The sequence below is a fragment of the Emydura macquarii genome, unplaced genomic scaffold (genome assembly GCF_026122565.2).
Source record: "Emydura macquarii macquarii isolate MOO-44397 ecotype Brisbane River unplaced genomic scaffold, CSIRO-AGI_Emac_v2 contig_719, whole genome shotgun sequence".
NCBI lineage: Eukaryota > Metazoa > Chordata > Testudines > Chelidae > Emydura > Emydura macquarii.
In genome coordinates, this window is record NW_027130856.1 from 1470655 (window position 1) to 1542743 (window position 72089).

General features: G+C 41.7%; 2 protein-coding genes across 3 annotated transcripts; one reads left to right on the plus strand and one right to left on the minus strand.

Moving 5' to 3' along the window:
- Positions 1-3905: 3905 nt before the first annotated feature.
- On the minus strand, positions 3906-28080 carry MAP3K8 (mitogen-activated protein kinase kinase kinase 8). The gene is made up of 8 exons (XM_067542794.1): positions 27991-28080; positions 21919-22279; positions 18220-18384; positions 16173-16434; positions 10247-10353; positions 7814-7966; positions 6880-7126; positions 3906-5450 (listed from the first exon to the last, which is right to left on the minus strand). The coding sequence occupies exons 2-8, from the start codon at positions 22252-22254 to the stop codon at positions 5317-5319; spliced, it is 1404 nt and encodes a 467-aa protein (XP_067398895.1). The 5' UTR covers positions 22255-22279; positions 27991-28080; the 3' UTR covers positions 3906-5316.
- A 3203-nt stretch (positions 28081-31283) lies between these two features.
- On the plus strand, positions 31284-58333 carry MTPAP (mitochondrial poly(A) polymerase). Of its 2 annotated transcripts, none has more exons than XM_067542565.1 (9): positions 31284-31349; positions 35565-35737; positions 36387-36620; positions 38737-38961; positions 48352-48563; positions 53077-53303; positions 54847-54939; positions 55022-55095; positions 57450-58333. In XM_067542565.1, exons 1-9 carry the CDS (start codon positions 31304-31306, stop codon positions 57813-57815), a joined length of 1650 nt encoding a protein of 549 aa, XP_067398666.1. In that variant the 5' UTR covers positions 31284-31303; the 3' UTR covers positions 57816-58333. The 2 variants fall into 2 exon arrangements, with proteins under 2 accessions (XP_067398666.1, XP_067398665.1); XM_067542564.1 differs by lacking the exon at positions 31284-31349 and adding an exon at positions 32713-32981.
- Positions 58334-72089: the final 13756 nt, after the last annotated feature.

Sequence of the window (72089 nt, forward strand, 5' to 3'; positions counted from 1 at the left end):
GCATAAGCTTTTGTGGGCTGCAACCCACTTCATCAGATGCTTTTCACCATTTGTGTATATGTTTGTCTGTTTTAACCTGTAAATAACTGTCTCATTTCTTTTTTCTATTTAGTAAATCCTTAGTTAGTTTACTATCGGAGTGGCTACAAGCATTGTCTTTGGTGTGAGATCTGAAGTACAGATGGACTTGGGATAAGTGACTTGTCTCTTGGGACTGGAAGAAATCTGAATCTTTTGTGATCTTTGGTGTATGGCAACCAACTATCACTAAGCCCAGCTTGCCTGGGTGGCAAGATGGACTGGAGTACTCAAACGGACTGCCTGTGCCTATTGTAGTGCTTCAGGAGTTCACATTTGTTACTGGGTTGGTGAAATCTAGTTATAGAATATACCACCAGACTGGGGTGTTGAAACAGAATACATCTCTGTTTTCACACCCTACACGCTATTGTAATAATCTTTGTACAAAATATGCCTTGTAAAGTATCATTTGAAAACTAATAACTGACTGGTCAATATTATCATTGTAAAAGGTATGGAACAACATTATATGTAATGTTATGAACATAACATGCAATCATGACTGAAGTGTTTACCAGACAGATCTGTGGAGTGGGTAAACCGGTTTCTCAAAGGCAAAGGACAAGTTCACACCCGGCCAGATGTCATCAAAGCTGATGGGCCATCACCTATCATGCAGCCTTTCTTTGGCAAGGAAAGGGGGCAGGAACAAACAGATCTGCATCTTAGCAAACAACTTAGCAAACCTCCCCCCACTAGATTGCATGTCTCCTTGCTCTCAGCTGGAAATAATTTTATCTAGGAGTCACTCTCAGTAAGATGCATTTCAAAGGATGACTGAACTATAAAAGTGAAGGGCAGAAAACTCCCCAATTTATCTCTCCCTATCCATCTCTTTTGAACCTAAGAAGACAAAAGAATCCAACTTTTTGACTTTGGGAGAGTTCCTGACCTGATGATTGGTCAATAATGCTGTTGGAAGTGTGTGAATTTTACATTGAACCAAACCTAGTTTGTAAAGTATTTTAGTACTAGGACGCGTTTTACTTTTATTTTCCACGTTACTATTTCTGACTTTAATGCCCTATTACTTGTACTCACTTAAAACCTGTCTCTTTGTAGTTAAATACACTTTTTTTTGTTCTTTAGTCAAAATTAATACAGTGTTGTGAACTGTGTGGGTAATTCCATTTAAGGGTACAAGTTGTTGTATATTGTTCCTTTAAAGGGTCTACAGACCTTTGTTATCTGAACAGTCCAGGAGAGGGCTGAATATGCATTTCTGGGGTGGAAATTCAGGACTGAGAGTATGCTGTGGTCACCTTGCAAGTAATAGCCAAGGCTGGTGGGAGCCAGAGTTTGGCTGGAGTGTTGCTGACAGGCTGCTGTAATCAGAGTTGCTGGACTAGAACTGTGGCTATACACAGACACTCAGAATGTGACCTGCATGTTCACAGGCTGTGAGCAACCCAGCTGGGAGCTACAAGAGTAAGGCATTGTCAGGCACCCAAAGTTACTGGGAAGATATGACCCAGCCACTCACTGGTCTGAACTGTACCTCAAAATGTCATCAGTGTCTGCCCTGCTTTTTTTGACAGTCTACCCTAAGATTGGCACTCACTGTCACGAACCATTTCAGACAGCGTGACACTAGGGACATTTTGCATGCACCAGCAGGGTCCACACAGGCTGATTAGTGTGCACCACATTGGCGCGCTTTAGAAATCACACCCCTCTAGCGCATATAGCTGCACCACATAGACAAACCCTGAGTCACTTACACTGACAACCTGATCCCTGTTCATCTTGCTAGCCACAGCCAACGTGAATGGAGTTTTCCAAAATACCATCCAGGTACACAGCAAGTCTATTAGTGATGTCACACGAACAGTCCAATGTTGCCGTGTTATTCCCGGAAGTAGTTCTGAAGCAATAGCATAGGGATTACATTTTAATATGCACGGCAAGTTTCAGAACGGTTGGACAGCCAATACACAGCTCAAGAGGTTCACTGTGGAATCTTCCCATGGCAAGATTTAGTTAGCACACTGAAGGCTGAGAAGGGATATGATTGCTGTCTATAAATTCATCAGGGAGGTAAAAACTAGGAAGGGAGATGAGCTATTTAGACAAAAGGGCAACTTTGGCACAAAACCAAATGTATATAAACTGGGTATAAACTGGCCATGAATAAACTAAGGCTGGAAATCAGGAGGTTTCTAATGATCAGAGGAATGAAGTTCAGGAACAGCCTCTCCATAGGATCTGTCAAGCAAACAACCTAACTAGTTTTAAGATGAAACTCGATAAATTCATGAGCATGATTAAATGATAAAGTTGCCTGCTGCAGGAGACTGGACTTTATGACTCAAGAGGTTCCTTCCAGTCCTATGATGGACAAAATAAAATGGAATTATCACAAGATTTTTTTCTCATGAAAGCTCAGAGCTCCCAGCAAGCTGAGCATTGCTGAATCCACTACATGGCTTCCCTTCCCTCACTGCTACAACCCCATTCAACATAGCTGCAAGCAGAAAAGGGTGGGGGGGTTTAAAGCACAGATCTACTCTGGAAATTGAAAAGGGGCACCTCCTTACTTAGCAGTCCAGGCAGTAGCAAAAAAAAAAAAAAATTTACTGCTTTCTACTCCTATTAGTGCTGCACATACTGGATTCTGTCCAGCGACAAGTTTGTGCTGTTCTCCATTATGGATGTTCTATCATCAATTTGCCAGAGGTTTGTATGGTTAAAACTGAAGAGTGAAAAAATCTAGATAAAGAGTTGGGGGATTTTGAGTACACGTGTTACTTAGACCCATGTCCACTATCTGCAAAGGCAGAGATACGCTTTTGTAAAGTGACAGTCTGCAGGGACTGCGGCTTGTTTCTATGGCATCCAAGTGTGTCTGTGCCCCCATTTCCCCTCACTCTTGGAAAAAACCTTTCCTGAGCTGGTAGAGAGATTTGGCCCTCCAGCCAATTCACAATTCCTCCATTTCTGGGGCAAACAAAAGTCTAAATGAAGAATCACAACTATCCCACTCAAAACTTCTCTCCTTGGAGCAGGGTTTTCCTCTCCCCCCTTCAGGAGGGGCAGTAGATGTTTGGGGGAGGCTGTGACCTCCCTCTGCCAGAGGCTGTAGCCCAGTGACCTTAACAAATGAAGCAGCTGTCCACTTCAGTCTCACACATGATTCACTCTTCCTTTGGGGCTACCTACCTCTTACAAGGGAGGACAGGGATCCCACACCAATTTTGCAGCTGTGAAGTGCAGTACTGCCTGTACTGCCACTAATGGCTCAAACTCTCTTCCAGCTGTCAGCAGGCTCTGCAGCTGAGCCAGCTCCCACCCTGAGTAGCCAAAATGGCTCCTGGTCCCAAGGAAAGATAATTTGATAATGAGAGTGGGCTAAACACAGGACTGAGAGCAACGGACTCCTGGGTTCAACCCCAGCTCTAATATCAACTCCCTTTGTGGCTTTAGTTAAGTCAACACCACTGCCTCCAATGTACCATGTGAGAAACCAGGACACAATTCCTCACATACCAGCTTTTGGGAGGAGGGCGGGGTGACAAGCAGTTAATGTTTGTGAAGTGAGTCTATATAAGTGCCTAACATTCACCAGGGTGCACGCAAAACCCTCCAGTGACTGAAGACTTACCAGCCCCAAGACCACCCTATCTACATCCTCCTCCAAAGTTTATTTGAAAGTTGATACCTCAGAATCTTTTCTAAATGGTGGCAGCTCTTCACAAGCAGCCAGCAGGAGATAGGAAAGGAGCAATCTTCATGGTACCTGGTAGTTCAGGGAGGTTTGGGAGCACCCAAAGAACTGTCACATGGATCTTTCCCCAAACCCTGAGGTTGTCACTGGACAAGAGTCATTTACAGTGGCAGGAGAAGGGTATAACCAGAGCTCCACAAGCCCTCTGTAGCTCTCCCAGTTGGCTCTGCAATTCAGCTATAACTAATATCCGGAAAGAACAGACAGAAGGACCACTTCACAACACAACACATTGGATTTATTCATCCAATCACATTGGTATCCAAGTGAAAATAGTCAGTTTAAGATCATCTCTCAGATAGGAGCCATCAAATAATCTGCATCGAAAAAAGAGGCCTTGTTTCATAAGGGGTTTGTTATACAACATACATAGTATGCCATCTTTAACAAATGCTTAAAAGAGATCTGATCCTAAGCACTGAAGGGTTTTATAAAAGTTTACATTCTCATCCCATGGGATGTACAGAACTATGTGGTGTACACAGTTTTACTATCATCCAAAACATCATGTTTTAAATATATTAGGCATAGCGAGAACAAGATACATTCTGTTTCCATAGGAACATAAACACACTGTCACTAATGACATGTTTTCCAATACATAGTGGTTAAGTCAATTAAACATGTACAGGTTTAAAACATTATCTTCAGCTTACTGGTGATTAATACAACAATCTTCCCAACATTACCGGCAGCAAACTCATTCCTGCCCAAGCTATACTTACAATGGCTCAAATGTACATAACTTTCAGAAGCAGGTGCAGGCTCAGGGCCAGAATGCTTGGTTTGTGACAGTAGGTTGCACTGCTCTCCTAGCACAAAGCTACCCTAAAGCCAGTGGAGGATTCCCCTGTCTCAGACAACATTCTTGCGCTGTGGAGACACCACAGAAATTCTTACAGCCCCTCTCCCCACCCCCTTGTTCCTGCTGTGGGAAGAGAAAAGGGGGAGTGGCCAGTACACCCCTACGCCCCAGTGATCTCTAGCTCCAGGGCCCACTGGTGGTTGGTATAGTTCACATCAACCTAAAGGCTGCTCTAATCTGCCCTGAGAGACTGGCCCAAGACTGAGCCAGCTGAAGACTGGGTAGGGCTGCCTAAGATTGCCCAAAGTCTCCCCAGCCAGTCGTACAATCAATGTAGCTTGGTCACACAGGAGGATTTGACCCAAATATTCAATTTTTTAAAATGAAAACAATTTTTCTACTTGTATAAAATTTAAATAGATGTAAAGTGCATGTACCAAAACCACACACAATGCATGGAACGTCTCCAGATAACAATATTCCCAACAAGGTGTTCTTGTCTCCTCCACATTGTTGGTTTGCTATCAGAGAACAACATGTTATTGTTTGGGATATATTTACCAGAGTCCACAAAGGGTTTAGCTTAATCATCTGTGCAGTTAAAAGCCATTCACACTTTACAGCTCAAAAAGGCATTGTTTTATATACAAAGTTAGCTTGAGGCAGATTTCCAATTCTGACCAGCAGACACAAGAAATCACTAGATTCAGTCATATTCTAGTGTTGGTGGTCCCCTAACAATGTTAAAGTAGCCAGCTAAAGCTCCAAGGTCTATGTACAGTGACCTTTGCCTCTTTAACAGCTCCGATTCCTCCGAACTCCCTGTACACAAAGAAGAATCTGAAAAGGAAAGAGGTGAAATGTGTTAATACAGAAACTCACTCAAAATACTGGCGACATTTTTATTTTTATTCTTTTTGGGACTTATTTAAAAAAGCTTCATTTGTAAGCAAAATTTTGTAAGTCATTGGCATCTATAGACAAAAAAAGGGCCAGATTCACTCAAAATCTGAGATGGAATTGGGTGGGCTGGAGATGGTTACAGCCCCCAGGTTCTCAGGCTGCCAGATCCCTGATGATAGAGCAGGATGAAAGTTGTGGACGGTCTCTGAAGGCCCATATACCAGCTGGGAATTGCCATATGGAAGAGGAGTTCCATCATCCCCTGACATACCCCTAAGCCAGGATTCCAAAGGGGAGGCTGGCATAATAGAAGGAGCTCTGCTGGCATTATGAAGAAGCTATTGCAACCTCAGGACTCCCTCGAGCACTTTTATAATGAGTGTCCTGGGCACCCGGACTCCTAACCTGGAGTCCCAGATTAATGGCCAAATTTCCCTTGATCCACAACAGAGCCCTGCCTCTGGAGCGTTGCAGTGGCCAAAGGACTGTGCACCCAACAAAGCAAACAGCAGGACGGCTCCATTATAGCAACACAATTGTATCTGTATTCCTTTAATGCTGCTGAAGTTTTCCCTGTGTTGCTGAATACACACAGACATAATTTTTTTTAAAAATGATTTAAATCAAAGTAAATAAAAGAAAGCACTTCAGGGTTGGGTGTTTTGTTAGGCTGTGTTTTGTTTTTCTAGGAGCCTGTTGCCAGGATGCAGCCACCAAATTTTACAAGTATTTGTAGAAGACAAATATTTTAAAAGAAAAGGGAAAGAGAAATATAATCTGTTAACAGATCGCTGGCACCAAATTTCTCTTCGGACCTGATATTATATCCTTGGACCCATTAAGATTTTAACTGGTTCGTGCCTTACTGATAAGCATGTATCGCACACAGTATGGTGGATTGGTATATGTGTAATCATTTGCTTTTTCTTTTAAACAGCCCCTTTCAGAGGCCTTGCATGTCAGCGCTGACACTCCTTAACTTTATGGTCAAGGTATAAAGAGGTTTTAAAATAAAACAAAGTCATATTTAAAAAACCCCTAATAGCTAATAATAAAATGGCCTTAGTACTGGAGAGAGTTCAAACAATTCAGGAAAGTTATATATACTTAAAAAAAAAACATCCTGGAGGACAGCCAGGGGTTTTTGGCAAGCTGATTCTTCTGGAATTACACAATTTAGGCCAAATTCTGGTCCTATTGAAGTCAGTAGAAGTTTTTAATGACATGTGCATCTGACCTCATCTTGTCAAGATTGTTACTGATCTGTCTCATCAAGAGGCCCTGGAGCCCTTTAGCTTCATTTCAGTAAATACAATGTTGGAATACAGTATAAAAACCCAAGAGCAGGAATCGCTTGCTGTTGTACCTGCAATGTTTTCCGGCAACTCCAGCTCCTTCCTCGTCAGCAGCCTTTTCCTTTCAAACAGGGCTGAGTCCAGACTTTGGCACCGTGGCTGCTCCTCCCGTGGCGGGTTCAAGGCCTCGTGTTTTAGTAAGTCTGCAGCAGAGAGTCTGTGATTAGGGTTCCTTTCCAGAGCGGCTTCCAGCAACAATCTCATGCTGGTGCTGCAATCTTCCGCAATGTCCTCTAACGGGGGAGCTTGCTTGTGTATCTAGCAAACAAGAGAGAACGATTTCTCAGCATTAAGATGATGCTGCCAATGGCAACAAGGAAGTTTTAGACACTTGGGAATTTCCCTCTCCTAATTCACAAGTTATAAACTTGCCACTGTAGCCCTGTGCTGAACAGTCACAATGGAACAGGTAATCCTGCAAAACTCACCTGCTTCCATGTTTAAATGTAAACTGAAGATTCAGACCAGTTCAGCCAAAGGCCTGAAAACCTTCTAAGCAAACTGGAGCCCATTTAAGGCATTGTGCACAAGAAATTCACCAGGCTTCCGTGCAAAATTGGGTGAAATTTAGAGGTTTTTAATCAATTTTGCTCTGGGTCTTTTAGGTTTTCTCAAACCCCAGAACTCCAACAAATGGGAACCATGTGGACTTGAAATGACTGAGTTTTGCACAACTCTAAGCCCATCCCCACAGTACAGCCAAGCGCTGTAAAACTGTAGCTGTTTAATCTTAATACTGGCTCCATCTCAGTCTCTCTGCTGCCTCCTAAATTATCACAACCTGCTTTTGTGATTTATTATATTTCTTTCAGAACTGGGCAAATGGCATCATTTCTCTGGCAGTGAATACTTTCAGAGTCCCCTGGGAGGCCGGAGATTTATCAACAAGAACCCAGGGATCTCTCTCTTTGGCTGGCTGATCTAGGCTGTTCTATGGCTACTTACTATATAGAGGTACGATGGATACGAGGTGCGAGGGTATCGATTCACCCACGGGGGGCTGCCAGTCTGCATATGAATGATGGTAGCCCCCATGCTGTAGATGTCCGCTTTTGTCGTGTGGCCTCGGCAGAGTATCACTTCGGGGCTCATGTAAATCTGGGAAGGGAATGCAAAGGAAGGTGAGTCTCTGCTTTGGTCTCCCCCCCACGTTAGTCATCACAAATTGAAAGGCGACAATTGAAAAAACGGGCAGTTTTTGACTAACACCCTGCATGTCCTCAGGACACAGTCACTACCCTTTTAACTTCAGCCTGGAGAGAACTTCACTTGCAGCCAGTCAGCTCCATTCAGCAATCAGCTGGCCAGGATGAGAGGCTGCTGCCTGCACAGCTCTCCTACAGCTCCTGGACCTGGGGCGCTAAATTTCGACAGGCCATTGCACAGCCCACCCATTAGTTTGCAGACCAGCCTAGTCGCTTTGGTTTACATATCCCCCTCATCCAACTCCCTCTGAACAACTGGTAAAACAGCACTTGGATTATTTTAACAAAAACAGTCAGTCAAATTGCTTTTTTATTAACTGCTGCAGGAGTGCAAATCACACAGAGCATTATCTCCATGGAGTTATACCACCAGTTACCAGTCAGATAATAGAGCTGTGATTGCAGTATAAATACCTCCCTCGACAGAGCGAATAGCAGTAACCATCCCACTAAAGCTTTCCGAGATTACACGGGGGCACAGGCAGGTCACTGACAGCTAGGCCACCCACTGATGGCACAGCAACTTTGCAAGTCATGCAGGCATTGCTGAGGGTGGAGGGAGATGATGGCCAGCAGGAAGCATAGCATGAGTCTCTCTTTCTAGGCTCTCAGGGGTAGCCTGTGTGTATACCCACAAATCATTACCTAAAGTTTGAAAGTCTCCCGACCCCCACTCTCCACTATCTCTTACGAGGATGCAATGCACTAATGACACTGCAAATACAGAGGACTATTGTTCCCTCTGTGCCTTTTTTTCAAAGCAGGAGGAAGATATGTATCTATGCCCTAAGGGACTGGATGAATCTGTGTATGCCTTGTGAAAGTACAGGACTGTAGGCACCTAACTGGCTTCACACTGCAGTCATTTAATCAATCCTGCATAAATAAAGAGTGTATTTTTCTCACCAAGCTGAACTTAGCTCATGCACTTTTTGTCTAATTCCAAGCAAGCCTAACTCCATTTTTCCATTCCATTAAATAGTCCCTATTTACACTCATCTTCTCCCTCCCTTGGAAAGTCCCCCTCAGGATTTCACCAGTTTCCCTATGCAATGCTCTATGTCCAACACTGTCACATGGAAAGAAAAGGCATTTTGTCCGGTTTAAATGCCACAGAGCTAGTTATTTTTAGTAAGGTAAAAAGGTAAACTCATCTGACTGGAAAGCCAGAAGAAATGTTCCAGCACCCTCCCGAAACAAAATGTTCCCTGAAACATCAATTGCATCTTTGAAACCTACTAGTCTGTGCTGTCCTTACCAGCTGATGTCACTCCCCTGAGAGGATTATGTAAACGTCTCCTTTAAACACATACTTATTCTTTGCTCGGAAAGGCTATCAAAATGACAAGGGTCAGCATTTCAGAGGAAATATTTCCTGTAGCACAGCCTCTTTGGCAATAAAAAGCAAGGCCACACTTTCTTCACCCATCCAAGCCAACTGCTACTTCTCAGTTGCTAAACCAGGTCCCAATCCAGGAAAGACTTAAGCATGTGAGTAGCTCCAATGGCTTACCCAAGGGCTGCAGGTATATGTAACCAGGGCCTAAAATCTATCGTAGACACCTATATGGGGGAACCCCTGGTGTGAGGATCCTAATGGGGATTAGGTGTGAGCTAGGCACCAGGCATCAGGATAGAGCTGGCTTTGCGCATGCTCACCAGCAGAAACTTAGATACCTGGGGAATTTAGATGCCTACAGGGTTAGCTGCAGCTAAGCAGGGGCTTGGAGATCAAAATGTTGGATTTAGGTGCCTAAAGTGGCAGTTAGACACTAAATCACTTTGTGTAGCTATCCCTCAGAGTGAAACCCTGGCCCTACTGAAGTCAATGGGAGCTTTACCTCTGGCTTTAGTGGGACCAGAATTTCACCCTTGGGTCTGGATTTAACCAGAGTTAAGAAATTGACTAGTTGGAAGATAATAAATCAAATGTACAAGATAGAATAGTCACAGTTCCGCAGTCCCCAATCTAAAGGTCAATTGTAATTAAGCCACAAAACGAATTAAGTGTGAGAAAAACTGATTTTTTAAAAAAATTATAAAACATATTAATTTCATGAAAGTCTTCTGGAAGAGTTTCTTCCCCTAAAAAGCATCAGTCTGGAAAGTCTGAGAATCATTACAATGCAACAAGGAGACAATTACTGGGCTTTCCTCAGGCACACACTCATACCTCGGTTCCGCGGAGGTCTTTAGGGTAGTACGTGTCGTCAGTCATTTGAACACTCAGACCGAAATCCACCAAAACGGCCTTAGTTGACATGAAAACAATGTTGCTGGCTAAAGGCAAACAAAACAAAACAAAAAAGTGTTTAGGTTCTAGCAAGCGTGTGCCATTTATTCTGCAGCATAAATGTCTCGTGCAGAACTAGAACATGAAAAGGGAAGACAGCCCAAACTCTAGCGCTAAACGTATATTCAGTCTATATGGTCACTTCGCAGATCACCACCACCACTGGCAGTAAGTTATTTAGCTCCAAGTATTACATGGATCCTCTAAGTCAGACTCTATCTTCCAACAATGAAAGCCATATGCATTGTGCTGAAAATTCCACATCTCAAGGGTTTGGGGCTTCATGGAACAGCTAGATGGTGGAGCCTCCAAATCCTCAAGGGTCCTAGGATTCAGAGCTGCGAGGGATTCCCACTCTATGAAGCTCAGGGATTTCACATGTAGGGTTTTTTTCTCTGCATAGCTGAGCCCTCAGCCCCACTGGCAGCAGTCAATTTAGTTGGCATGGTGCCACTGGCATCCCCCACCACACCTGTGCCTTACTGACCCTCCAGTACAACTCAGCAGTGCAGAGTGGAATTTAATACTGTTCTTCACACCAATAACTTCTGGATGGTTTTCCTAGAGAAAATGATTTGGAAGGGAGCATGCACAGAGTGGCTATTCCCCTGGCCACAGGCCTGTTCTGAGGATCTTTCATGGTTTCCTACGCTCATGCAGGGTTGTCTTTTAAATCAGAGGGCATGTCACATGCTACAGTAGTATCGTGAACCCTGAATGCAAGTACCAAGTAATCTGCAGAATCACATATTTATTATGTCATTGTATCTTTCAGGGTAGTGAACATCAAGACAACTTGATGCAAGACAACTCATTAGCGTTGTCTCTGATTGCTCATAACTTCAAACAAACAAACAAAAACAAAAAAAACCCTATCCAACCCTTTGGGGGGAGGTGTGAAACTTTCCATCTCTAGTCTCAGCCCACAGGTTGTTTTTGTTTGTGTGTGTGTGTGTTTCTTTTCAAATGAGTAGTGGAATATATTCACATTTTAAAAGGGGAATTTTTGTTGGTCAAAAATTAAAAAATCAAAACCGCATCCTCCCTCATGGTCCTGCCTTTGTGCAAGTTGAAAAATGAAGTGGACTCGTCATTTTCCACCTTAGAGGTTCTTAAGTAAGCTTTCAGCTGTTTTTCTGGTTATGAGTCTGTTCTCTGGTTTCACATATTTGTTAACATCTATTAGCACAGTTGTGAAGACACAGATTAATATAGTCCAAAAGTAAACAACAAAGTGCAGAACGTGACACTGCTATGAACACAAGTAGTAACTGGTTCACATAGGCACTGAAACCGCACTTATTGTTCCCCAGGCTACAACGTTCGAGATAAGTGCTTGAAATCTTATCTGGGTAAGCTCTAGCATAAGATTTCCAGTAACTCCTCATTTTGGCAGGGCTGGAAATACCAAGGGCTCGATCCTAAGCTCACTCAAGTGAATGGAAGGACTCCTATTGACTTTCATGGCCTTGGGATCAGGCCCCAAAAGAGCAATTTCTTGATATCACAGCTTCTGAGGCAGGGGTTAAAATAAGGAGGAACTCAGAGAGTTGCAGCTGAAAGCCAAGGGGGAGTTTCTTCTCCTGTCCCTGGCTTGGGGGAGCCCTGCTCCCCCTCGAACACCACCTCTGCGGAGGATGGCAAAAGGAGGATTCGCTGGTAGAAGAACCTGAAGCAGACCCTGGAATTTGAGATTTCACCACCAACAGATCCGGGAGGGGAAAGAAATATTGTCCCAGCTGGGAGACCCTTTTGATCTCTTCTTTAAAGAAAGAGTCATCCCTTCCACCAGTGCCCCCTCTCCTCTACTGGCAGGATAGAGGGAGAAATCGCCTGCTAGCTGCCCCTCCTCCAAAAGGGAACGGGAGGCTCCATTGCCACCAGCTCCCAAGATTTCTGCTGGAAGAGCAATATAGCTGAGCACAAACAATCCAGGAAGTTTTTGGAGAGTGTTGCAGACAATTTCCTGGTGCAAGTGCTGGAGCAACCAACTAGGTGCTGTGCTTCTCTTGACCTGCTGCTCACAGAGAAGATTTGGTAGGGGAAGTAGAAGTGGGTGGCAACCTAGGCAGCAGTGACCATGAGATGGTCGAGTTCAGGATCCTGACATAAGGAAGAAAGGAGAACAGCAGGATATGGACCATGGACTTCAGAAAATCAGACTTTGACTCCCTTAGGGAGCTGATGGGCAGGATCCCTTGGGAGGCTAATATGAGGGGGAAAGGAATCCAAGAGAACTGGCTGTATTTTAAAGAAACCTTATTGAGGGCACAGGAACAAACCATCCCAATGTGCAGAAAGAATAGCAAATATGGTAGGCGTCCAGTTTGGCTTAACAAAGAAGTCTTTGGTGAACTTAAACACAAAAAAGAAGCTTACAAGAAGTGGAAGCTTGGTCAGGTGACTAGGGAGGATTATAAAAATGCTGCTCCAACATGCAGGAATGAAATCAGGAAGGCCAAAGCACAACTGGAGTTGCAGCTAGCAAGGGACGTGAAGGGGAACAAGAAGGGTTTCTACAGGTATGTTACCAACAAGAGGAAGATTAGGGAAAGTGTGGGCCCCTTACAGAATGGGGGAGGCAACCTAGTGACAGAGGATGTGGAGAAAGCTGAGGTACTCAATGCCTTTTTTGCCTTTGTCTTCACAGACAAAGTCAGCTCCCAGACTATTGCACTGGGTGGCACAGAATGGGAAGGAGGTGAACATCCTGCAGTGCTGAAGGAACAGGTCCAAGACTATTTAGAAAGATTGGACATACACAAGTCCATCGGGCCAGATGCAATGCACCCGAGGGTGCTGAGGGAGTTGGCTGATGTGATTTCAGAGCCATTGGCTATTATCTTTGAAAGCTCGTGGCAACTGGGGGAGGTCCCTGATGACTGGAAAAAAGCAAATATAGTGCCCATCTTCAAGAAAGCATGGAAAGAGGATCCAGGGAACTACAGACCGGTCAGCCTCACCTCAATCCCTGGAAAAATCATGGAGCAGGTCCTCAAGGAATCCATTTTAAGGCACTTGGAAGAGAGGAAGGTGATCAGGAACAGTCAACATGGATTCACCAAGGGAAAGTCATGCCTGACCAACCTGATTGCTTTCTATGAAGAGGTGACTGGCTCTGTGGATATGGGGAAAGCGGTGGACGTGATATACCTTGACTTTAGCAAAGCTTTTGATACGGTCTCTCACAATATTCTTATCAGCAAGTTAAAGAAGTATGGGTTGGATGAATGGACTATAAAATGGATAGAGAACTGGCTAGCACATAGGGCTCAACAAGTAGTGATCAATGGCTCCACGTCTAGCTGGCAGCTGGTCACAAGTGGAGTGCCCCAGGGGTCAGTGCTGGGGCCAGTTTTGTTCAACATCTTCATTAATGATCTGGGGGATGGGGTAGATTGCATCCTCAGCAAGTTTGCAGATGACACTAAGCTAGGGGGAGTGGTAGATACCCTGGAAGGTAGGGATAGGATATAGAAGAACCTAAACAAACTGGAGGATTGGGCCAAAAAAAATCTGATGAGGTTCAACAAGGACAAGTGCAGGTCCTGCACTTTGGACGGAAGAATCCCATACACAGCTACAGACTGGGGACCGATGAGCTAGGCAGCAGTTCTGCAAAAAAGGACCTGGGGGTTACAGTGGATAAGAAGCTGGATATGAGTCAGCAGTGTGCCCTGGTTACCAAGAAGGCTAATAGCATATTGGGCTGCATTAGTAGGAGCATTGCCAGCAGATCGAGGGAAGTGATTATTCCCCTCTATTCGGCACTGGTGAGGCCACATTTGGAGTACTGTGTCCAGTTTTGTGTCCCCCCACTACAAAAAGGATGTGGATAAGTTGGAGAGAGTCCAGCGGAGGGCAACAAAAATGATTAGGGGGCTGGAGCACAAGACTTATGAGGAAAGGCTGAGGGAACTAGGCTTGTTTAGTCTGCAAAAGAGAAGAATGAGGGGAGATTTGATAGCAGCCTTCAACTACCTGAAAGGGAATTCCAGGGAGGATGGAGCTAGGCGGTTCTCAGTGGTGGCAGATGACAGAACAAGGAGCAACGGTCTCAAATTGCAGTTGGGGAGATCTAGGTTGGACATTAGGAAAAAGTTTTTCACTAGGAGGCTGGTGAAGCACTGGAATGGGTTACCTAGAGAGGTGGTGGAATCTCCATCTTTAAAGGTTTTTAAGCTGAGGCTTGACAAAACCCTCACTGGGATTACTTAGCTGAAGTTAGTGCTGCTTTGAGCAGGGGGTTGGACTAGATGACCTCCTGAGGTCCCTTCCAACTCTATGATTTTATGTAAATCCGCTTTTAAAATTTCATCTAAAATGGATGAACTATCAAAAAGCTCCAGGAAGGAGACAGCCTCCTCCTCCCCCACTCCCTCCATTTTCAGTTGGTTTTGCAACAACATATATTCCCTGTCATGGTCAAGCTCTTCATCCAGATAGAAACGGGAGGAGAAAATTGCTGACATCCCCCTGTCCAGCTTTGCATACTGCATGTGCGCGCATGCACTTTTGTCTGTCTGGCTCCAGGTTGCTTGGCGCCTTTCAGATATAACTCCTCTCTTATCCCTATTCTCTCTCCATCAATGCCTCTCATCACCACAAGATGATGCAATGCATTACCGCCACACAGCATCAAGGGCTGTGATGACAGCAATCAAAACTGGTGCTCTCAAACCCCCGTTTTGATCTAACCACTGCTCCTAATCCAGCCAACACAGGGAAGTGAAAAGTTGTTTGACCATTTAAAAAAAAAAAAAAAAGTTTAAACCCTTTCAGCCTTCAAATATGTTATCAGTTATTTTATCCTATCACTCATATGTAGTATTTAGCAAGTCTTTTAATTAATTCCATTGTTATGGTCAATGACTGTAAATTGATCTGCAAGATGTTTACTGGAAAAAGACACACAAAAGGCAACAAGGAAAAAAAAACGATTTAACTTAATAGTTGCCCCAGTTTCAAAGCTTTACCTCTACCACAATGAATGTAAGAATTAAAAAAAAAAAAAATCATATGCACAGATTAAGTAGCTCTTGACAAACTACTGTACCAACCATTTTGTGTATTGTTACTCTCAGTAAGAATACTTCAAATGTTTCAAGTCCCACTTTTAAACCTCCAAGTTTATCAAGAATCAGCTGCAAAATAAATATTAGAGGTCAAATACTAATTAAAAAACCCTGCTTCCCTGAGAAAGGCAAGCAGGATTTGACCTATGGTGGGGTTGCTGAGCAGAAGTAATATTTATGAACACTAATGCTTACAGGTGTCTTGACAGAAGGTAAACTATAATCCCCAATAAAAAATAATCACGTGCTTAGTTCAATTGGAGAGTGGGAACAAAGTCTCAGAAACAGTAATGCAAAGCCACAGCACCAACAACAATAATGTAAAACTAAAATAGAAGGACAAAATGTTCTCCTTGGGGCGAAACAGAGAGAGGCAAAGGTTTGGCCCAACCAGCCTGACAGCATTCGTGTGAACTCTTCAGGTTTTTTATTTTTTATTTAGAATTGGGTTATTTAAGGGGTTCTAGAGGTTTCTCAGCTGGAACAAATAGTGATGTTTCAGAGCATCCGAATAATTAAAATAAAGCAGTAAAAAGATAAGTTTACATAGCTATTATCCTGAGGGCCTGATATTGTGAGCTACTGAGTGCCATCCAACTCCTGGCTAAGGACAACAGGACTTGAAGGGCCAACACCTCAGAACTAGCCTCTAAAGTAGAAGCATTAAAAATGTGTAAGTATTCCTGGTATAACAACAAAAAATAGCCTTTTAAAGAATGAAAGATACTTACGTTTTACATCATGATGTATGACTCCTTTTGAGTGAAGGAAATCAAGTCCTTTGAGGATATGCTTAGTCACCCAAATGATCTCGAATTCTCTCATAGGCCCACAGCTCTCCAACTTTTCCATGACAGATCCTCCCTCCCCGGCTTCCATAAAGAGATGGATCGTCTCATCCCACAGGATAGCACCATATAACTCAGCAATGTTCTCATGGTGAAAGCGGGCCTGGATTTCAACATCTGATGGTTTGAACTGTTCTACTGGGACCTAGCATATTGAAACAAAATGAAGTAAGAGCAGCTAGAACAGACCTTATTCTGAAGTCAGCCGTTCCAAGGCTAGGTTTCTTATATGTTAACTGAAAACAAAGACAAAACCAACTATTCACTCATTAAAATAGGTTTATTTTTGCCATCTTGAATTATTCCTCCGTTTTGTTTCAGACACAGCTTTTGTTTCAGACACAGCTTTTGGATTCATGCTCAAAGAGAGTGTACTGGACCAGACAAAGTGATTTAGCAAGATCCATTCCCTTCAAAACCTAAAGAGTATGCACAATTCTGACCAGACTTCTTGGCTCAGGAGAAAAGGGGGAAAAAAATAAAAAACTCTATTTTCCCATTATCCATCTGAAGTCCCATCTCTACTCTGAGAATCACCCGCTGCTGACATCTGTCTGAACAGGTGTGGCTTTCCCTAATTACACTTGCAGCTAAACAAACATGTTCAGCACCTTGGTTAAATCCTGATCAATATTACAAAGCTACTGTAGGTATGATGGTAAAGAAAGTCACTGTAAAATGACCATTCAAATTTTGTTTATTCTTTAAGTGGCACTGATTGAAAATACAGAGCAGTGATCTGCAGCTATAAAAGGTCAACAGCCATTCTTTTACTTCTCACTCCTGACCACAAACTAATTTTTTCATAGGTTAATTTTTATTTCATTGAGAAGTACTGTTTGCATTGTGCACAACTGCACAATCCTAACCCTGAGATGTACTGTGTTTAAGTGCCAAACTAATGCAGTCCCAGTTTGGGTGTGTGAGGGAGGGAAAGGGCATGTGATCCTCTCCTTCCAGCTCTTCCGCACAGGGAGAAGCCAGATCCATGTTCCCTGAGGAAAGGCAAGGAGGGCACCCACTCTTGGCATTACCACCTCACCTAGAAGGGGGGATGGAAAGGCATGGAGCATGGCTCCACCAGAGGCTTAGTTTGGCTCTAAGTGTTTTTTACCAAAGACATGATAGCACTTTGTAGATAAACGCTAACAGTTGTTTTCATACAAAAGAAGGGCCTGAAACAAAACCCTAGAGTGTTGAAAATCACTGACCTTTTCTACTTAGCCTTATAATACACTCAAAGCAAATAATGAAATTGCACATATTTAATCTCACTTAAGCCCTGATATAGGAAAGCATGTACACATGTGCTTAAGTCCAAGTGAAATCAATGGCACTTAAGTGTGCTGCTGAATTGTGGCCTTAGTGCAAGCCTTTCCCATTCAAAAGAGAGTCAGGATGAAATCCTGGCTCCATTTGAGTCAGTCAATGAGAGTTTTGCCATGGACTTCCATGGGGCCAAGATTACACCTCCAACGTTCTGTCATACTGACTGCTGTAAGATTCAATGTAAAGATCTCTAAAGAATACTAATTAGGCAACAGGTTTGCTCATCATGGCAATTACACAGATCATTGCATGTTTTCAGAATGCTAAAGCCTTTTTCTCTTACTTCCCCAAAATGAGGCTTTTCCTCTAAAGAAATGTACTTTCTTAAAAAACACAGAATGCAACGTTTCAACTTTTTGCTGATAGTGCATTAGAACAAAAGCTCTGCTCAGCAATTGAAACACTAAGCACTCTAGAAAAAAAATGCATTAGTTCAAAGGTTAATTGTCGTACACCCCCTTGCCCCCTGTAATTCAATAAAACCAACAGTGATACACCAACTGGGCACTGAAATTAAATGCAGAAATATCCTCTTATAATTCATTAAATGTATCACTTTGTATAATATTTACTTGGGGAGAAAACCACCATACTAACATACCAGCTTGCATGCCATTCGCTTTTTTGTCTCTCTGTCTTGTGCCAAGTACACCTTCCCAAAAGCTCCTCGAGGAATAAAATCAGAGCCAATATTCCTGTAGGTCAGCTTCCATGGAAACAAGAACACATCGGAGTCGATTTGATAGCGCCCATTTTTCGGAGCGATCTATAGAAGAAAAAAAAAAGAAACAAATGCTAGAAAGTTAGGTACTTCAACTTCAGCAAATTCTACATGTGCAATGAAAGGATCATCACTTAAGTGTATTTAATTCAGCATTTCCTGATCCACACCTTTACATACATGTGATTCCCCTGACATATTTAGTTGTCTTTATTTAGAAACATTGAATGGGAACAGCACGTGAGGTATACTCATTCCTAGCAGATATATTTACATTTTTATCCAATTATTAACCTTCTTAAATTGCAATTAATTGCCTGGCAATAACACCACATTTACTGAGACTAACCATGAGGCTTGTGTAAATTCACCTGAAGGCTTGTTTGTTCTTTACTGGAATCTGCTAACTTGTTATGCCACATAGCTGTTACTCACAGACTATGCTACAGAAGGTGAGTAAGACTTTCTGCATTTCCCAACATCACATGTAGTGCTGAGGAATAAGACTTACAAATGATCAAGAAATGAGATTTTTTTTGCAGTTTACTAAAAGGCAGATATGGCTTGACTTTACCATGTATCCTCACATTGTTTCATGGTATAATTCAAACAAAGTTCTATATTTTATAAATTTGTGTTGTTGATGATATACCAAGCACTTCAATCTCTGATGCTATTATACTTCCAGTGAATAAGTTTTTAATTAATTCAGTCTTATATTAGTTTAAAGGTATTACATTCCAGATATGGATCGTCTGTTTACTGGGATTTTACAAGGTTCTGAATTCAGATAAACAAAAATGGACCAATGCAGTACATTAGTTTCATGCCTGTGATGCAAGGTGTCTCACATACTATATTACAAAGCTCCTCAGTTGCACACTACACACAATAGCATGTTGTGGAGATTAATGTTTTTAAAGTGTCATTCATGTAATAACAAATCTTATCTATGCTTGAAGTAACAGATGTTTTTTGATAAGGAAAAGATTTATGTATTGCATCTATCTGCAAGTGTGAGATTAAACAAATTTAAATTAATATTAAATTTGTTTCAAGATGTTAAAATAATTAAAGCTTTTTGTTTATATTTTGAAGATTATGAGCAGACACAAAGACAAGTTGTTATACTTCAAATTACAGCACATATTTATTGTGGACAGTGGAGCAAAAACTGATGCAAAAAGGAGCATAAGTTTAATTGTCCATCTCTCTGTTCATTTGGTATATTAATAGCACAGAGGCTGAAGAATGTAACACATTTTACAGTGACATATTTATCAGGGATTTTTCCATCTTCTAGAAATTAGCAAATAATTTGTAAGAAACTATTATGACCTCTGCCACAGATAGTTTTCCCCGTATAAAAATTTCTCATACTTTCCCATACCACAAGATATCATCAGGAGGTTCTTTCTGCTTCCAAAATTCCACCAAAGCAAACCTTGATGACTCTGTCAGAAGATGCAAAAGCAATTCTGTGTTCTGGAGAATAGGCTTTTTTTTTTTTTAATCTGAGTGCCCTAAAAACATATAATCAGCTCAATGGGTAAAACAAGACCAACGGAGCTATTTGTAATTTCACTTTTGTTAAGTCTAGCTACTGGATTGTTTAGAAAGTAGAGATTGCTTTGAAGTAATCTTCAAGGTTCAATGGTAATTTTAAAAAATAAGGTGAAAACTTTATTAGATAGAAACTAAGAACAGAAGTCTAAATCTGTCAAACATCATAATTTCTAGTGTGCTAACACAGCAAATTTTGCTATTTGTGATGGCAATTGATCTCTCACCTGAACAGAATGTGCAACTGAACATGTAGCAAAATAAAACAGTTCCCCACATTAAGATCACCAGAGGATAGTTTATTTATATCTAATGGAATTTAAAGTGGCTTGAAAAACACAGGGTAACTTGGTTAATAAAACACTGAATACGGTGGTAACTAGAAAACAGAGGCCCGGGAGTCTTTTCATTAAGAAGCAATTCTTGCATCCCAGGATGAAGTCCCAGTAGCCAAGCTATATATTAGGGTTCTTGTGGGGGCAAAGGAATAGGATGGAGGGATATCTGTCCCATCAACAACTGAATGGTAGTGGAGCCACTCTGCTTCCACTGCAGCAGACCAAAGATTATAGTCATTCCAGCACCTTCCTCACTCCTCACCCCGTTTCAATGGGCAGAGATTGATGGATCCACATAGAGAGGATCTAGGGGCAATACCCTGGCTCCACTTCTCAGTTGCCTAACTGGTTGTGTGCACCAACAAAGAACTGGTTCATGCTTACACGTCTGTTATCTGCATAAATTATGTGCAGACAAAATAACCGTGTACCTAACTGCAAGTCTACCTAGGTGTGTCACAAATATGCAACACAATATTTTAAATCGTTTCTATGAATAGGATAAATAAGCAAAGCCACATTTCAGTGTCATCTAGTTTAAAAAGTGAACATACGTTCACAAAAATACCACACTGTTTGCAAAATTTACTATAAACATTTGAGACTGGGATTAATTGAGTAATGCCTAACCAACATAATGGAAAGAACGCATGGAAAAGGAGTGTTCTGGAGAGGGGGACCATGCAAATATTTAGATTAGGATAGAGAGGGAGAGAAAATTTTGAACTCAGGAAAAGAAATAGTCAGGATACAGTATACAATAAACAACACATTTGAGAGTTTAGACTCATTTGCTTTTCATTCAGGTTTGGACCTAACCTCTGTTATTTATATATACTCAATCTTATATCTGAAGGTCTCCTGACAGCTGTAAGGCAACTGTATTAGCAGATTTAAGGATGACCAGAGCTTTGAATCAACAAGTTCTTCATACCCCATGGCCTAAAGTCAAGAATTAGGGAAACTACCAGCCCTTACTTTTAGATTTCCACCAACTCCCAGTGAGCTTTTCATTTTGAATCTTAGAGTATGTAATAATCGGACTGCTCTGAAAGCCATCACTAATGGTTATCACTACTCATGGCTGTGTATAAAAGGTGAGCTCAAGTCCAGAGTTCAAATGTTTCCCAAGTTCAGATCTAGGATTTTCTGACTGGGAGCATATAAATCAGAATATCAAACATACCTCTCTACTTGCCAAAGGCCAAATGTGGGATGCAAAGTTGGCAAAGATTCAAAATGAGGAAGACAAAAAAAATCCATGTTGGAAACATTAAATGCTCTGGGATTCAAATTGAGGGACATATGGTAACAAAGCGTACCGTAATTCTTAAACCATCACCGCATTGCTAACCATTCCTTACTGTAATTTTCCATAGTACGTAATGGATTGTGTGTATATCAGATCATCATATTTTGTACAGTAAGCACTAAGAGAAGAAGCAATTCTATTGAGATATACCATTCCAATTTTGACTTTCTGGGGGATGCTCTTTGATTAAATTCTGAGTGGAATAATCTTATTGATCTTTCTTTTTCTTACAATTTGATATACCTGCTATTATTACTGTTGGGTGTTACCATGTCAATGCATTTTTAAGAATTTGTAGATTTGTTTTTAGTTTGCAGTAATTATGTTCAAAATTTTCTAATCTCTTTTTCAAGCAAAATGACGTACCATATTTAATAGGATTCCAGATTCTTGTCGTCTGTGTCCGTTAATTTGCTTTGCAGTGTTAGACACCTGATTTGCAAAAGCGAGCAAGTCTTCCTCAGTCCCAAACCTGACACATGACAGCAAAGAAACCTCGCTTTCATGGAATAATAAGGATTCTGTAGGTCCCCCATTTTGATTTGTTTCTTGGCACATAGTAATCAGACTGTCTTCGTAAACTGCCAGTTCTCCATTTGGATAAAGGTTCTCCATAATGTCTATCACATCAGATATATGTAAGTGTTTTAGCAACAAGTCAATCTCCTCTTTATTGTCGCTATCAGTGCTCATATACTCCATTACTGTTTGGTTTTCTAAACTTAACCTGTAAAAGGCAAACAGAAATAAATCTTAGTAACATTATTAGCATCTAAACAAATAGTTTTGGATAAAATGATTCTTAAAGAACAGGATGAGGAATATATATTTATTATACTGTTCATATATTACTAGCAAATCTGCATATAATTAGCAGCACATGGAAGAAGTAAGTGTTAGTAATATACCTTGTTTTTATATCAGAACTAAACAACAGCTTTACAAAAGCATAATTTCTCTTTCTCCACTACGACTCCCAAAGAACAGTGGCTATCTCATAAAGCATTCAATGACCAAGGATATTGATCAGCAAACAATGAGAGAAGCAAAATACAGATTGTATAATACCAAGGTACAAATTAAATGGTGCATCACCACCAGTGCCTGCCACAGGATAATTTATTTTTAAAAAAACAGGTTTTGATTTTAAGATGCCAGTATATATGCTAGAAAATACTCAGTGTTCAAATCTGTTAATGCTTAAAATGGTCCCAATGAGCCACAGATATGCTGCAGTTCAGCAATCTGCAGAAGTAGCTCTGTCCTTACCATCCTCCCCTTTATTTCAAGTTTATATTTTTTTCATTTGTTTTACTCCCCAACCCACAAATGCTAAGAACCTTCTGACTCAAACTGCATCCCCCCCAATCCATGTTAAATAAGACTACTATAAAAAAGAATGAACTCTTACCTGAAATTAATTCTAGTTGCATTGCATAAAACCATTAAAAATACCTGAATACGAGTTCAGTCAGATTTTTCTGTATATTCAGTTCCTATTCACAGCTGACTGCACAAAACTGCATTTTTGTTTTTTTCTTTTCAAAATACTTTGCAAACCTGCCTAGAAATGGCAGATCTGCTAAAACTGAATAACTGCCCCATGCTCATATGATCATTCGGTTCACTGGTCTCATGGAAAGAAAAGCAGAAGATCACAAGGTTCAGATAACGGGAATTTTTGAAGACAAAAACATGACAGTGCACACCAGAATCAAAAAGATCATCTAGATTTCCAAATAGGGTAGGAAATCAGTTCCTCGGTGTAAGTTTCCACGTTTTAATTTCCCTGCCTGTCATTTGCAAACACAAAGGAAAGAGGATCATGTCTTTTCCCCTTGAATGAAGTAAAGTGCATCCCATTCACAGATCTTCCATTCACCTTTTCCATAACCTAATGTAACCACCTGCTTAGAGTAGGAGAGGAAAACCAGAAAGTGACACTTAAAAAACCCCCCAAAAGATAAGTACAAGCTAGTCATCTTGAGGCTAGGTAGCTGATATCCGATCCTCTAAGGCTGTCAGGAAGTGCAGCATACCTAGCTGTAGTTTCTGGTCAAGATGTTATCTTTGCTCCCCTCCCTGTGAGGATGTGGAACCCTTCTAGTAAATATTTCTCAAGTCATATGTAACTTACGTCAGAGCCAGCATTGGAGAAAACTAAAGAAAATGACGTGGCTGACTTGGCTGATAACTTCAGATCACATGTTGCAGGTTTGAGAGTGTAGGTCAGGAAAACTCAGCAGATCTGGACCACAGAAGGGGAAGTGGCAGCTCTGCAACATGCTTCCCCACTTCTCTGCAGTCCCCTTGGGCTCCATGGGTAGGAAGGGAAGGGGGCAGAGAGAGCAGCATCTCCACCCACATATGTGCAACATAAATTAATATTGCTGCATTAACCTAGACCAGTTCACCCAGTGCCAAGCAAATGCAAGCACATATGCCCTTGGTCTTAAGAAGGGGGCTTTAGGGGGCACCCAGGGAAGCATAGTACTAGCAATAATTACTAGCATAATAGGGATGTAGGGGGGGAACATAAAACCCCCTCTCCAGCATTTTCTATCACACACTGACTAACTAGAGCACAAAACCTTCTGGCCACAGGCAGATAAGAAATTGGGGGGGAGTGTGTGCATATATCAGCATGACTGGAGGTAATGCACTGGTGTGAAGTCTACACCAATTACTCTCCCAGATGTCGGGGGAAAGCAAAGAGCTTTGGGATTTCTACCACAGTGCTATCCCTTGGACCCTATTTTGGGGCTTTTTTCTTTTTGTATCAGACTTTGGCTAGAAGAGGCATACATTCTAATCAGCTCTCCTGCCCACCTGTAAACCACTAGAAAGGAGACCCTTCTTCCCCGCTCAAAGCTTCCTGGTTGCTACAGATGGAACAGGCCATCTATTGTAAGGCCTGGTCGTTTTTACAAATCTGAACCATGTCTGAACACACTTGCCAATCATGTAAGCTGACAGTCAGTGTTATTCAGCTAACACAATTATTGATTACTATCATATTCAGACAGCATGACACCTTTATAGTGTAGACAAGACCTAACTCAGCCTCTGTTATGAGTAAGTCCAGTGCCTGACTTGGCTGTTGTTTCTCAAGACTTTCCCAAGCAGCAGCATTTTGCTCACAATTCTTGACAGTTTCGCTGCTGCCCCCAAAGGTTTGAACAGCAGTGAAAATGACCAGAATATTGTCAATTTTACTTATCTATGGCTTGGGAAAATACAGACAGCAGCAGAGACTTTGAAGGTTATCTGCAGGAGCAGGAAAGCAATAAACTACAGTTTCATATGTGGAAGATTATTTTCATTGCAAGAAGGTCTAGACACTTTTTTTTTTTTTTTAAAGAAAGCTTAAATTCTGCAGAAATTAACAGCTCATGCATTACAGAACAAAGATGGGTCCCACTTGCCTTGGTGGATTTATTTCCCCCCCCCCCCCCCCCCCCCCAAGCCTGCTTAGTTCTGGGTATATTTGAATGTGCAGAATGGGGATCAAGTCACTGTCACTTTAATTCAGTGTTGTCCAAATATTTGTGGAAATCAAAAGTCTGTAAATTGGTTTTACTCATATTTTTAATTAAAATTCTGCTTTCACCTACAGAAGCCAATAAAATAAAATAAAACATATGCCTTAAGGTGAGCTGAATAAGGTTTAAGCATACTTCCTCTGATCCTCAGTCATCACTTGAACATTATCACATGAGCAATTAGCAAGTCAAAGAGACTATTTGTCACGAGTGGTTTTCAGCTACAAGACTCATCAAAAAGAAAAACAAAACAAAAATAAAACAAAAAAATGAAAACCAGTGCTTTAACAATTCCTGCATTTTCAGTCGAAAACAAAAAACAAACACATACCATACATAAAAACTAATTGACTGGGTGAAAAGATGTATCTACTTACTTTTTTTCTCCTCATTTAAAACCAAAGCCCTGGTCTTACTGTAGTGTGACTGGCCATCAGTTATACATCAAAGAATTAATACTGTATTTGTACTTTAAGTGATCTCAAGGAAAGATATTGACAGGGCTTGAAAAGCTTGCACTCTTCCACCACTGAAGAAGAAGAAACTTACCCTGCAGAAAGGCCTATGCCATTTCTTTCTACAAAATGTAGGCTCTCTCAATGGGAAAAAGAACTTCTAGTCCTAATGACTATAAATGATAACCTTTCAGATATGAACCAACACAACTACTGTATTTAGCCTACCTTTTAGTCTGCAGACAGACAGCTTCAGTAAAACTGGAGAAAGACACCTGCAGCAGTGTAAAATCTAAAAGACTCTAGTTTCTTTTATTGAAGGGAGCCATAAAACTGACAAGAATCATGTCAATTTCAATCCACAGTCTGGGGAACTCTAGAAGGGATCTTCAAACTTGACAGACAGCTGCTAAACACAGGCTAATAAATTGGACAGAACCCATGAATAGCGACGGTGCTTTAGTAGAAATCACAGCACCTTCTCAACAACATCTCTAGGCTTCCTGTCATCACATAGTTCCTGGACTTTGTTAGTACTAGATCATTTCCCCATTTTTCATATTTGTCACTAGTTACTGATAGTGGGCCAGATTCTGTGCCGAGTTCCACAGACAGACAGTTGGTATCACTTTATTGCACTCTGTGGAGTTACACCAGATTTACACCTGCGTGATTCAAAGCAGAAATTGTCCCTGTGTCTTTATCCCATTAATGAAATATAGATGGTGTGATGGAATATTTTCTGGACAGTAATCTTCATTAGGAGACAAGGATGCCCTTCAAAAGGGTTTTCACAGGCAAAGTAGAACACACCTGCACCTCACAGTCACTTATGCAATGTCATTAAACAATATGGCCTGCTACAACTGTGGTACTATACTTAAAGTGGACCCTGTCTAGAGTTTATGATGTAGCCTTTAAACAACAATGCTTAACAGAACACTTAACTACTTAAAGAGGGGGTGGGAAAGGTTTCTGAGTCTACGAGGGCTCTATCAGCAACTTAAAACACAATCCTAGTTAACTTAAGCTTCAAGTGCATGACCCATTAAAAGAATACATAGGCATACCTTCCTGCATGACATCAGCTGTGTTCCTCTTTAGCAGGGACATAACCTAATTTTGGAGTAACAGGTTTTCTGACTACATTTACACAAAACTTGATCTCATACAATACATCATCGTAAAATACATGAACAAAGTAGATGGGGGGTGGGTAACTAGCTAGAACACATACTTCATGTATGTCATTGGAATACCCTTTTTTCCCCTCCCCAGAAGTCCCTAAAAACAGCCTTCAGACATTACTATTTTCCCCTCACAGCTGAGGAAAACTGATGGGTGCTAACAGGCTGGAGAATAAAGAACAGATGTACTTCAGCTGTTGTTTACAGGAAAAGTCTTTCATGGGAATTTGGTTCTGAATCCCCATATTCACAGCCAAGGAGGTGATGGACAGAGTGCTAATTTGTGAGCAATGCCATAGCCAGAATGCCCCTGCTGGAACCCCAGAGAACAGGTTAGGTTACACTTCACATTTCACTTCAGTAGAGAACAAGGTCTACACCACTGCTTGTTCTCACTCGCCACTTTTTCTGTCATTAAATTTGTTCGCCATTAAAACCCACCAAAAATGTCAAGGAAGAAAACTAATATTCCATCCGTTCTCTTTCTTTAACTTCCCCTCCTGCCCAAAAGTCATATTTTTTACACATTTCCAAGCAACATTTCTTCCCAACAGCATCCCATTCCAACACAGTAACAACTTGGGCACAGACCGTTTTCCCTTCAGTTTTGGCAACAGCTGACAAACCACCTTACAAGCAATACAGATCCACTGGAATAACCTGTAGTATCTGGTAGTTCAAAACCCACTAAAATCCGAGGTAGCTACTGCTGTGAGGTCAGACTGCAGAGGAGTTACAGGCACTGGATACAGCGCAGAGCTGCCGAGTCTCCAATTCTTTAGGATGAAACTCACTCATTTTAGTGGCACTGGGCATTTGGAGAAAACTCAAGCATTAAAGCACTCTGGGCCATGAAAAGCCACAGGACACCTCCCCCCCAAAAGAGGGGACGATTGATAGTGCCTGAGCTGCTGAGGTCTGGGTATTAAAACAACATTTGAGCAATCTGTCCAAGCGCTGGGTTATGAACCAGTGAAATCCCATTGGCGCCGACGGCAGCCCCAGCAGTTACTCCATGGGGAGATTGGGAAGCCCCAGTTAAGTGCGTCTCATCTTGAGAGCAGTTTCTGGAGGGGAGCCGGTGTGTTGGGGGAGGGATGTCTATTGATCCTGGCCAGGAATAGCATGGGGGGGGGGGGGGCAGATGCTCGCCCCACGTGGGTCGGTGTGGGGAGAGAAGGAAGACGGCCCCTGGAACCAGAGGCTCCTTCACCCCAGCTGGGGTTCTCCGCTGCCCCGCTCCCCCAGCGTTACCTGCCGCTATGCGCCCCCGCTGGAGACGGAGGGAGGGCTCCAGGTCACCAGGGCTCCGGCCGGGAGCATCCAGCCGACTGGCAGTGACGAACGCATCGGCGGCGAGTAGCTCCAGCTGGCAGCGAGGCGGAAGAGCGGCAGGTAGCTGCGGGTGTCTGAGCGCGGCAGCCGCGGCGATGACGCACGGCGGGGAGGCGCCCAGCCGCAGCAGGAATCTCGCGCTGCTAGTTTCTATTTCACTTTACAGGAACCCGAAAGAGAAAGGCCGGAGCTTTGTGAGAGCGGTGGAAAATCCGCGGTCCCCCACCTGAGGCTGTGCTGCGGAAGGGTCTTTCCCAGCCCCGGGCAGGCGTGGAGGGGTCCGCGGGGCCACCCACAGCCCTCCGCCTGCTGGGCAACGCCTGGGAGAAGCAAGGTCTCCCCTCCAGCTGTACAGCGTGCAAGGGAGCTGGGGTGGGAGATGTTTCTCTGTGTAACTCACCCCCGCCCCGCTGCACTGCAAGGGAGCTGATGGGGGTGTATTCCCGACCCCCCACCCCGGTGCAATGCAAGGGATATTCCCGACCCCCCACCCCGGTGCAATGCAAGGGATATTCCCGACCCCCCACCCCGGTGCAGTGCAAGGGATATTCCCGACCCCCCACCCCGGTGCAGTGCAAGGGAGCAGATGGGAGGGATGTATTCCCAACCCCCCACCCGGTGCAATGCAAGGGAACTGCTGGGGGGTGTATTCCCAACCCCCACCCGGGTGCCGTGCAAGGGAGCTGATGGGGGGGGGTGTATTCCCGACCCCCACTCCTGTGCAGTGCAAGGGAGAAGAAAGGAGGTTAGTCGTGGAGTCTGCAAAAGTGACACTAGCTAGCCCCCTCTTCTGCAGCAAGAGGCCGCAGGGGAAATAGAGTTATTCTTGGCCTTAGCTGCTTATGACCCACTTACCAAAAGGCCCCGCCCAGCTGCTCGGCCTGATGAGTCTCTCGTCAGAGTTTTCGCAATGCCCCTCCTTATGATACAAACAAGAGGGAGGCCCTTCGGGGAATCGGGATCCATCAGATACAGGGGGACCAAATAGGCCAGGTCTCCAGCCTGGAGGAGCACCTAGGTCTGCACAGCCTGAACAGCATAATCCAGCAGTTACTGTCCAGCCCCCTTGGCTCCCAGAACTACTCCAGCCAAGCCTCTCAATGCATGTTTCTAACCGAGTCTCACAACACAACCCCTCCTAGGAGGCATCATTTTGCCTATCACTGAATCCTGGTCAACTCTTGACAGAGCTGCCGTTTAACAGCAATATACTCAGCACTGGGTTTACTATGGCACCGTCACACTGGGCCCACACTCAGAAGGGGCCCATTACTGACCCATCTAACCCCTTCCCACGGCCATGTCTGGCACCTTATCCTGTGCAGTCCAGCACACAGGCCTTGCTGTGTGAGCAGGTCCCAGTTGCCTGTACAGGGCTCACTGCCCAGCAGCCAAACTCCACTATGCGGACTGGGTGGGACTGCTGACTGCGAGGCCGGTGGGCATGGCCAAACCAGGCGAGCTTTTGGGGATTGCGTGCCGGGGGTCTGCCCAGCTCTGCAGAGCAGCTCTATCTCCGAGAGGGCTCTGCTGCCTGCCATCTGCAGGACCCCACCTGCCTCCCCAGGGCCAAGCAACCAGGGCAGAGGCCAGGCCAGTCTTGGCCTGTGGGAGGTGTGAGGGCAGCATGAAGGGCTCAGCTAAGCCCCACCAGGTAAGTGAGTCCTGAGGGAGCCCGACCTGGGCAGGCCCCACTCCTATTCCGGCCTGGCTGATCAGGCTGCTCCTGAGTGGCTGGAGTGATCTGTGCCCCGAGGCTGGCACCGGCCGCACAGCCAGCTCAGCCCGGCGGACACAGTGACCTACCAGCGGGGCCAGTGAATGCAGCTGGGGGATAGGGCATGGGGGAGTGGGTGCTGGGCAGTGGAGGGTTTGTGGGGAGAGGTGTTGGGTAGTGGGGGGGTCTGTGTGTATTGGGGCAGTGCGGAGGTATGTGGGGCACTGGACAGTTGTGGTGGTGAGGCTGTGGGGGTGTTCTGGGCAATGGGGGAGTCTGTGAGGGGCGCTGGGTGTAGGGATCTGTGGGGGGTGTCAGCAGGGGGCACTGGGCATGGGGTCTGTGAGAGGGCGTTTCTAGGAGGGGGTGGTGTGGCACAGGCTTGCCCTTGAGGGGAAGGGGCATACTGGCAGCACATAGCCAGTGTGCTTCTGGTGCCATTCTTCATATAGGTGCCATTACCCACCCCCCTCACTGTCCTGATTTTTCACATTTGCTATCTGCTCCCCCTAAGGCCCACAAAAGGTTAATCTGGCCATGAATATACTGGCATAGCAGTTTAGAGCAGGAAGTGGCTGCCCTCTTTAGCTGAAACTGCTGGAGGATTTAGGTAGGCACTGTAAACAACTTAGAATTTGGTGGAGGCACTGGGGTGAACAACCTTTACTCTTGGAAAGGGTCACCAGAGTTGTAATCACTACAGATGTTCAGGACTCCAGTTTTTACAGCTCCTCCAAAAGGCAACAGCTCCATCAGCACAGCCCCACCTAACACTCAGTTCCAATAAGTTAGTACTTCGATGGAGGGGAGAAAGTCAATAGACTTCCTCCAGAATTACAGACTGCCACCTAGTGAGCACCAAAACCACTTCCTGCAACATTTAGGTGTCTTCTAAGAAGTGAGAGTTGAGGTATAGAAAGGGGTGGAGTTGCACAGAAGTTAAGAGGATGAGTTTGAATAAGTCTGTTCATAATAAGCGGAACTGGGCTTGTTTTTAAAAAAATCACATCAGTTTTTTGAGAGTTACAGGTTGCAGGTTTTTTGGCCTTGCTTTATTTGGAGGTGGCTTATTTGGGCTTTTTTGTAATAGGTAAGAGTCCCTTACTTCTGCGCTGCTGCTGGTGACTGCTTCAGAGCTGGGCACCTGACCAGCAGCTGCTGTTCTCCAACCACCCAGCTTTGAAGGTGCCATCACCAGCAGTGGTGCAGAAGTAAGGGTGGCATGATATGGAGTCAGTCAGTGTTTAATTTATGCCAGGGCTGAGCCCCAGCACATCTTTCATGACAAATTAAGCACTGTCCCCACTTCCCTCCCTTTGAAATGGGTTGGCTTGTTTTGAAAGGCAGTGCCACTTTTTTCTCATGAGACTTGGCACCACATTCAGGAACCTGCTAGGGTTGTTAGTTTTCTTAAACCCACAATTAATTTTAATGAAATCATTTTTCTTTTAAACCAGCCTCACAGGAAGAAGAGGAGGAGCTTCTCTCTTAGTCAGTTCAGTGAATTTCTAAGGAATGTGTCATAAGATTCCAGAGGAAAAAACACAGTTGCTACATACAGGTGGAGTAAATTGAAATGTTCCTGTCACGTGTAAGGACAATTCTAGAAGCAGTCTTTAAAAGATCCTCTTCCCTCCGTCCAGTGTCATCCTAAAACCAAGACTAAGATTACAAAATAATAATTCTTTACATTGATATGAACGTTCATCCATAAATTTCAAGGTATTAAACAAAATTAGCTGTCATCTCCATTTTACAGATGGGGTGACTGAGAATGAGACTGGTGGTGTGACTTGCTCAAGGTCACCTGGTCCTATCCCTTATCCCTTTCCTACAACCACTCACGTGCTTACCTTTATAGTAATGCCAAATGGTCCTCCAGAGACCTCTAAAACATGTAAGGGAGGGAAAGGAATAGCTGCAGTGTTTCACTATGGGTACATGTAATGGTATGGTTATTGCACTGACAAAGGTAGGCAGGCTGTCTTTTCTGTACTGCAATCCATGGCCAGTCTGTTTATTGACCTTAGTGTGATAGTTCATTTTGTGTTTTCACTGTGTTTTCAGAATATGGAAGAGGCCGTATTTTGTTTCACCTTTTCAAATAATCAGTTGGCTCAAAGGGGGATCCTGACTGTGCCTTCCCCCAGCCTGGCCGCCTCCCAAAACTCCTGCATGGCTCGTCCCCATTCTCTGCAGCGTCCTTCTCACCTGCCCCCGCCTTTACTTTTATGACCCGGCAAGGAGCAGCCCGTGTGCACCGTCCCCACGAGGCCATGCCAGGCTGCCCTCGCCACGGTCCCGCGTGGCATTAGCACGTGGGTAACTGGTCGCAGTGCAGCCTGGGCGGGGCCTTCCCTTGTGCCTCGTGCCGTGGAACCGGCCTCCGGCGAGGACAGGAGCGCCTCGTGCAGCCCAAAACGCGCGTCTCCCAGTCCCACTCGCCCGCGGCTCTGGCACAGCGGCAGCAGCGCGACTCCCGCGCCGTGCGTGGAGCGGAGCAGGGGAGGGGAGGGGAGCGGAGCAGGGGAGGAGCAGCTCTCTGCCCTCATGTCCCCGCCGCGCGCGGGCTCGCACGGCTACCCCGGGCCCCGGCCCTCAGACAGTAGCCACGGCGTCACCTAATGCAGAGCAGCGGGCTGGCAGCCGGCAGCGCCGGGACCCCGCCCGTGTGATGCTCGCAGCGCCCCCGCCCGGCTCAGGCCTGAGGCGCGTGTGGCGAACGGGTCCCGGCCCCGAGGCCCACGGGCAGGGCTCGGAGGATCGGGTCCCGCCCCCGCCGCTGAGCCCGGGCGGAGTCTTCTACTACGTTGGGGGCAGGGCTGACTCAGGAGGAGTCTGGACAGTGAGGTCACAGGAGGAGGTGGAGGTGGCGGCAGCAGCCGCCTGGCCTGCGCCCAAGCGGAGCTTAAGAGGTGCGAGCAACATGGAATTTGACTCCCGTGCCGCTCCGTACAGCGCGCGAGTTCGCGCCTGCGCACGGCGGCCTTCTCCCCTCCCTTACCCCCTCCCCGCGTTCCGGTAATGGCGTCCTGCTTGGGCCGGCTGCTGCTGCTATGGTGTCGGCTGCGCCTCCACCAAGTGCCAGGGCTCGGCCAGGGGCGCTGCGCTCCGGGGGGGCCGCGCCTCAGCCAGGCCCGGCTCAGCTCCACGAAGGTCTCCGCGCGGAGGGCCCTTGGCCAGGAGGAGGCAGGTGAGGAGGCTCCTGGGGCGGGACAGGGCCTGGCCTGAGCTGGGGGCGGCCGCACTGGGCCAAGGGGGAGCTCCGGGGCCGGGGTGCCGCTGAGCAAGGACGCGGGAGGCGGCTGGGCGCTGGGGTCAGGCTGGACTTGGCCGCCCTATCTTCTGTGGGCGAGGGGCCTGGCAGTGGCTTCGAGGCCGAGGGGGACTCTGGTGCCCTGGCGGCTGCGAGGCGCCGCCCGCGATCCGTCTTCAGACCGCTCCCCGAGCACCTCGGGTCGCTCTCCGCGCAGGAGTCGGCCTCGAGGGAAGCATTTGCCAGCACTGGGGCTCGGGTGAGGGCCAGGAGGGCCCAGACTCTGCCCGCTTGAGGGGCTGCGGTGGTAGTTTGTGAACAGACTGGGCTGGTTGTAGCCTTGCTCCGAGCTAACGTGGGGATGGAGAGCAGGTGGCTCGCGTCCTGCAGCTGCTACAGGTGCGCCGCAGCTGTCTCTCAGGCTAAGGGGTGCACCTGCCCTGTATGGTGTGGGGGCTGCACTGCCCTGTGAAATGAGATTATGCTCCAGAATTTCATAGATTGCAAGGCCAGAGGGACCACCGTGCTCATTTAGTCTGTGCTTCTGCATAATACAGGCCAAATAACTCCCCCAAATAATTTCTAGAGTATGTGTGTGTGAGGGGATGGGGGACGGGAGGGGTTAAAATCTAATCTAAATTAAAACATTTCCAGGGATGTAGAATCCACCGTGACACTTGGTAAATTGTTCCAATGGTTAAATATGCTCATTGTTAAAAATTTTATGCCTTATTTCCAGTCAACGGACTGCATTCTGGACACCACTATGTTAGAATATGGCAGAACTGTCATTGTCTGCTATATATTAGTACCTAAGATCAAGGGAGAATAGCCTTCCTGTTTTTGTCCAAAAAAAAAAAAAGAAAAAGAAAAGGTGGGAGGGTGGAGAGAGGAGGGAACATGTCCAGGGCAGCTGCAGTACCTAAGTGTCTAGTTTTGAAAAGCATCGTCACTTGCATTACTGTGGTTGTTGGAAATTCCAGTGCTGTGTTTCAGGTTGTGTCTATTCAGAACTTAAACTGTATATGCTTGTATTTAGGTAGCTTTTGCCTTGCGTACCATGCAAGTTAAAAAATCAAAATCTAATGTCTGCAAAACAGAAACAACCTATTTGAAGACATCTTATCTTGACTTTTTCCCCCCTGGATGATCATGTTAAGAAATGAAAGTTTAAAAACTGACATGTATTATTTTCAACTATTTTCAATATCTAGTGGCTAATTTTTTTCAAGATAGACTTTTTTCTCTTTAAAAATAGCTGTTGAAGTTGTGTAAAGCTTTTGTATTTAATTTAAAAAAAAAAAAAAAAAAGACTGAAAAAAGGTCAGTGTGACTCTTCATAATGTTCTGCCCACCTATTCCTATAAAACTGCTCAGGAATTGTTGAAAGTTGAGTTTATGGACTCTTTGGGCATTTCAAAAGAGATAATGTATATGTTAAAAATAAACAAAAGTTCCTACTAGCAATAGCAAGCACCACATAGAATGGACAGTGATCATGTTTGCACAACACATATTAATGGTGAATGTTAAAATTCAGTACAACTTTCTTACTGTGTAAACCTGACAGTTTGTTCAGAAACTCAGCTGCAGTGCTGCAGATAGTGGCAGCTCTTCCCTCCAGCTGTTCTTCAGGTGATGTTAAATAGCACTGTTGCCTGCCATGTCTGTACAACAGACAACATGCAGGGAGCAGCACTCTGTACTCAATGTCAGCTACTGGGGTAACATGACAGAACCTGCAACAGATAAAAGGATAGGAGGGAAAAATAAGTGTAAAGTAGTTGGAAAATGAGAGAGAGAAAATCTAGGGGGAGGGGAGAATAAAAAGCAGAAAACAAAACTGAAAGAAAGACAGAAAAGGGAAAAAGCAAAGATGGGGAGAAGAGAAGTAGTTGAGGCATGTCAGAGAAAGCGAGACGTGACAGCTGCACTAAGATATAATGTATGGTGATGAGGAGGTGGCATGGGTTTCCAGACCCAATTCTGTTGCAGTGTATATAGTTCTATGATCAAGAAAGGATGAGAGACACTGGTCTGAGCTGAAGAATGTGTCACTATCTGATTGTTGTGTATTTGTATCACAGCTGCTCCCAATTGTAAGATGCTTTATGCCTGTTTCAGTTTAAATAGACGTGTTTTACATAGAAAATAGCAAGCCAATCGTAAATGTCAACGTGATAGGTTCACTGTAGAAACACATTTTCTGTGGTATGGGATCTCACTGTTGTTGGTTTCCCCCGTCTCTGACTTCTGTAAAATTGTGCTGAAAAAAGGCACCAGTGCAACTTCTTTGGATTGCACACATGGGAGGGGAAGGAAAAACTAGAGATGAATAAGTAAACAGTAGGGAGGTGAAGAAAAATTGGCGCGAGGGGGAGAACGTCTCTTCTGGGGGTTTGCCCATTATTAACTTTGTTTTTTAAAATTGAGTTCTGTGGGTTCTTTAACATGAAGCTACCAAAATCTGTATAAAACGTACTTTTTTATGCAGAAAATTTTTTTCTCCCCCTCCCACAGATTCTAAAGTCACTGCCCAAAAGAAGACATTTGCTGAGGTGCAAGCAGAAAGGATAGAGCAAGCACAACGGACTGTTTTAATTAACTGTCCAGCCACGATCAGTGAGAAAAAATTTCTCAAATATTTGTCCCATCATGGAAAAATTAACAGTCACTACTTTTATGAAAGCCATGTAAGTACTTGAAGTAATATAAATTAAAATTTTTTGTTAAAAGCTGGATTTGGGCAAAAAGAAATGTCTGGTTTGCAAGAAACTAGTTTTCATGTCTCCCTCAGAAGTTAGGCATCTTTCTTTGACAAATTACTTATATGTATTTAGTTTGTTAAATTTTACAAGATGAAATAAAAATCCTTGATTTATTTAACTACTTCTAAATTTTTCAGTCAAGGTTTGTTTCTTTTAGTTTGAATAGTGACACCCAAAATGAGTTGTAGATGTCACGCTTTCTTAGACTAAAGCTCTATCAATAACTTTCATACTACTCAGTCTGCTTTTTTAACAGTAGAACATACTCATTTATACTCCATTTACTTCCTAAATCTAGCAGTAGTGGAAATAAATATTTTCATTAGTTTGGCTACTTGCTAAATGCAGAAATGTGCTCATTGTATCAAATTGCATACATCTTAAATTCTCTTTTTGACAGCTTCTGAAAGAGTATGACAGGTACTGAAGTGTGAATTAATGTGAAATGTGTAGGCTAAAAATCACATTATATTCAGATAGTTATGAAGACTGTTGCAACAGTAATATCAATGTAATTTTTTATTCCTTGTACCTGTCTATTTTACTATGTCTCTTCACTTTTTATTGCTTTTAGGGTACCTATGCTGTGGTAGAATTTTCTGAAAAAGACAGCATAGCTTCACTGCAGGATGTTACCCGAACTCCAGGCATTGAAGAGGAATGTGCTGTTCCATTTAAATCTAGAATTTTTACTTTAACATTGAAAAACCCATCGACTCAAGCTACTGATCAGACACCAGTTCACTGTCATAAGCAATCCACCATTGTAATTAATGATCTTATTCAGAAGCTTTGTAGTGCTGACAGTGTAAGTCTATGGCTATAGTCCTCTTAAGGTTAAAAAGGAACTTTTTTTATTTTAGTTTTGGATATGGAAATATGTAATTATCTAAAGAGTCTCTTGGGATTTTGCAGGTTAATTCCACTGGTCAGAAATATTTATCTGAGCTATTAGAGGATTACCTTGGATAAATGTATTTCATAAATAGAAATAAATATGGTAAATGGTTACTTTAATGGTTACTAAAATGGTTATTCTGTATGAAAGCAATCTGAATGAGATGGTCTGCTTCTGTTCACGCTTGCAAATCTTTTTTGTTAACATCTGTTTGTATTAAACAGTTGACTTTTCAACAAACTGACATTTTTTTCCCACTGTTCCCACACCTTCACTTTTGATGATTTGAGATTTCTGAGCCCATATCTGAATCTGTCATTACAAACAAGAAAGACTTGACGTTTCTTATATTTCTAAGCTTTAAAAAGTAGAAGAAAAAACTTCTGTGGAAAGAGGTGAAAGGTAGAAGATGAAGAGGGAGATGCATGTTTAAGTAAACTGCTGTGAGAGTAAGGCTGATACCTTGAAGGGTAATATCTTAATAATATGATATATCCTGTTCTAATCTGGCTAAGACAGGAAGATGGAGGACTTGTACAATTTCACTGTAATTTTTTTTTGCGGGGGCCTGTGGGGGAGTGGGAAGACTTAGAAATCTTACAATACACTAATATTTTCATTTTTAAGTCTTCACTTCAGAGTGAATTTTCTTTGATCTGAATTTATTACTCTAAGTAAAGCTCCTATTGAAACTAATAGGAGTGAGGGCTCTTAGAGTGTTACACTATGGGACCAGATTCTCAGGCTGTAAGTGAAATATGCCTCTTATATTCACTTTTTTTTTTTTTTTTTTTTTTAAACTAAAATAATGTATGTAATGATCAAGCCAAAAGTGACTGTTGGATTTAGGATTCCACAGCGGAAAATCATTGAGAGGGGAAATGTTTCCTCTCTAGTAGCAGCAGGATTCCTGATTAAGCATTCTTTACTACCCCATCCCAGGAATGCAGGCAAGCCAATGGAGTTACTCGGGATTTATACTGGTGTAAGAGTGTAAATCCAGACTAACTCCATTGACTTGTGCTGAGTGACTTTGGATTCACAGTGCTGTAACTGAGACTATAATCTTGCCTAATGACTGCCCACGTTGATTCATATAGTGGTGAGCAATGAGTAGGCTCAGAGAGCCCCAACTAGGAAATCCTTACTCATAAGCTAAACAGGACATCACATATAATGTTAATGTCTGAGAGAATTATGGAATACTACTGGTCTTCTCTAGCTGTGGACTTTATCCCTCTACCTTTCTTCACTCTCCTCTTACTTACCTGTGAATTTCATATGTACTCCAGAACTTTGCACAGGTTGTCACAGCACCTTCTTTAGTGCACTACTGCTATCAGTGTAAAGATATCTGTGATACCTTTCAGAGCTAAAGGCGCTCAGTGCAGATGACTGAACAGAAATGGGGGCATGCTCCGGCAGTAGGAAATTGCACCAGTAAAGGACTGGATGGCTTGATAGGATGAAGGGATCAATGGAATGTGTGGAGGTGAGGGGCACATTCCATCTCTTCTTCAAAACTACAAGTCTTTTTTTTTTTTTTTTTTTAATTTAAAATTTGTGTTACCAAATTGCAGCCACACAGGAGAGGTACTCTCGGCTAGAGCTAGATTAATCCCCAGTGATGGGTTGAATAGCTGGGAATTGGGGGATCCAGGAGGTACTTGCAACATTTATGAATACTTTGGTGTCTAATGGAGTAAAAATGCTAGTGTCTTCTTTTTCCTTTGGATTTTACTTTACTGCTCCATAAGGAAAAGTCCTCAATCAATATTTCTAGGTGTATTGATGGTGGTTTCTGAAATGAAGAGAGTAGTGTCTAAAGTTTTAGGCCATTTTAATTTGTAAATGTTTTGTTTACTTGTGTAGGAGTGTAAGTGACATACCATTGACATTCTTTTTAAGGAGTTGAAGAAAGCTTTTGAGTTGATATTAAATTAGGTCAGAGAGGCTGGATGCTAAGCAAATACAAATGAGTTAATGGAACTAACAAATACTTTGATGTTTGTTTTTTGTTAATTAGGTAAGCAGTCAACTGTACACCCTAATGGATGAGTATCAGCTAACAGAGGAGAACATTAAGCTCCGGTTTCTAGCCTGTTCTCTGATTCAAGATATTTCATGTGCGTATTTCCCAGACTGTACAGTGAAGCCATTTGGCTCTTCAGTGAACACCTTTGGCAAATTAGGATGTGATTTAGACATGTTTTTGGACCTGGATGAAATTGGGAAGAACCCTAAAAGAGCGGTAAGCGTAAACTGCATGTCTAACTTGTGAGAATTCTTTCACAGATTTAACCACATAGTGGATATAAATAAAACAGTGGATTTCCGAAAGGTTTTCAAAAGATTTTGAATAAAGTCTCTCACAAGAGTCTGTTAAGAGGATTTGGTGTTTTGGGGTACACAGCTAGAGACCTTTAATGAATTAAGAACTGTGGTATGGAAACAGAGTAAGAATAAACAGAGGTTTTTCTCACCATGGAAGTAGTAAATTTTAGTGTCCCAGTGGTGTTCGTTCTATGGTACAGCAACTTTACTCCATAGTTAATGCTGAGACATTCAGATGCCACAATGACAAGCACCAGGACAAAACCCTTAGAGTTTAGAATAGAAATAGATACTTTAAATCCCCCAGTCCAACTTGCTGAGTGAAGTAATTAATTTGTTTGTTTGCTTAAGGTAAGATACAAAGATTTTTTTCCCCTGGGAATTTGGAGCATACAGGTTTAAAATCCTGTTGATATAAAATTGAGTGTTGAATTTTCCATGTATGTCATAAGTTTCTTGGACACCATATTTTCATCAGTAGTAGGTTTTCAGAACTCCACACTTCATGGACAGATGCAACTCCTTAGGCTTTGGAATATAGGAATTTTAAATTGCTCAGTATTGTTCAGGGAAGAATTTAATCTTAAACATTATGGATGGATCCATACAGAGTAAGAAGGGCTTAGACAAAAAAAATTTTTTTTTGAGTTTCTGTTTGCTACTGTCCTCCAGAGTTACAAACTGAAAGGTGAAAGAAAGGAGAGAGGAGGCAGGTAGAGAAGATGCTGACTGGAACAGGGAAACTTGGGGAGTGGGAGGGGGTAGGCTTGGATCAAGAGGAGAATCTCAGGTGGAAAGATGAGAATCTCAGTTGGAGTCTGAGTCGGTAATCAACTAAGTGACTCTTATGTTCTCTGTTTGTCTAAATGACGACAAACACTTTGGGGGACACTGTGGTCTTGTTTTCCTTGGCCCGTGGCTGAGTGTGTACATTGTGCAAATTCTGTCTCCAATCTTTTCTTTCTGTAAAACTGTGTATTGTAGTGTTTGAAAAATGTCTTTAAACATAAAAAATGTCCTTACAATAATGTTAAGAAGTCTCATTAGTCAAAATGCAATGAAATCATAGAGAAGGAGGAGAATAAGCACAGCCTGCTGCTACACACTTGCTAGGAACTTGTTATGACTAGCTGGAGAGTATTGTTTCAGAAAATTAAGATAATATTTTGGTATAGGATAGTTACAAAAGCCAGAGGTAAAATAGACTGTTTTTTAAAATCAATGCTCTGCATAGATAGGGGAACCTACCTTCCAAGGCTGACACCTTCCATGCTCTCTACATTCCAAGGAAAATAATTAAAAATGTATAGTCCTATTGCACTGACTCTACTATATTCAGTCCAGATCCTATGCCAAGTCAGCCCCACAGTAATGAGGATGGAGTTCAAGTCCACAAACCACCAGCTCCAAGTACACATGGCATAGGATCATTAGAAATCCGAGAATCTTTAAAATCAGCTTTCCAGTGGTCTATAACATTTGCTTCAATCCTTTTTTTCCCATATCAGTTTTTAAAATCATACTACTCTTAATAACCAAGATTATATCTACTTGAATTCCAACATGATTTTAGTTGCTGCTGTTGCAAAAATTACTACAAATAGAAATTGGTGCTTTAAATTTTAAAAGCTTAAAATGGGGCTGTCGTATCATAGTTCTCCTGTCTGTGAAATCTTTTACTGATTATAAGTAATATCTATGATTACTGTAACTGAAAGATTAGAGGAAAATGTTTTTCTCAGTATTTTTCAATGTATGTCTTTGCATTTGACAGTGCTTTGTATGATCAGTTTAATTGTCTCTTGTATAATCATTTTCCCCCTTGTTTTGTGGGTCTTTTACAAAGCAGCAAAAGAGAGAGAAATATTCAAAAAAAAGTTGGAAATTGTGATTGTAAAATCACAAAAAGTTGGCAGGGTGATTCAGGATGTAAGGTGCATTACCTTTTTACTTTAAAATTCATTATTTAAACTTCTTAATTTCAAGTTCCTGGTGTCCCTTTAAACTCCACCTTTTAAAATTTTATGAAGAATTCTAATTCTTGCAATTTGAGATCTGCTGCTAAAAACAAAGTTGAAAAGAATTACATGCTTTCTTTAAAGCAATGCAATTATAATTTGATTTAAGTCCTTTATATAATATTACATTTTAAAAATCCCTTAATATTTCTGCAAAATATCAGTCTCCGTTTTCTCAGGAGATGCAAAGTTTCAATGAAATAAAGTGGAGAAAGTGAAGTCTAATATCTTTTCCACTGGGCTTTTGCTGTTCCTCTCAAATCTGGGGAAAGACACTGCTTATGGACTTTGACAATGCCCCACTGAAATCAATGGGAGTTTTGTCACTGATCCCAGTAGGTGGAGGATGAAACTCTGACTGTAGTAGCATGAAATTCAAATGGCTTTTTGAACCTCACTGATACATGAACCACTGGAAGTACAGTTATCAAGCTGTATTTAAGCTTGGGGAATTCCTGAGAGATTTTTAAAGTTAAAGTTTGATAGCAAAGAAGACTTACAGCAGCAATTTGATTTTGTTGGAAGCAGTGCTTCTAAAAGACTATCCAAATTCTTACATTGTTATGTCATTACATCTCTTAGGTATAAAGTTCCCATTCTGGAAATGGATAAACTAAGTGTGGTTACTAGGTGTCACTGCTTAAGATGTTGTTTAAAAGGGGGAGCACAGTCTGCCTCCCTTTGTTTCCTGCCCCTAACTTTGTAGCTCTTATGGTCCATGGTGCAGCATGTATGAGGGAACTTCTTTATTGTCATCTCCCCAGTATTCTGGAGTGGGTAAAGATGGCAGATTAATCAGCAGAGCTTCTGGGTGTAGGAGCAGGTCACTTGTTTGTCTATAAGACTAGGACTATATCTCCACTTAAACTGCTACAGTGGCAGTGCTGCAGCGGGGCCACTGTAGTGCTTCAGTGCAGACACACTACAATGTCAGTAGTGATTCTCCTTTTGCTGCAGTTTATCCACCTGCCCGATAGACAGAAGCATTTTTCTATCTGCGCCAGGGGTTAGATTGGCTTAACTGTGTTATTCAAGGGTGTGAATTTTTCACATCCCTAAGCAACAGCTGGTTTGGCCTAACTTTTTAGTGTCAACCTGGCTCAGTCTGTCTAATGACCCCTTACTGCAGCCCTCCAGCCTTTCCTTGTGCCCACCTTGTATATATGCTATTATATTTCATTGCCACATGGAAGTATTTGAATGTGTAATTCTTATTTTTCCCAATTCTTGGCATTCACCAGTGACAACTGGGGAAGTTTTTCTGGTACTGGGATTGTATAACCCACTTTACCCCACCAAGTAACTTCATTAGTCAGAACAAATTGAGAAGACACATCTACCATTAAAAATGAATTCAGTGAATGTACTGGAATGTTGGCAATTTGCATTCATAGTCCCTCTAAATATTATTTTAGTCAGTTGAGCTAAACTCTATAACTGTGTTACATAGGTGAATCTTCTATTGAAATCTGGTTCAACCGTTACCCTGGTTTGAGCAAGTTTGAGATGTCTTGCTTTGGATTTTCCTTAGTAAATCAGTTCAACTGCCATCTAGCTTTATAGTGTAATAGCGTGGATTGATTTAAATTAGCAATCAGGAAATCTTCATTTAAATAATCAATTTTAATCTTGTTTTGCATTTGTACTTAATTATTTTTCTAAAGAAAAGTTGATTTCTCATAAATTGGTAACCATTAAAAAGTTGATTTGCAACTAAACATAGCCTTTATATTAAAATTGGTAACCTGGAGGATAGACTGTATCTGCACGTTTATTTAAGCAGCTTAAGCTTTAGTGTACATTTATTCAGTCTTAATTTTTATATTTTGTAGTATGTTAGAAAATAGTGAATTATGCTTTTCTTATTTACTAGTTTAATGTTTTACTTGAGATGTATCCAGCTCTATTTGGAAATTGGAATTAACTGCATAAAACAGTGTTTTTGAATTTTCAGTTAAATAAAACTATTTTAAATGTGCTAGATACATGAGAAAGATAGGTTTTAAATGCAAAAAATATTTTGATAAACGTAACTGATTTATTAAACAAAAAAAGTATCTGTAGTTAGTGAATTGAACTGACTGTTTCTGTTTGCCATGTCCTTCAGGATTCCAGAACTGTAGCTTTCATCTCACACTTAGTTTTTGTTTCTAGATCAGAAGAGGAAAATAAGCTTTCTTAAATATTAATGATCTAGTTATTGAACTGAACTAGTGGAATAAACTGAAATTAGGAAAATATCTTTCTACACCTGCAAGAAGGCTGTCATAAGGTGGTTTCCATGTACTTAGCCGTGATTTCCACAAGTTCAGTGGTTTGACTTTCTTTAAAACATTGGCCACAATCACGTCCTGCCTAATATTTTTTCTAATTTAAATGGCTTTTATAGATTATAGTAGCAGAGATGATCAAAATGTACATAATTTAAATTGAACTCTTATTTAAATTAAAATCAGATTTAAAAAAAAAAATCCATTCATTTTTGTCCACCTTGTATTGTAAAACTAAAGCTACAGGTTATCTTGCTTGTTTTCCCCATACCCACTCTATTGTTTGCTGATGCCATTTAGAGGAGCTCTGCTTCATCAAGATACAACACTGCTTCCTTTGGCGGTGGTGGTATTTTAGTTGGTGGTGTTGGCACAAATTCTCAGTGGGGCTATGAAAGCAATGTTGGTTTTCTCATTGAGCTATTGTCAGATTAGTAGCAACAAGTGAACTTGAAGATAAAAGCAAAGAGTGTTCATATGTAATGATGTGTCAAAAGAAGGACATAGTATGAAACTTTGTCTTCAGTGCATGTAACCATGGGGTAAGTAATAGTCTGCTTGTCAACACATGGTAGCCTGCCCCACTGCTGTTGCAACCACATTGTTTATGTTAGCACATTGCTGTCACACCCCTTGCTTCCACTGGCTGTAACAAGCAAGACTGCTTTCTGAATTTCTAACCTGAGACTCATGATGCTACAACTCACTGTTGCACTATGCTCATGTTTTTGGGGTACTGTTGGACAACTTGTTAGTTCACTCTTTGGGATGTTGGAGGGAATGACCTAGGCCCATGACATTCATTTCCTGGCAGTAACCCATTTGGTGTGGTGGTGCGTTATGTGCCAGCTGAAAGTATGGATCCTCCAATTACCAGGATAAAAAATTACTGTTTTTTATAGAGGCAGTGTTTCTTTTTTGTGTGCCTGCACCAGCTGCTGCCAGGAGACATTGGCAAGGGTTTTAGAGGCTATTTTGAGGCTAGCAAAGACAGACAGTGAATTGCTCTTTCAAAGTAGCATAGCAACAGCAATTCCCCAAGACCATTTGGATGTGGAGGCGCGAACTGAACTGGTATTGTTTGTAATGGCCAATGAGCCCTTTGCAGACCATTGCATTTGGCTTATGAACATGAACATTCACTGGTGGGACAGTCTTGTGATGGAAACATGAGATGAACAGCAGTGGGCCCAGAACTTCCACATGAAGACACATTCATGGAGCTGTGTGAGGACCTTTTCCTGGCAGAGAAACCACATGAGAGAGCCAATAATGGTCCTAAATTGTTTTGCTCTTTGCCTTGTGAAAACTGACAACCTCAGATTGCTACAGATCTGTTGGCAGTCCATTTGGGTTTGGAAAATTTACAGGTAGTGCAGTGGTCATTTGTAAGGGATGGCAATTGTGCTTGCATATTCAAGTCAGGTGGTGAGCACAGTGGAGCTGAATAATGGGGTTGCATGATGCATTTGGGCTTCTGCCTTATAATCAAATGTAGTGTTGCTGCACGCACTAAAGAGAGAGATTCCATTCTCTTCTTTATTGAAATTCATTGATGCTAAAAAGTGTGCATGTCAGCTGTCTTAACTGGGTGAAAGAGTGTGCAGAGACAAATAAGATTAAAACCTTGTCGCTGGTAATGACTGTGCAAATCGCTAGTGTTATCTGTTCTTTCTGGCACATTGGATCACATATAGAGTGAAACTGATACTGCTGATGGTATGTTGGTCCATGGCTCATTGACTGGCTCCCCTAGGAATCATTCTGCAAGTTTTGTAGTGTATGGGAACATAGAGGTGATTCCATGGGACTCAGGTTTGTGGCTTATGACCTTGAATAGTCTCTCAAACGTATCCCTGTGAAATTCCATGTCTTGCTCTGTCATCTCACAATCATGATGAAGATATTCTGAAAGCAGCTGCTTCTTCTTAACTCCATGTGCTTTTCTGACTGCTTGGAGCACTCCTTATGCACCTCTATTATCAAGTCATCCCAGCTTCTCCATCACTTTGCCCATGTATTCAGAATCCTATCACTGACAGAGAGGTCTCCTGGTTGCCAGGCCATCCCTTGATAAGTCTAATACTGGTGCACTTGTTCTTGGCAGACAGAGGATAAAACATTGAATGCCTTTGAATTCATACAATTTTATATTTGGTCTATGCAATTCCTTTTGCACTTTCATTCTGCCATCAAATTTCTGCCTGGAATTATCCCAGGAGAATAAATGGTGAATTAATTTTACCTTCCAACTATCTAAAATAGTTTTGGGAAAAGGAGGGGGGTGGGGGTGCTTTTACTGGAAGACATAGCAGCAGTGGTGAATATATTGCACCCTCTTCAGGCTACTGTATCCTTACAAGATGTAAAGCTTCAGATATCAGAACGGAAGAAAGAACAGTTATTACAGGTATCCGGGATGAGACCCTGCATTTATGCTAAAGAAATCTGTGTCTTGTGACAGATGAACTGATAAATTACTGACAGTGATTTCAGGTTACCATAATGGCAATGGGACGCCCTACCAAGGGGTATTAGAGACCATTCGGAATTTTACTGAGTGAAAAATTCTGTTTTATTACTGTGAAAGATACTGAAGAAAATTGCCATATCTTTGGGAGATCTTACTATATTAAATTTATGTATGATTGTGGGCCAGGCGTTGCATGTAATTCCATGAGGGAGGGTGACCAAAGCTCTTTTAAGAATTATGAAGAGTGGGGAGTGATTAGGCAAATTCACTCAGGATGTAACACCTCCAGAGAGGCACCACCATCTGGAGAAGCTCGTACATACTACCTCAAATTGAATTCTGCAGAGACTAACGGACAAAATAAAGGACTTTTGAATAAATAGTCTGAGTTTAAACTGACTCCTGGCCTTCTTGGTGATTCAGCAAATGGACCCATTTTCTATTTAGAAGGAGGCTTCAACCCATAGGGAAGTGTTGGAAGGGCTGACACCTGCCAGAACCTGAGGTTGGAGTTGAGGTGACCACTGTTGTAGGTACTCTGTTGTTTTTAATGTTTTTCCTGTAATGCTTTCACTTTAAGAATAAATACGCTTGTTTAGAAAGAGCCGTATGATAATTACTCTTATAGAAAGTTTATAGAAAAGAGGAGAAAGTAAAGTGCAGACACTGCGCTGTCTAGGCAGTCTGGCTTGCTGGGAATAACACAGTGTTAGGCAGGGAACTGTGCAGCCTAGAAAAATGCCAGTCAAGAAGCAGAGAGATGCCATCACCTCTCTTGAGAGAAGACCCGCTGGGAACTGGAAGCCTAAAAGTGGATATCTTTGCTGATGCATGGAAGGGAATACATATGCAGTTGCCCTGAACTGCGAGTTACTCTCCAGGAATAGATCAAAATCATATCCGTAATAAACTGGCTGCACTGTGGCAGTGGGTCTGAACATGCAGGTGGTTTGGGATAACAGTGAGTGCCTTTGAATACAATTTTGTGGCAGTTTACATTTTGGGCAGGGTATGCTGAACCTTTACCCAAACCTTTACACTTTTTAATATTGTTTTTTCATTTTTTAAAAAAAAGCTGCATTCATCCATTGTAAATTTCCAGTTTGCATTTTTTTCCTTTGCCTATGTACCATTTTGAATAGCAAGATTGGAAGAGGGGGATGCGGTGGAAGGTATTCAGGCATAATGGTGCTGCATCCACCCTTAACTGAAGCCAAGGATAGTTCTTATAGGCTAAGAGCCACCCAGTTATTTTGCAATATCGTGCATAATAGCAAAGAAGAGAGCCTCCATTTTACTGGCCTGAAATACTGAGGCATGGTCTACACTACGAACTTAGGTCGATGGAACCCTCCTACGTCAACCTAATAATGTATTTGTCTACACTAGCAGATCCCTTCCACCGACCTAACTCACCTGTAATGTGTGGCTTGACAAAGCCCTGGCTGGGATGATATAGTTGGAGTTGGTCCTGCTTTGAGCCAGGGGTTGGACTAGATGACCTCCAGAGGTCCCTTCAAACCCTAATCTTCTATGATTTTATGATATCTCGATTTGTTATGGGTGCCTCAGCTGCATGTATTCACTTTGTTGACCTCATAGTAGCAACACTCATTAAAAGCTGCCTTACAGTGTGCCCTATACCTTGGTGTGTGGTGGCAGTCCTATGGCAGGAATGTGGATATGTGAAGGCATACTATATTAAGGGAAAAAACAGGTTAAGTGCAAGGGTTAGTAGCATGCAGTGAAGACAAGGCTTAGAATTTTTTTTAAATAGGCTACAACAGTTATTTCACAGGTGTAGAGAAAATTTTATTACTGTGTAACCTAAATAAGAAAACAATTAGCAGACATAAGGACACGTTATAGGAAAATGCACATCTGGCTTGGTTAGAATTCTGCTATAGAGAATTATTCTGACTCTATAAAATAAATGGAAGATTAGCTTTCTTTTCTGAGACAGTGAATTTAAGAGTTTTAAAGATGATGTGCTGCATTATGAAGTAATGTTTAACTGGTGTGCTGAAACTTCGGGATTTTCCAAAAGCTAAAAGGAAATGTTCTTTAACAAAGAATCTCATTAATGTGGTTGGTACAAGCTAACGAACACCTTGGTAAAAGGGAGGAAATAACATGTTTTGTGGTTTGATTGCACTTCTTGTTTCTTGTTTTTTTATTAAATTAGGTCACTAAACAGTGTGCTGCTTGTTGACCTCTTACTTTTTCAGTCATGTAAACACTATCTTGGAAACTACTGTACTACTTATTGTATATAATAGTGAGGTTACAGCATCCATACACCTATCTAAGCAATTGAATTTCTGATTTCCCAGTTGTTGTTACATTCTTTTCAGATTAAGAGAGGCAAACATACAGTAATTTATTAAAATATTTTCTTTGAGTTTTACAAACTACTTCTGATGTGTATTTTAAAATCTTTAATCATGAATCATTCTTTGCAAGTGATTCTAGTTGCCTTTCAAAAGTTTCCTGAATCTTACCTCATTTTCAGAACTGGTAATTTACCTTAATCTTTTTTGTGTTAGAAAACAGGTCAATTTTATATGGAATATCAGATGAAGAGAGTACCTTCTGAAAGAATAGCAACGCAGAAAATCCTTTCTGTGATTGGTGATTGCATTGACAACTTTGGCGCTGGCACTATGGGTGTGCAAAAGATACTCAATGCTCGCTGTCCATTAGTGAGATTTTCCCATCAACCAACGGGATTCCAGTGTGATCTGACAACTAACAATAGGTAATTATATGGTAATAGCATTTTAAAAATGTAAATAGAACAATAGGTATGCTGGAAAGCTATAAAGAAAGTTATTTATATGTTTCTGTATGTGCGTGTCTGTTTATCAAACAAATACATTTTGAGAAGTTTATTCCTTGTCTACGTGAGCACATGAGCCTAAAGTAGGAAATACATTTGACAACTTTTTTCTTAAATACATTTGGTGACTAATTTTGAGGAACAGACTTTTTTAACTTAGCAGTAAAAATACAGATCATAAATACTTTTTCTAGAACTAGAGACATGAAAACTTGTCAATACAAATATATAAGGATACAAAACAATACAATAAAATGGATATGAAATTGAGAACATACAGGGTTTTCATTAACTTTTTTGATTCTCTCTTGCTTTCAGGACTAGACAATTGTAGAATACCAATGTTAATTTATATTTCTTTAGTTGCCTTTCAGTGATCAGGCTTCAGGATATACAAAGTTGTCTTTTTCTGGACTGAACCCAGACAAACACAGAATTAGTTTGTTAGCCTAGCATTAAAGGTATATTGCCGGCTAAGCAGTGCAAACAGGCAATAGTTTTTAAGAGAAGAATTGAGATTTGGTGTTACTGTACTTGCTGCTTTTCACGATGGTGCCCAAGAGGGGGCGCAGATTTCTTAAAAATAGCCCTTTGTCCTGCCACTTCTCTTCCTAGGTTTGCTTTCATTTTTTAGTTACATATACCAAATAGCCACATTAATGCAACTGAGGCATGTAAATGTTTTGTTTTTATTGGTTGGGAAAGAAATCTGTCTTAGAGTTGTGTGTAATATCATTACATTTGTATCTAAACATTTAATCTAAAAACATTATCTAAACTTTTCCATGTGTGCTAGTGAACAGAAAGTTTTAAATAATTATAGACTTCAGAGAAGGATTCTTTCAGTATGACTTTAGTGCAGACTTTGATTACTAACAACATAATTCACTTATGGTAGTTGCTGTTAAATCCTTGACTGAAGTGTCTGGATACACCCAACATGATTTCTAATGATCATATTAAGAATCTTGAACTCCAGATCCTTTGAAAGTAATTATTCCTCTGCTTCTGAACATATTACATATGCAGCAACAATGAGAAATGCTATATGATTTACCTTTAGCTATCATGTTGCAGAATTTTTCCAGTCCTCTGAGAGATTTTCCTTAGTTTGTACTTTAAAAATAAAAAAAGATTCTTTGCACTCTATTATTGCGGCAATTCAGTTAGCCACAGAATTCAATGTTTGTTTCATAAAAATTAGTAGATTTTACTACAGAATTGAGATCTGGTGTGCTGTAGAAGACACTGGGGCAAGCTGAGTTATGCCTGTAATTAGTTTTGGTGTTCCTCCTCTTTACTTTTCTGATTTTTCCTGAAACTGTTGCATCATCTGCAGTAATTACTTGTGATACCTTGTAATTAGTGATAAAAGTGATTATACAAGAGAGGAAGAGGAGAACAACAAAGCAAGGAACTAAATTTAAACTCTGATTATGGGCCAAAATGTAATTATACTATATGGGCAGTATTGTTGTAGAATCAGATGAGATTGTCTTCTCTTGGTAACCGCAAGACTTACTCAGTGTTCTTTACAGTGAAAGAAGTCTAATAAAAAACAGTATGCTCACTATTTGTATTACTGTAGCTAATAATTTCTTGGAAGCTTCTAATGGAAATCTGTTCCTTTACCATTTCCCTGCTGTCCAGGGCACACTTGTTTATTTTAGTTACATTTCTTGTAAGTTGTGAGCTGCTGTTCTCTTTTATTCTTGTAAAGGTACACCCCGAATCCCATAAAAACACAGGAATACATCCAGTGAAGATGAAACGTTTGGAGAACATAGCTGCCAAATTTTAGCAAATCTTTACTGAGTGTATGCAAAAAGATTTTTCAAAAGCTTATAACTTTGTCCAAATTTGGATGATATTTCATGAGAACAGGAAAAAGCCCATCCTTGACACAAAGCAAACCGCTTGCCAAATTTCAAGTCCCAGCTCCAAAGCCTGGAGGCACTAGATCTTCTTAGTGAAATGTAAACTTTAACATAGGCAAAACGTGTTTTTCCCTAGTCATGTTCCTGGAAATGGCTTGAACCATTTTTGCTGAAACTTTCTCAAAAAATGTATCCTAAAGCATACACCTGGCATGGAAAATTTCTGCCTGTTAGTTTGGCAAGTTATAAGCAACTGAAAACAGGGTCTTAAAAATTGCCTACTACTGTAGTTTTTGTCGCTTAAAAATGATAATGCAGTGAAAGACTTAAGTCAGAGTTAAACATGTACCTTCCTTGCCCCTCCAGTTCTCAAAAAATTCTACTTGTGGACACCCATGTGGAAAAGGGAGAATGTGTTAACTGAAGTGTACTTGTAGACTGATCTGTTTTTAGAACATGATTATAATTCCCCTTCCTTTTTTAACTGCACATAACCCTAGAGAAAAATTCCTTTGAATTTTTTATATCTTGTGCTCAGCTCAGAAGTGAAAATTTTTAAAAAGTTTGAACAAAATTAGTTTAGCTGTGAGTACTCAGTGTATATTTATTGAAATTTTGACATGCCAAAGAGATGTCTACATTGCATTGTAAACCTGAGTCTGTGGGACCTGGGCTTCTGGCCTGTTTCTCTAAGCTGGCCCTTGAGTATCCACAGTGCATTGTAAACTTGGGCTTAGTCCTGCTGAGAACCGAGTCCAACAATTGTAACACACCCATATTGTGCTGTGCAGACCTTCTGAGTTGGGTCTACAGCTTAAGCTGCAGCCACAATGCAGAATGACAGGGTGTGGGTGACTCTGTCTCTGACCCACTCCTCTAGTGGCGCCTTAGATCCGAGGTCGTAGAACGCAGGTCCTTAAGTGCTTGCTAACCCAAGTGAGGCAGATTTGGGTGTGGATGGTAGGTGGGCTTGGGCTCAAATCTGAGTCACAGTTTGGGTTAGTGTGCAGTGGATATATATACCCAAATGAGGCTGTGGAACAAGCTAAGATTGAAAAATGTGGTTCAGTAGTTTTGCTCATAAAAAACTGCTTTATTTTTATTTGTGCATATACAGAGGGAGGAGGAATTGTCTTCACTTTTGCTTGTTCTTAAGTAGCATAGAACATTGGGGACAGTGTAAAGCACTTCAGCACAGTCCAGATTTTAAAAGAAAAATGACTTTTCTACTCCCAAAATCTGACACAGACTTGAGGAGATTTATGTTGTCATTTTGAGGTAGTGCAGCATGATTGAGAGATGTGTGTGCAGTGGTGGGAGCCAGTAACTCCTGAGTTACATGTCTGTCCCTGAAACTTGTGGTATTAATACTTCGGTTTTTAAAAAACTTTGGGCTGTTACAAACATGGGGATGTTTCACTTTAAATTCATAATTTGAAAACTGTTGAACTGACTTTCTTCAGAGATGGCTTGTTTTGTAGATCTATATTAGAAAGACGTACAGCCACTGCATTAATTACTGCAGTGGCTGATGTCCACACTATCCTCCTTGGATTGATGGAGTGCATCCTCACCAGGAGCACTTCCACTGACCTATGTGGTGCAGTGTGGGGAACTGAGAGCCTGGGCTCTCAACTCTGCTGGGAGCTCCCTGCCAGGAGCCCGGTTACCTCACAGGCTCCCGGGCCCCTGGTAGTCTGCCCCCACTCCTACTGCCCCCTGCCTAGAGCAGGGGAAGCCACTTGGGGTTTCTTCCCAGCCGCTCAGCTGTCTAGCAGAGTACAGGTTTGCTGGGATCCACTGGAGTCATTAAATTGACAAGAATGACTGACAGCCAACCAACAGCTGATGTGAAAAATATAGTGTCTACACTGACACTGTGTCACCCTAACTACACCAATATAAGCCCTACACCTCTCATGGAGGTTGTTTTATTACGTTGGCATAGCAGGGAAGTTACATCGGTGGGAGGAGCATTTCAGTATGTACATCTCCACTATTTTGTCGACAAAACTCTGCAGTGTAAACCAGCACTGAGATCTTTAGATTTTACTTGATTTTTTTGCATTGTATTGTAACTCTTTGTATTTAAGGTTATCTAAGATATTCCAGTTTATATTTGATTTTCTATTAAATAGTTTGACAGATATCTTATTTTAAGATTCTTAGAAGCATAAGAGTCTAACTAAAGTCTTCACTTTCAAAATTAATTCTGCATTTCTTGATTTTTTGGAGTGCTTTATTTCTCCATTGTAATGTTGCATTTATTTTTTATGGACATTTTACACAAGGCAAATTCCACTCCTAAAGCATATTGATCGTATTTCTCTTTCACTGAACTTATGTCTTGAATTATAGGACCATCCGGAACCTCATCCTAAACATTTTCAGATGTTTTCTCTTACTCTTGTGTCATGTGCAACAATGTGACCAAAAGGTCGTCCGTCTTTCTTTATAATTGTTGTGTCTTAGAGCAGCATGAGTTATGGTTACATTTGACAGTTCGTGATTCTCTTTAATATTTACAATTTGTGCCTTGGACTTTTGTCTCACAGAGTTGCCTTGAGAAGTTCAGAACTCCTTTATATCTATGGTAGCCTTGACTCACGTGTGAGAGCTCTTGTGTTCAGTGTACGGTGCTGGGCCCGTGCACATGGCATCACAAGTAGCATTCCTGGTCCCTGGATTACAAACTTCTCTCTAACAATGATGGTCTTGTTTTTCCTTCAAAAGAGAACACCACCTATCATTCCAACACTAGACCATCTTAAGGATCAGGCAGGTAAGAGCATCTCTGTTTTTGAGTAGGACTGAACTAGCTCTCATGTATTTTCTCTCCACTCTGGTTTCATTGAGTTGTTTGTGAATCTCAGTCACTTTTTATGTTCCAAAATAATCTTGCATGTTGCAAATGCCATATTTGTGAGAACATTGTCATTGAATGTTGTTACTGAATAACTTTGTTGCAAGGAGAATGTTTTGGAGAATTAGACACTTTTATTTAAAAAGGCAAAATAAGTCAATTTTCCAGTCACAATATTAAATTCCATTTACAACATTTATTTGATACTAAAGTGTTCATTTAATTCCAGTAGAAGAGCTGCAGTACTCATAAAGCAGCTTTATTTTAACTAGCTCAGAAAGTGGGCCTGTTCTGTGCATCAAGCAATTAAAATCAGCCTTTTCTTGAAAGTCCAGGTTGTTTCTTCTGATTTGCTGATCATCTATTCCTCAATAAATGAACCATAAACTGCCATGTAGTATAACCTTTTTCCTGTCATTTGATACAATAAACATCCTTTATAGTCATCAGCGTTGACCTCAATATCAAACTTTTAAAGAAATTAAAAGCAAAAGATATATTTCTGACTGACGATGAGTTGACTTTTACTGAGGAGGTCTCAGTGCCTAGCAAATAATTCTCACAATGTCTCTGTCAGATAGCTTTTACTCATTGTATAGATGGGTAAATGGATTAGGTTTTGCCTAAGGTCAAAGAGGATGTGCCAGTGAAAAAGTGAGGAATACAAGAGTCCTGACTCACCAGTCATCTGGAGAGCCCTGCAAATCCATGGATATCTGCTCTATATCCACGGGTGTATTGTTCACCATATTTGTGGGTCATGGATCAGATGCAGATCCAAACTTTGTAAATATTCAGGGCTCTAGTCATATGTTCTAACGTTTAGACATGTTCCCTCATAGGCTTTGAAGTAGAGAATAAAGGCTAAGAAGCATGCTGAATTGTAGTAGTTTTGAAGTAAAAACAATTTTAAAAGTTTTAAAAATCAGTTACCAACAAGCTTTATTCTTAATTCCCTGTGAAGTTTTGAATGTGGAATTACCACACTCGCAATTGAATAGATATCTTGAAATGTTACAAGAAAAACCCCAATGTAAGTATCTGAGAGGAAGAATACTGATCATGCAACCCTTACTTGTATCAGTAACTCCACTGATTTGTGGTGATGCCTGCCATAAGTAAGGCCTTCTTTTGTAAGTGTCTTAGTGGCTGATTTTCAAAGGAACAAATAGGAGCCATACATTTCACTTACCCATTTGTACTTTGAAAATCTCCTGTTTAGTCCTAAGCATTCTCCCTCCCTCTCCCACAAATTTAAACTATTTAAATCTTTAACTAATTTAATTGTAGACCTCACATGAGAAATCACATTAAAAATAGCTGTAGTAGTTTACCTTTTGTGTCCACTTGCACTGATTTAAGGTACAGCTTTCTTCTTTGAAGAGGATGTTTGAGTTATGCTTAATAAATATGGTGGACTTCTTTTTACTGTGTATCAGATTTAAATTCATTGTCATTTCAGGTGCAGAAGATAAGCACATAGTCAATGGTCATGACTGTACATTTGCTAGCAATTTGAACAAAATTAAGCCTACAGAAAATACAGAAACATTAGGTAAGTAAATCTTTATTCAGTGTTTTTCTTCCATTTCTATGAGAACCATATCCCTTTCCTTATTTTACCTTTTTACTTTCAGATGTGCTGCTGAATGACTTCTTTGAATATTTTGGGAATTTTGCTTTCAATAAGAACTCTATAAATATTCGAAAGGTAAATTCATTTTAAACTCTTCCCAGTGTTATTTAACTGTCACAGTTCCCCAGCTACTATATGAGAGAGGTACAAATATGCATGTAGTAGTTAGTGGGAGAAGTGGATAACTACCTAATGTACATTTCTTCATAATCATAAAAGAGTAATTTCTTAGGATCATAAAGAAATAGTATCATTCAGTAAACATTTTATTTTACAATTGTGTGGCACATTTTACAGTTGCAGAAATTACACATAGAATGCCTGTTAACTGACTTTATCCAGAAAACTAATTTAAAACTGACAGCCATATTCACAAAGAAAACTAAATTCTGCAGAACAAAGCAAAACTACTTACTGTCTACTTCATGATAGTGCTGCAGCACTAATTATTTGTAGTATTATAAAGCTCTAACTATAGGCCAATAAAGCTTCTCAGTTGAATGCTTTGTTACATGAGAGGTGTTATTGTTCAGTAATAGCCACTTTCATTGTTCCACTTTTGTGGGTGGAGAGCTGGGTTTTTTTAACACTTGGACTGCACAACACAATGCAACATTTTTTTTGGTCTTCATACAAACTGTGTATCCCAAAAGGCTTGCAGTGTTAAATAACTGTGATCTGGGTTGGAAACTGAGTGGTTAGACCCCAGCCATGCTACAACTTTTAACTGAATTTGAAACTAGTTACTGGCATGGCTGTTCACCATGGTTTGTGTCCATACACAAACTTAGTAACTGTGACAATTAACTGTGTTTTGTGTGTGCCTAGAGAGCTATTCTGGCACATGAATTTCTTCATGTAATTTATACAGTACATATGTTTGCAATGTTTACAGGACTCCCTAACCATGTTTAGGTAACTGGCTTACCAGTTCATATTTTACTAGCTCTTTGTGGGATAGGACATCCCAGAGTATATTGTCCCATGTGCTGCTATGTATACCTTTTGGGCACTCAATTTCCTGCTCAAGCACTATGGATACCTATTCAGATTCTCGCAGAAAACACTGACACAAACACCGTTAGGTATCATGTATGTGTGGATTTATCACTTGGTTGACATGGCCGAAAAGTTACTTTGCAGACACAACCTGAGCACGGTAACCTCTGACTAATTATGATAACCCTTTATTATAATTTGTATAAATCTAAATAAATAAGATGACCATGCTCCTAACTGCTTATCTAGATCGCATTTAAAAGTTGTTCTGTGGCGTGGGCCTTCAGCTCTTCTATTGTTGCTTTCTGTTACATATATAAGGATTCTCTTGCCTCTTTCTTTCAAATAAGAGATAATTTATTTGCTGTTTACATGTTTCAAAGATCTATTACCTATGTATAACAGAGTAAAACAGACAGGAAAGGGTTAAAGGCCTACCTTCCTGTCACATGGACCAGCAAGAGGTTTAAAAGAAGGGTGTGTCCTCCTCAGTCCTGAGAGCCAAGCAAGAAGCCTGTGAGTACTGCAGGCCATGGTAGGCAGGAGAATTGCTTGGTTTTGGTGTTAACCAATAAATTGTGCCCTGAGGCAAGTACCTGAAACAGACTCTGGCATGGCATTGGTCCCTTCCTCAGTTATTGAGTGAGCCTTCCAGCTTACACCATGGTTTTCAGCAGTTGGTGTTGCCCAAACAGCTCACGAGCACTTTATAATAGTGAAAAGGCAGTTAAGGGAATACCAATAAATATATAAAAACACACTTCAGTGTCGACAACATGCTCAGCACTATAGAAAGTGCAGACCTTGTTGTGAAGAGCTTCAAATACAAGAGAGAGACATGCAAAAGACAGGATGCACTGGGGGAAATCCAGAAGAGGAAATAACTTACCACTTTAAAAAAAATTAAATCTTAGTGGACATTGTGAAAGAAGGGAGTGTTTTGGAGGGAGTTTTGTAGCTATGTTGGCTTAGCAAATGGGGCTATAGCAGTCAGTCCATGCGTGAGGGAAAGCATGGGAGAAGGTATTCATTCCATGCATAAAGGACAGGATGGTACCAATGCTTGCATTACTGGTGTAGAAAAGGGAATAGGAGAACTGCATAAGAGACAAAGTCTGAGATGTAGAGGTGCACATTTCCTCGAAGGAGATGAGGCATTTAAATGTATCATGGTTAGCAAGAAGTAGCCATTGAAAGGATACAAAGATTGGGAAGATTGACAGGCTACGTGGTGAGATTGACAGGATAATTAAGTTGATGAACATCTACTTTCCTTTTTATGGAAGAAATTCCTTATCGGGTCAAAGCACTTTTGCAATCAGGTAATAGTAATTAATATTGCTGTAATAACTTAGCAGAACTGTTCTATTTGCTGTGTGTATAATACACATGTAAAACATTTCTCTTTCCTGTCTTTAAAATATCTGCAGGGAAAGGAGCAAAATAAGCCTGAGCTTTCTCCTCTCTACATTCAGAACCCTTTTGAACAGGCCCTTAATATCAGCAAGAATGTTAATCAAATCCAGCTGGAGAGATTTGTAACTTTGGCCAGAGAGTGTTCCTGGATTTTACAGCAGGAAGATAAAGGTCATTCTTCGTTGAGTGATAGACAGCCCTGGGGACTGGCAGCCCTACTGCTACCATCTGTAGCACAAAACAGAGTCAAGGGCAAGAAGAGAAAGGGGGGAGTAGCAAGTGAACAAATCAAAAGCGTGTTGGACTCTTTGAGGATTAATAATGCAAACAGTTTGGTGAACAATGGTGCTAAAGTCCCTGTCCCCAGTCAAGCACGATAGCTGCTACTCTGTCTTGAGAATTGCTTTGTGGTAAATAAATGGAAGAACATTAGTATCTACATGAGGTGAGATGGAGAAAATTACCTCCTACTTCCACTGTCCTAAAACTTGTGCAGGTCCATTTAGTTCTTCTGGGCATTATCTCCTCCAAAACCCTCCTCACTCTTTTACATGACCTATGGATGAAGAGTATCCAGACATAAGTTTTCATAGATACCTTCTTGGAAGTAGCCTTATGCTGGGTACAGCTCAGAAGGCAAGACAGAATGGGTCTGGGGAAAGGACATCCGGAATAGTGTCAGCTAATGGACAAACAGTGCTAAGCAAAGGAAGTACCAGAAGCATCTGCATTCCAATGAAACCATGGCTTAAAAGATGATGCAATGCTAGCACACATTTCACCATGTTAATGCACTCGAAACCATTTTAAAGCAAAGTACTTGTACCTGTTTTGTAATCATTTTCCACACATGTAAATGGTGCAAGATATAATAAACAGAATGGAACTTGTTAGTATAGTTAACATGTAATTTCATATAGTCCTGCTCTTACGGCATTTCTTAACCATTTTAAAATAAACAAGGGTTTGCTGCAGTGCAGGGTTTGTCAACCCATGGGTCATAACCCAAAATTGGGTTGCTAGAGTGCATCAAAAGGTCACAGAGCTGAATGGGCTAAGCTGCCTGCTCTGGGCATTGTAACCTGGTGCAAAGGGTCACAGCACTGCTCTTCATGATGATAGGAGGGTGGCTGGGCCAAATTTGAGTGGCACTGCAATCCCATGTGCCAGGTCACGTCCCTCTCTCTCCCCCTCCCTTCTCTTCCCCCCCCCCCCCCCCGTGTGGGGGGCCAGTCTGGTGCTGTGACCCTGGAGATAATGCTTGAAGCAGGGAGCTAAGCCCAGCTGACCCCACAGGACAGGAGCTGGGAGGGAGCAGTTGGTGTCATGTTTTCCAGTAAATAATAATGGTCCTCTGGTGTACTCCTTCCTTCACAGCCAGGCCAATTCCTCTGTCATATCACCCACCCATCCTGGTCCCCAGCACCCTACTTTATCCCCAGGACACCAAATTCTCCCACCCCTTTACCCTCTGCCCCCATGGGTTATGGGAGGGGGACTCTGGTTTTGGGGAGTTCTTGGCTTGTTGCCCCTCCCCTGGACTCTTCTGCCATCCATATCCTTCTCCCGGAAGCCCCCAAACTTCACTGTTTTTTGAGGGTCCTAGATCTCCCCACTTCACCTCCAGGTCCCCAAATTTCCCCCACCCCTTACCTTCTATCCCCCAGGGGCCAAGAAGAAGGCAGTGTGATTTTTTTTGAGGGGTGTCTTGGCTCTCTGTCCCCCCCCAATTGGTGGGGGGAGGTTCCTCAGCTGTTCACATCTGGCAAGAGCACCTGGAATCTTATCTCTGAGCCCTCTTCCCCCCCACCCCCCTTATGTACATTAGAAGGGAGGTGTCAGGTCTGGGCATGTTTGGGTGGGGGCGGTCTCTGGGTTGGGACAGGTAAAGGTTTACATATGGGTCTTTTGTCCAAAAAGATTGAGAACCATTGCTGTAGTGTACACCAAAACTTGAAAGTAATATTGACAATGACACTTAGATACCTTCTTTGCACTCCAGAGAAAGTCTAGTTTTTAAAAAATAGCCACAGTTTGAGCATCATACAGCCATGATATTGAGATTTATATTTACCATTTATTTTTAATATTTCAGACTTTTCAGAGTTGCAGTGGTATGACTTAGGTTTGGTTTTCCTTTCGGCAGTCTGAACTGATCGGTGTTAACAGCAGAAAAATGCTCTTTTTCCTCTTCCCTGAGGTACGGCCACTGAAGCAGCACTTTCCTGTAAAGTCTTGCACATTCCACTCAGCAAAGAATATTCATTCTTAACAGACACCACTATAATCTGTTAGTCTTCATGTGAGTTAAAAGTTCTTTTTGGATAAATTCCATATAATATAGTTTTAAAAATACATCAATACAACAATACAATTTCTGATTTGCAAATGTTATGTCAAAAGAATGATTTTTCCTTTATTCATAATCGTAGCACTGAAAGTTAATTCCCGTGTAAAGAATTTTAAGCAGAATTGACAAAGAAGGATTTGATAAGAACGTTAAGAAGCTGCAAGTCTGTGGCTGCAGGTATGGAGTCCACTAAAATCTTACTTTACCTGTGTAGTTGAGATACATTATCATGATCAGAGAGCTGGTAGACCACATGGTGCTGGCTGCTTCGCCTTGTTTTCAGCTGCTCTTACACGAATAAGCATGTACGCTCCTTGCAAAGAGGAACCTAGATAGATGCCTGTAGAACATTTGGAAACAAGAAGTCAGCCTGTTCCACAAGGGGCAGCTGCTACATAGAAGGAAGAAAGGAAAGAGTAGCTGCCTTTAGGAACTGGGGCTGCAAGCAGAAGAGGAACCACATGTTAAAGGGACTAAAGCTACTTGTGAGAAGAAAGGCGGGCATGGAAGAGGAGGGCCAGACTTCAAGGGAGAGTGTGTGCCTGGGGACAGGAGGGCAAAAGAAGCATCTGTAGAGGGAAGATGTGATTACCTTTTTCCTAAAAGGACACAACGCTTATCACATTAGACAGTTAAAAATCACTAGATATTTTCCTAAATACTATTCTTTCTCTGGAAACAACTGCTGATGTTTGTGACAGGGCTGGTATACCTGGGAGATGGTCCGCTGAAAAGCAGTTTGAGAACTTCTAGTTTAAATGCAACAGTTGTGTACAATCTAGCAGCAAGAAGAAGGGAGTCTAGGTAGATCACTCCTCAGTTTTTTGTTGCTAATGTGCATTATTGGAGGATAGGATTGCTTCCTATGGGGTCTGTGGGCAGAGCTAAAGAAGTGTGACTGACCTTAATTGCATTTCTGTATTTTCTCTGTCTGGAATTGTTTTTAAGTGCAACCTCAACTTTAAAATCCCTTCTTTTCTAATTATTTAAGGAAACCTGCAGCATTCTGTTAAGGGTGTCTTGCCGTAAGATTGTAAATATCATTTAACTGCAAGTTAAAGCTTTTTGCTCTAAGTCTTCCTTAGATTTTGAAGTTGCTTAGTGACAGTGCTGCAATGGAGTCTGCAGGTAGTGTTGATGGAGGCTGCTGCCGCTGAGCCCTCACCCCTTTCTCTACCTCAGGTTCTCTACCTTTTGCTTCCTAACCTGGAGCTCTCCACTCTCTCCCTCACTCCATCAGACAAGAATCCACATCCGATATGATTCTGTGCCCACGTGTGGCCACAAAGTCAAGAATTCCAGAGCTGATAGTATACTCTCTCTATTCTGACATTGACAATAGCCTTGGTAACCTCATTGTCTGTTTTGGTTACAGAGGTCCCTGCCTTCTTCCATCCTATCCTTTACACTTGATTTACCCTTCCTGATCCTGTTTGCCAAGCCTTCTTCCTTTATCACCTTCAAATCCCTTCTACAAATTCATTTTTATGAAGCCCGTGAAGAGAGGTGGGGGAAATAACACAACTGAAAAGTAACAGCTGTCAAGATGTGTACATTCTTTACTGAGGAACCACATTCTAATTGTCTCCCTTAACATTCTGTCCTCTAATCCTTCCCTTCCCCGCATTTCTTTTTCATTAGTTCTGTCATATTGAACTTAGTTTGTATGCTTTATGGGGTGGGGACTGTGGTTTTTACTTGTATTGTGAGACATCCAACACAAGTTTTGGGTACTTGGAAAAATAAAGACACATAAATCATTTTTACCTAAATAATCTGCCAACAGACTAGTTGAGGTTTCTCGCCAAGATCAACTAACACAAGTTTAGGATTTCTCAACTGAGCTGTTTTGGAGCTGTGATGAATCAACAGTTGGGAAATTGATCAAAAATGAGATCATTCCATTTATTTTGAAACCTCTCATGTCTCCCTGATGTCTTATTCAGTTTCTCAAATTTTTCAGTAAAACTCTACCCTCATATCAGATCATGCTGTGACACATTGAGTAGATTGGTTTTAGGTTTGTTGTTAGGGACCCAAGATAAAAACTGGATTTAAAAGAAAGCTTAACTTGAACATTAGCTGTGAAGAGGCTTATATCTCTCCTTAACACACAGCTGCTAAAAAACTCTAGTATATTATTCAGTCTATGCCTCTGCTACATATTGTTTTAAACAGAGATTCTCCAGTTCCTTGAGGATATACATAGTGACCCACACCTCTTACAAGGTTAGATTTGCATAGCACATTTGGATCCTGATCTTGCATTTAAATTTGTGCAGGCAGAGGTTAGGGGTCTTCAATGGAACTCCACACAGGGTGAGGATCTGCCATCATGGATTGGATTGCATGATTGGGGCCTTGGTTTGTAGAGTAGGAGCTGATGGTCCTTTCAGTATCCTGCTCATTAATAGTCTTTCTTGTCTATCACTGTCTACCTGTCTGTCTTTCATTCTGGTAACCTGTCAGTACTTTGTCTAGTCTGTCATCTGAGCTGGATGATATATTAGGTGATCCATATGTCACAGTCCCCTTTGCCACTCTGAAATAAATGTGTGGGTGATTAGGCCTACAAATGTAGTAGACAAGTTGTTTGACATGTGGCTCTGAAAATCTTTAGCTAAAACTGATTGTCAGAATCACTTTTAATCCCTCTCTAAAACATTCAGTATTTCTATTTGACTGTAATACTCTTCATTGTATTTGTTCGCTGAGATGCGTCTTCAATAGCTGTGGGTGTGCATTTCTAATTTTTTACCGTTTTTTTAAATCTCACCATTCAGTGCCATTGTGATGTCAGTGAAAGATCCTTTCTCCACTGTTACTGTTCTGTATACACTCCTCTGCTTTTGTCCTTCCAGGCTCAGCTGGTTTTATTTGCAAGCAATAACATTAAAGTCAGTTTATCTGGCTACAGCCACTGGCATCTTGTGGAGACTGTCATATCCAAGAAGGTGAGGTCATTTTTAGCGTCTCTTCTTGATCATGCTGCATCTCACTTTCTTCTATACTGCTTACTGTGTGTGTCTCAAATCTATGAGCACCACTGCCTATACCTATTTAATGGACCAAAATTATGGTGAAAACCTTTGTGGACTTTAAGGGTGTCTCCACACTGCAAATAGATACAGTAGAACGAGTTACGAACCCCAGAGTTACGAACTGACCAATCAACCACACACCTCATTTGGAACCAGAAGTACACAGGCAACCATGGGGGGGAGGAAAGCAAATACAGTACAGTATTGTGTTAAACGTAAACTACTAAAAAAAATAAAGTGAAAGCAGCATTTTTCTTCTGCATAGTAGTGTTTCAAAGCTGTATTATGTCAATGTTCAGTTGTCAACTTTTGAAAGAACAACCACAAGGTTTTGTTCAGAGTTACAAACATTTCAGACTTACGAACAACCTCCATTCCCAAGGTGTTCGTAATTCTGAGGTTCTACTGTGCCTGGCCCATGTCAGCTGGCTCAGAATAAGGGACTCTTTAATTGCAGCATAGACATTCAAGCTTGAGCTGAAGCCTGAGCTCTGGGACCATCTCTCCGTGCAGGGTCCCAGAGCCTGAGCTCAAACGTCTACACTGCCATTAAATAGGCCCGAAGCCTTAGCCTCGTGAGCACAAGTCAGCTGTAACTTCCATATAACTTCCACATAGAGTACCTGAGACTTCTGTGACCATTTTCCATTTACAGTTTAAGAGTAGTTTTGTTTTTCCTTAATGATGGCGAAACTTACTTTCAATTTATTCTACAGAAAGGCCTCAGTTACATTTTAGTTCCCATGCTGAGCTCTCTTACTTATGGATACAAATTCATATTAAACATAAATATTACAACCTTGTTTTGGAATTTTACATGGAACTACTCCCAGAAAATGTCTATTCTACATATTATCTTTAGAGTCTGGTACAGGAAGTAAAAACACCATGAAATTACTGAGACATGTACTCCCATTCATTTTTCTAGCTTGATTCCGCAGGATATAACCACTGCCATAATTCTGTACGACTCTTTCCCATTTCAAGCACAGATAGAACTCCACGGTTCTCTTTGAAACAGAGGAATTAGGTACATGTTTTGAATATTTTAAGTCGTTAACATCAGCTTCCTTTTCTGTTCAGTGTCAACTTTTCTCCCCTTCTCCCCCCACTTATTTGCATCTTCCACACTGGAGAGGGCGTTAAAACCTGTTTCTCTGTTCTCTTTTGGAAATTGCCAAGGAGGAAGAAGAATTATTTACGATGAGACACAAAGCTTTCAAACTAAGCGTAACTGGATAAAATTAAGGAAAGGTACAATTAGGCTGAATATCAGGGAAAACTTCCTAGCAGGGAGATCTATCACACAGGGAGTAGTCTCCTCACACAAAGTGGCGGAAGACCCATTGCCTGAGACAGTTAAAACTGTACAAGACAAAGGAATAAAAATATACTGTAGGAAAAAATCCAGCATTAGCAAATGTGGTAAAGTCAGGCAGGGCGGCTACAAAAGGGTACTACTATTTGTGATCCGGGAAGTGGGCGGGCGTGAGCGTGGCTACTGAAAATATTGGTATTTTTAGATAGTCTGCTGTTTTGTTCTTGTTTCCTAACTAGTCTTTCTGAAATTCAGTGTGCTGTGCAACTTCTCACTGGAAAATTGAGACCCGTGGAAGAGTTTTGATCCATTGATGCTTTCTCTTTTTTTACCTTAATGGGTCCAACAAATTCTTCTGCTTTTTTCAGTGTCCTGTTTGCTTTGTTGTCTTTCATTTTTCATTTCCCTTTTAACGGTACGTAACCAGTGAGTAGCAACTGACTTAATATGGCTCTATTTACAACATATGCTTTTTTATTAGCCTAGACATAATTCTTAAAATTAATACAAAATAGGAGGCTTTTCTTTAGTTATTAAAATCTTGTACTAACACAATTTGCTAATACAGGTTCCAAAACATGATGATGATGATGATACTTAAAAATCAGACTGGTAACATTGAAATTTCAGAAATGCACCTCTTCTCTGACCTTCCAACCTATCAACAATGGTTATTACTTTCCTGTTGTTATTGGCCTGTGAAGGGATTGCTGTTATGTTAAATGAATATATAATGCAGACCTTGTATTGCTTACCTGAGCACAGCAACGCATTCATAGATTTTAAGGCAAGAAAGGGACTATTGTGTCATCTAGACTGACCTACTTAACATAGGCCATAGAACTTCTCCAAAGTAATTCCTAGAGCATAACTTTTAGAAAAACATTCAATCTTGATTTAAAAATTGTCAGTGATGGAGAATCCACTGTGACCCTTGATAAATTGTTATAATGATTAATTATCCTCACTGTTAGAAATGTATGCCTTATTTCCAGTCTGAATTTGTCTGGCTTCAATTTCCAGTCACTGGATTGTGTTATACCTTCCTCTGCTAGATTGAAGAGCCCATTATTAAATATCTGTTTCCAGTGTAAGTACTTATAGACTGTAATCAAGTCATCCCATAACTGTCTCTCTGTTAAGCTAAATAGATTGAGCTAAGCAAGACATGTTCCCATACAAGGCATTTATTACCTTTTATTTACCTGCTTTCTTGTCAGGTGGCAGATCACCCTACGTACCAATACTACTGAAATCTGCCTCCTCTGCAGAATAAGGAATCTCATCATGCAATTAGATATTTACTAAAGTTTTGCTAAGCCCTGTTACAAAATGAGGTCCATGTGAGCTGCCTTGCAGTGATCTAGTTGTGCATGTCTACACTTAAATTTGTCTCACATGTCTACACTTAAATTTGTGTCTCATTGATGTGAGTACCCTGTTTATCCCAATATAGTAACACCACCTGCCTGTGGGGTTGAGCCATGGTTGATGTACAGAGATTGATGCAGCTCAAGTGTAGACACCGCATTAGCTATGTCAACATTAACTGCCTTCCAGCAGCTGTCCCACAATGCCCAACATTTACTGTGCTGGTCACAATATTTTACTCCACTGTCCCAGGGTCATGTAGACCAAACCCTCCCGCCCCCCTTTAATACTTCTGCAAAATTTGGAAATGCCTTTTCCTGGTTTTCCAGCTAGGTGAGCTTTATCTGCTTTCTGTTGTTGTGCACAATTGCCCAGCTGACAATGCGGGCTACGTGCTCCATAGGTGTTCCTTCCTGGCGTAGACAGGAGATAATTGGATCTCCTGAGGCTGTGTAGGCATAGCTCCCAACCAGCTGTAGAAATATTGACATCTACTAGCGATTGTTCAAGGGCTGCAGGAGAAGGGGTACAACAGGGATCAGCAGCAGTGCTGCGTGAAAGCAAAGGAACTGCGGCACGCATACCAGAAGACCAGGGAGGCCAACAGTCGATCGGGTGCCAAGCCTCAGACCTGCCATTATTATAAAGAGCTGCATGCCATACTTGGTGGACATCCTGCAGGCCACCATGGATACTTCCAAAGAACCCAAGTATTAGGCCCCTGCTGTAAACAGTGAGGTGAGCGACGAGGAAGAGGAGTAGGAGTATGGGGGACAAGCAACAAGAGGGTCCAGCTGTGCCAAAAGCCAGGACCTGCTTTTGAGTCCACCGTAGTCCAGTCAGTCCAAGCAGTCAAGCACAGACAAGCCTGTCTGCAGGGAAAGGAACCTTGGGTCAGTGTGTTGATAAATTTTCCATTATAGTGATAGCATCCCCAACCATCAACTGTTCATTAATTTGTACTACAAGAGGTAATGGTACGATGATTTTCCTGTAGAGTTAGGAAGGGAGGATGGCATCCAGATCATTTTGTTTATGTACTCAGAGATGTCCCTTGAATTCTGAGAAACCTCAATGAAACTTCCATGGAGGTACACTGCAATTCTCTCCCAAAGGTTTCTAGGGATGGCAGCCTTATTTCTTCTGTCATGGTAGGATAGTTTCCCATGCCAGCCAACAATAACTTCAGTAAGCACCATTGCAGTAAACAGGCTAGTGGTATATGGGCCCGGGTGGCTTTGAGATGCCATCAGCCACTGTTCTCTCTGTGCCTTTGTTACCCTCTGGAGAGAGAGATCAGCTAAAATAACCACCATCTCTGGAAAATAAGGCCAGTACTCGGTGTCATTGCCTTGTACTCATAATTTCATGCAATCGAGGAATTTATTTCTCGTTCCCATCACCCTGGCGGGCCATATTCTCCATGGCTCGAGCTGAGCATAGTACCAGAAATCAAGAACTCCAAAGCTGAAGTGTCAATAAGCTTGTCTTGTTTAACATTTTAGGGGAGCAAGGGTAGGGAGGAGTTCTGAATCTTAAGTTTCACTTTCTGTTCCTACTATATTAACAAAAGTACCTTCTGTGCATTTTACCTGTAATTGCGGCATTGTGGCAGTGAAAATGAGGAAGGATCAGAGGCGAGTTAAAAATTACCTTGTGTGTAGCTCAGGTGAAAATGAACACCAGTGAAAATAAGGAAGGATCAGAGGCTAAAACTGAGAGTGCTGTGCTGTGGTGTGGTGAGGTAGGAGTACGGAGCTGTGCCGAGGAACGAGCTGGTGAGCAGAAGAACAGGAGCGGGTGGGCCCGGGTCCCTACCCCTCCCGAAGTGGTGCCCACTACAAGTTAAAAATTACCTAGATAAGTTTGATGTCTTCAAGTCACCCAGGGCCTGATGAATTATATCGTAGAATACTCAAAGAGATGACTGACTAGATATCTGAGTCATTAGCGATTATCTTTGAAAAGTCATGGAAGACGGGAAAGATTCCAGAGGACTGGAAAAGGGCTAATATAGCGCCAATCTATAAAAAGGGGAAGGATGACAACCTGGAGAATTATAGACCAGTCACCTTAACTTCAGTACACAGAAAGATAATGGAGCAAATCAATTTGCAAACACCTAGAAGATAATAAGGTGATAAGTAACAGTCAGAATGGATTTGTCAAGAACAAATCATGTCAAACCAACCTGACACCCTGTCAAAAAAAGCCAACAAGCCTTGTGGACAGGGGTGGAAGTGGTAGATGTGGTATATCTTGACTTTAGTAAGACTTTTGATACTGTCTCACATGACTTTCTTATAAACAAATTAGGGAAATACAACCTAGATGGTGCTACTATAAGGTGGCTACTTAACTATTCTCTGGGAATAGTTTTCCAATCAGTTATCAGTGATTCACAGTCAAGCTGGAAGGGCATATCCATTGGGGTCCCTCAGGGATCAGTTCTGGGTCTGGTTCTGTTCAATATCTTCTTCAATGATTTAGAAAATAGCATAGAGATTACACTTATAAAGTCTGTGAATGATTCCAAGCTGTGAGGAGGATAGGATTAAAATTAAAAATCATCTGGACAAACTGGAGAAATGGTGTGAAGTAAATAGGATGAAATTCAATAAGGACATACACTAAGTATTCTACTTAGAAAGGAACAATTACGTACAAAATGGGAAATGACTGCCTAAGGAGGAGTACAGAAGAAAGGGATCGGGGGATCCTAGTGGATCACAAGCTAAATATGAGTCAACAGTGTAATACTGCTGCAAAAGAAGCAATCATCATTCTGGGATGTATTAGCAGGAGTGTTGTAAGCAAGATACGAGAAGTAATTCTGCTCTACTCTGTGCTGATTAGGCGTTACCTGGAATATTGTGTCCAGTTTTGGGAGCCACATTTCAGGAAAGATGTGGACAAATGGGAGAAAGTCCAGAGAAGAGCAACTAAAATTATTAGAAAACATGATATATGAGGAAAGATTGAAAAATTTGGGTTTGTTTAGACTGCAGAAGAGAAGGCTGTGTGGGGACATAACCGTTTAAGTACATAAAAGGTTGTTAGAAGTAGGAGGGACAAAAATTGTTCTCTTTAACCTCTGAGGATAGGATAAGAGGAAATGGGCTTTAATTGCAGCAAGAGCAGTTTAGATTCGACATTAGGAAAAACTTCCTAACTGTCAGGGTAGTTAAGCATTGGAATTAATTGCCTAAGGAAGTTGTGGAATATCCGTCATTAGAGATTTTTAAGACCAGGATAGACACACACCTGTCAAGGATGGTCTAGATAATTCTTGATTCTGCCTTGAGTGCACAGAACTGGACTAGAAGACTTCTCGATCTCTTCCAGTCTTGCAAGTCTATGATTCTATCTCCTCCACACCAGCGGAATGACTAAGGAGGAGAAAAAAGAGGATGCAAGAGGACATGTTCTGTGAGATTCTGCAAGCCATTCCTACATCTGACCTTGGACAGAGGGCCTGGAGGGTGAACATTGCAGACTAGGGAGAAGGAAGGAGCAGACGAGAGGCATGGGAAAAGGAGAGGGAGATGCATCAGAATATAATGGGGCTTCTCCATTAGCAAACTCAGATGCTGCAGACTCTCGTGGACCTCTGGGTTAATCAATTCTGGGCTCAACTCCCATTGCAATTGGTCGAGAACTGCATCATAGCAGCATTCCTCATGGCCTCAGGGACAGCACACCCATCAGTCCACATCAGGGGAAAGCAGGGACAACCACAGCTTCATCTACATTGATGTGTGTGAGCTATGGTTGATATGTAGCTACAATGAACATCAGTGTTCCTTCCTCTGGTTTATTTATAAGTTTTCAATATTTTTTAAGTTCAAATGCATTTATTTCAAATTCAGATTATTATTTGCTTACGAAAATAGCTCCAAGAAAACTCTTGAAAGTTATTAATCATTATTAGTTTACAATACATGGTGTATAATGACTGCTGGTAGTATAAGTTGTGGTCTTGTACATTCACAACCCCTGGGATCAATGCCAAACAGTGTAGCTGTCATAAATGTACAGCAAGCCCACCAACATCAGAAGGTGCACTGTCACTGATCTATGCACAGATGTGCAGCAAGCACCACACAAATCCTAAGCCCCCTGTGATGCTAGGCCCGAAAAAGCCAAGCAACTTTGCAAGTTGCATGACCCAACTCTGACCTTTCAAGATATATTGTAGAAAATACAATGTTAGTGAGGGTCATTCCTTATAAGTAGATTAGAGCTTTGATATACAAGTGTATTGTTGGTAGTTATTTGATGTTATTTACATCTCTCTTGTCAGAGGTTAGCAATGCAGATAAACTGTTTTCCTGTCTATCACTTGTTCTATTGATTAAGAGTTCAAAAGGAACATGAACATTTAGATAGAATTTTGAAAGAAACAATACTATTGTTTGTATTTCTCTGAAGTTTAAGTAGTAAATATCTGTAAATGGTTGTAAATGGCCAATTACCTTGTGCTAATATAACTAGTTACCGGTGTGCTCAGGACATAGGAGATGGTACTTCAGAGCCCCAAGTAGTCATCTATTAATTGTTCAAGGAGAGACCTGCTGTCAAGAAAATATCAGTCAGCCTGCATGGATCTATAAAAGACTCTAGTGGACTGATCCCTTTTATCTCAAATCTGTCCAATCTTGTCAGGGAAAGTTTGGATCGCAAGATTGAGATCCCAGCACCAGCCTGCAATCATCCTGCTAATTCTCATGGGAGAATTTGAACAAACTCTGCACATGGACTATTTAGGCCCGGTCTACACTTACCTGGCGATTCGGCAGCAGTCGGCAGGAGTTATGCGAGCTACACAGAGTAGCTTGCATAACTCCCACCGACTGCTGTGCTTCCCTTCTGCGTGACATCTTAACTGCACTGTGCCAACAGGAACTGTGGTCCCGTCGACGCAGTGTTACACCATTTGAGGCGGTGGTTTAACTGCGACGACTTCGGGCGACTTTTGGATCAACTGAGTGGGTCTTCACTGACCGCTCAGTCAATCCAGATAGGTCGATCTGATGGTGGTGACTTTGCTGCCGTCAGTGTAGACGTACCCTTAGTCTTCATTTCTCTGGACTGGATTTCTAACAAGGACTGACGACCTCCAAGTTGTTTGGGTAATTTCAGAGACTTTGCAATTTAAGAACTTTAATTCAGTTATCATCTCTACTTTGAAACTGACCATCAGTATTTAGGGCTTTGCCTGCCCCATTCTTTGCAGTTTGCCCTGTTTAAGCTATCTCAGCATGGCTCCCCTGGAGGCTAGTGTCACACCCCCAAATGGCTGCTCCAGGTTTAGAATAGCACACCACAGAACATGAATGTGATTCACTGTTTAAGTGCTCTTTCAAAGCCTCCTTAAGCCGTGTAGCTCCTTGTTGAGCTTGTCTGATGGCCCTTGTGTCTGTTCAAACTCAGCAGACAGCCACCCCATCTCCGCCCTCCATCCCTGCATTTAGCTTTCCCCTTTGCTTCACAAATATTATACAAGACACAGCAGGCAGCTTTAACCATTGGGATATTTTTGCACTGAGATCCAATCTGGTGAGTAAACAACACCAGTGTCCTTTCAGTCTACCAAAAGCACATTCATCTGTTGTTCTGCACCTGTTGAGACTGTAGCTGAATCTTTCCTTGGTGCTGTTAAGGTGGCCAGTGTATGACTTCATAAACCAGGGGATTAAGCGGTATGCTGGATCCCTCAGGACCACTATTAGTATTTCAACATCCCCAGTGATAATCTCAGTCCTGTATTCTTAAAGATGTGAGCATCATTCACCTTCCCTGACCAGACAACATCAATATCAGTGAAGTGTCCCAGGTGACCCATCAGTGCTTGCATAACTATGGGAAAGTAGCCCTTTCTGTGGATATACTCTATGGGAAGGTTGTCTGGTACCTAAATAGGGATGTGTGCACCATCTATTGCTCCACTGCAGTTTGGAAACCCCTGCTGCGAAGACATCCACTATGTCCTGCACATTGCCAAGAGTCACAGTCCTGTGTAGCAGGAGAGGATAATGGCCCTACACACATGCATAATGACCCCTGCTGTGGATTTTCTCACTCCAAAATGATTTCCCACTGGCCGGTAACAATCCAGTGTTGCAAGTTTCCACTGGGTGATCACCATTTGTTTCTCCACTGTCAGTGCAGCTCTCAATTTGGTGTCCCTGCATTGGCTTGCTGGGGTGAGCTTGGTGTATAGATTCAGGAATGTGGCTTTGCACATCCAAAAGTTCTGTAGCCACTGCTCCTCATCCCAAACCAGTATTCCCATGCAATCCCACCAGTCAGTGCTCATTTCTCGGGACCAGAAGTGGCACTCCACCATTTCCAGCTGCTCCATGAATGCCACTGTGATGCTGGTAAGCCAAGTACCAGCTCTGGCATCAGCTAAGAAATGACATACTCACAGCTGGAAGCCAGACCAGCTCACTTGTGTGTTAGTAGAGTTCAGAGTAGATGTTAAAATGTACAATGTTAAATGTTAAAATGTGTTTAGTGTTTAAACTTCATAAAAAAACTGGTAGGATGTTGCATGCATTGTTTTCACTTA

Bases quoted from the DNA above. Each gene is read 5' to 3' on its own strand.
- MTPAP (XM_067542564.1), top strand. From the start codon at position 32,813: ATGGCGTCCTGCTTGGGCCGGCTGCTGCTGCTATGGTGTCGGCTGCGC. The intron at 35,738-36,386 runs GTAAGTACTTGA...TATTGCTTTTAG, and splicing joins ACTACTTTTATGAAAGCCAT to GGTACCTATGCTGTGGTAGA. The intron at 53,304-54,846 runs GTAAGAGCATCT...TTGTCATTTCAG, and splicing joins CCATCTTAAGGATCAGGCAG to GTGCAGAAGATAAGCACATA.
- MAP3K8 (XM_067542794.1), bottom strand. From the start codon at position 22,254: ATGGAGTATATGAGCACTGATAGCGACAATAAAGAGGAGATTGACTTG. The intron at 16,435-18,219 runs GTATGTTAGTAT...TCAATATGCTAG, and splicing joins AGCGAATGGCATGCAAGCTG to GTCCCAGTAGAACAGTTCAA. The intron at 5,451-6,879 runs GTACAACAGCAA...TTTCCTTTTCAG, and splicing joins GTTGCCGGAAAACATTGCAG to ATTCTTCTTTGTGTACAGGG.